The 72,089-nt window shown below is 42.6% G+C and overlaps 1 protein-coding gene across 1 annotated transcript; it reads right to left on the reverse strand.

Moving 5' to 3' along the window:
* Positions 1-2,567: 2,567 nt before the first annotated feature.
* Positions 2,568-53,082, reverse strand: LOC310945404 (uncharacterized protein; the record flags this gene model as incomplete). Its single annotated transcript, XM_083911484.1, has 8 exons — positions 2,568-2,778; positions 5,382-5,485; positions 5,602-5,671; positions 7,133-7,235; positions 9,720-9,834; positions 12,870-12,912; positions 32,956-33,105; positions 52,994-53,082. The coding sequence occupies 8 exons, from the start codon at positions 53,080-53,082 to the stop codon at positions 2,568-2,570; spliced, it is 885 nt and encodes a 294-aa protein (XP_083767610.1).
* Positions 53,083-72,089: the final 19,007 nt, after the last annotated feature.

The following is a 72,089-nucleotide window of genomic DNA, read 5'->3' on the forward strand; positions in this document are numbered from 1 at the left end:
GTTTATTCTTTCACACACAGCCCTGGTAAGTCACTGAGTCAAACAACACTATTCTGTTGCTGCTGGTGCACAGGACAGTAGTGCTGTCCAAATGAAGCTTCATGAAGAATTAGTTGTATTTGTTGAGTCCACTAGATGGAGCTCTTGGTTTAAAGAAAAAGTCTCAATGAATGGTGATTGAGTGTGTTTTCAACCCTTTGTTGAACAGAGAGCTCCAACTAATCAGACAACAAAGACAATGGTTCATGACGCTTCATTTGGACATCACTACAGGACGGGGGACCAACCACCGAAGCGTGAAGAAAAAGGCAGTGGGAGTGTGAGGGACGGTGCATTTGGCACATGCACAACAATCTGAAGGAGCACCAACAGGAGGGGTGTGTGACTGTGTGTATGTGTTTGTTTGTGTACTGAGTTCAACCCATGGACTGTATATAAAGATGGACACTTGACAGCTCTACAAAAGTGAAGCTAAAACATCTGGATCACCCCCTGGTGGCTGGCTGCAGTATAAGTCATAAGTACCGCCCCCTTCATGTGAGTGGATGGGGAATGGACCAAACTTAAAACACTCCTCCAATAAATATTTACCCAAAGATGGTTTCGGCCGATGTAGCTAGTTTTTTATCACACAGATCCACAAAGCAATTTCAGTCAAAAGCAACTGGACTTGGTTATTTGTCTAGGAAGACGTTTCACCTCTCATCCAAGAGGCTTCATCAGTTCATGTACGCATCTGACCAGGCTGGGACTCGACCAGGACCAGGACCAGGCTGGGACTGGTCCAACTAACTGGTGTGGAGATCCAGGTATTAAACCTCTCACAAAGCAGATGATGTCACTGGAACCCTTTGTGCTCCAAGTGCCAACGACCGTCGTTGGAGTGGCAGTCGTTAGTAGGAAGTTGGTTTCGATTGTTAGTGCTCTATTGATCTTTACGACAGTCGTTGGAGTCACAGGAGGCCATTTGTGAACAGTTGTTCTTTGAGGTTAGATTGTTGAATCTCCTGGGAACGGATGAAAGGACAGCATTGTAAATTGGAGATAAATGGTGTCTTAGACCTCCTCTGTTTAGCGATGGTTCCTCTACTTTTATATAGATGGCTTCTTTTACTCCTCTTTCTAACCATCTGTCCTCTCTGACCCACAAAAGCAATCAGATTAATGCTGTTCAATGCAACGAGGAATGAAAAGATCTCTAAATTGGAGAAACAAAACAACCACTGCATAAACGCATGGCCCAACACAGGAGAGCTAACTCCTCAGGCCTGGACTCTGCTGTCCACTTACATCTCAAGGAGAAAGCCCACTCCTTTGATGACAACAATGCCCACATTCTAGACAGAGAAGACAGATGGTTTGAAAATGGAGTAAAAGGAGTACAGGGCGGCTGTGGCTCAGTTGAGGAGTGGGTTGTCCTCCATTCGAGAGATCTGTGATTCGATCCTCAGCTCCCCCGATCCACATGTCGAAGTGCCCTTGGGCAAGACACTCAACCCGGAATTGCTCATGTGTAAATGTGGTGTGAATGGTTGGATTAGAGTATGTAAGTAGTATGTAGATGTCCACTGCCATCTGTGTGAATGTCTGTGTGAATGGGTGAATGTGACAAGTAGTGTGAAAGTGCCTTGAGTAGTCAGAAAACTAGAAAGGCGCTATATAAGTACAAGTCACTTTACCATTTACCATAAAAGAAGCAGTCTATGTAAAAGTAGAGAAACCATCGCCAAACAGATGAGGAGGTCTGAGACAACACTTATCTCCAATTTACAATGCTGCCCTTTCATCCCTTCCCAGGAGATTCAACAATCTAACCTCAAAGAACAACTGTTCACAAATGCCCCCCCCCCCCCCCCCCCCCCCCGCCAACGACTGTTGTTAAGACTCAATAGAGCACTAACAAAGCCGAAACCTTCTTCCCACCAACGACTGTCACTCCAACGGCCTTGTGAGAGGTTAAATACCTGGATCTCCACACCAGTTAGTTGGACCAGTCCCAGCCTGGTCAGATGCGTACATGAACTAATGAAGCCTCTTGGATGAGAGGTGAAACGTCTTCCTACACAAATAACCAAGTCCAGTTGCTTTTGACTGAAATTGCTTTGGGTATAACGATGACCTGGAAAATTGAGAACATTCACAGGCCTATCACACTGATGTTCGTCAAGTGCTGTACATTTGGTATTAATTAGTGATATGATGCTATAAAAACAGCGTGGAACATCATGACTGACAGCTGTGATCGACATACTGTATCTGGGATATTTTGGCTTCACTTTGATGGCGTCGTCCATCGTTATACAGTCTGTGCTTCACACAGACACAGTTTGTGTGAAGAGACAAAGAAAAGAGTGAACCCTGTTTGATGATCTGGGGAAAACGGTGTGCAAAACCAGTTTGGTGTTTTGGCCAAAGACGTCATCCAAAACAGATATTGCTCATGTTTAAAATGTTCAGGTTGTATAAAGAGCTTGAACAGTGGGATTACAAAATAAAAGCACTTGCAAAGCTTCTGATTTTGGCAATTTCCAACTCCTACTGGTCCGTGTGATGTGGCCATGTGAGGATCAGAGCAGGATGGAGACATTGGCTGCTGTGAAACTGCCAGTCACGTTGTAGCTGTGTGCTTCCTGACTGTGGCTGTAGAACGGCAGGTAATGAGCGACGTCTGCCAGGGTCTGCAGGACGTCATAGGTTACTGCAAATAGGAAGTAGCAGGGGAGCAGCCAACTGAGGCTGAACACACAGTCACCTACTGGCAGAGGGACAGCAAGGTGTCTGAAGAGATATAGAGAGAGAGGAAGAGAGAGAAAGAGAGGAGAGAAACATTTCATTCCAAATCTGACTGTCTGAGTTGTGCAGACAAACATTCAAACTCACAGAACGATATTTTCTGGTGAAGATCTCAATGTTTCCAAACATACCAGAGCTCAATTTGGGGACATTTCCGTCAGAAAACTGTACGTTAGGGAGTTAAATCACAGCTTTTAGATAACACTTTTTTTACAGGCTCATCATTTACTAATAAGTTTCCTGAAAAGCATTTTTCTTTCAGTACTGATTACTGGTACTGTAACTATCTTTTGTCAAATTTCAGACTTGCTTTGACTAAAATACTCTACAGGTAACTACAGCAGCACTTTATTGGACTGAATTAATCAGAAGGGACAAATGAACACTGTCTGAAGCCTTATTTGGTGCTAATAACAGGGGGAACAGTGTGTATACACAAATCAATTAGATTTAGAATCAGACGGTAACGTCACGCGTGCACCTATTTTGCGTGCAAATAAGAAATTTTTCTCTGCAAAGGAAATTATTTAGAATTTGTAGACCAGTGAAATGAAATGTTACCCATAGTGAAATGTGAAAATTATTATTATTTTTCTAAAATAATATTTGAAATCACAAGTCGCCATCTTGTCGGACTTTGACTCCGCCTCATTTACCAAAAAACGGCATTGATGCTAGGGGGAGGGAAATACGTCCATCTGGATGATGTTTACTGAATTATCAACATTAGCACCCACGCCCGGGAGCGAGAAACGGGATTACACCGGCTCTGCGAGTCAAGTGCAGGCAGCATTTATGATCTATGATTTAAACTAATATTCAACACCGACCCTAACAGCCCGAATCCTCCCGCTGCTCCAGATTAGCATCTAGTGTATGTGCCATCGATAGTAGGCTTTATTGCAAGTCATTGTGCAATTGCGGCTACTTAATTAGCATAACTGAGCTAACATGTTGTGTTCCTAAACCATCTGTTGGTTCAGTTGATCGAAGAGCAAACCATCTTTTATTGTAACACCACCACACGAAAGACCGCAGTCCAGGTCGAAATAACGGCGTTAGCATGCTAATCCTGACAACTAGCCTCCGAGTTGAAGTGAGGGCCAGGGGCTAGCTGTCACTCAAGAGGCAGCGCCCCTAATTATTTAAAAACTTTAACCTCCAATAGGTTAAAAAAAGCTAGCCTGGTACAACCCCCCCCCCTCCCTCAGTGTTGTCATGGAGATATGACCTAAACATACAGACTAGAATATTTTTTTGTACCAGGCCTTAAATAGGTTTAATTATGCTGTGAAACAGCCTGTTTAACATGGGGGTCAATGAGAAACTGCTCTATGGTGCAAACTGCCCCTAGTGGACACTCGGAGAACTGTAGTTTTGGGCACTTCCTGATTGGATCAACCAGGAAGTTGCTGTGGTGGGGCTTGTTTAGCACCTGTCTCTTTAAGACCCCCTCCTGGAAAAATGTCTAGTATACCCTGATTGGACAGCGTTACTGAGTCTTCTACATCTGCGTTCTTGGTGTTTCTGTACCATCATTGCAGCCGGGGAAGGACTGTAACGTCAGTGTAGCAGCACTTTCTACCTCTATATAGTAGAGCTGTGACATCACAAGTCCTGACGGCTGGTTTAACGACACAGTTTCTGAATACAGGCTGTGTGCATTTCTCTGTGGATTGAGAGTTTTGATACTTTCACAGTATTTATATAGCACCTCCAACTGATTTATAATAAAAAAGGCTTTTGGGACCTTTAAATGCAAACTGCAACTCCTGAGATGAGACAAATGAAGAACAGCACCATAAGAAATGAACACAAGGATTTAAGAGGTGTGCATTACTGGTCAAAGTGAGGTGACTGTAGAAGACATCTGCACTCTGGCAACAATCAGTGCGTGTACATGCAGTTTAAAAACCCGATCATGATCGGGTTAAGGGCATACCCCGGTTACTTAAACATCATGTAAATACCGGGTAAAATCAGAGTTCTCATACCCTGGTTAACAGACCTAGATAACTCCTTCAGTTCCTCGATAATTCATGCATGTAAACAGCGTTCTCGGATTATTATCTGGTATCTCATCCGCACATGATTTGTGGGTTAGAACTCCCCTCTCCCCACTCCACGGCAGTGGTTCTTGACCCGGAAATAGAATAAACAAGGAAGCAAGGGCACTGAAAACAACGTGAAAAAACAACAACAATAATAGAGCGTTACCCTTAAACCAAGGGAGGACTTCACAACGGCAAGTAACATCACTACCAAGAAGACCCGATTCTGTCGTAATTCTGTCCAAAAGTCAGCCGTTTGTGACTTTGACAAAGGTGAACCACAAAAAAGCCGTATTCACTCCAGCTGTATGTTGGCGACCTCCGCTCATGTAAACGAGGGGAACTTCAATAATCTGATCATTCCCTAAAGCAGGGTAAGACCATTTTCGGGTTACTAATATGCATGTAAACGCACTGAGTCATTCAAGGAGATGGAAAGCGCTTGAGTTAGAAGAGGATTTGATGAATGGATTTTTTCCATCTCCCTCCTGGCACATCATGTATGAAATATTAAATGACTAAAACAGAGGTACTCACTGGAATCTGTCTTCTCTGGATTCTCTGAGCATGATGAAGATAAACAGCCCCACTTCAGTGTTGAGAGAGAACGAAACAACTTTGTCCAACATGACAATAAAACCCTGAAGAGAGAAAGAGAACACAGGTGACTGACCTTTATGAAGCACTTAAACTCTGCCAATCTCCATCTTCTTTAGTCATCACCATAAGAGCGTGTGCATGTCTTTGTATCATTTACCCTGGGATCACACAACGACACGATAAAGATGACAAGGAATGCAAGCAGTGACATAAGTCCTTTAGCCATGCTGGAAGAAAGACAGACAGAAGGAGAAGAAGAAGAAACATGGAACTTGATTAGAAAAATCTTTTCAGATGAAGTCACAGAACAAACTCTCCATCTTCATTTATGGGCAGAGACACAGAAAATAGACTTCAGGTGGAAGAATTATCATGTAATAATGTTTTAATAATGAAACCTTATTGATTTCCCATTTTTATTCCTTTAAAGTTACAAACCAGCGATAGATGCCACACTGGCCACCAAGCCCCTAAATTTGGTGGTTAAAAGTACATTTTTGGTGGCCAAAATGTAAATGTATGCAACAACAATACTGTCTCTTCAATTAACACAAAGAAAATATACAAATATTTGTAAATATATGGTACATACATACATATATATTCTCTCATAGTCCTTTCACCTACACCACCCCTGTTGTTGGACTGCAACATTATGATTTTCATGGAAACATGGTAACAACAGCGGCGTTCCGTTTAGAAAAGGGGGGCTAATGTTATTTCCTCCAGTTTCATTCTCAAGAGGGACTCAATAAAGCTTGGTGGCCACAGGGTCACCTTTTGTGGCCCTGGACAATCGTGCCATGCTTAATGTTGAACCTTGCAAACCTTTATGTAACAGGAGTTGATCATGGTGGACCTGACACAGAACTTAAGCCCATGCCATCATTATCAATAACTTTAATTCTTGGAATCAAAAGTTGGATCTGCGCTTCAAATAAATTATTTTAATTTGACCATATGGCCATATTCTTTTTTTTTTTTAAAGTAGATGTAGATGAAGGTTGTCACAACATTAAAGTCGCAGTCTGCAACATTTTTTGATCATATTCACTTAAGCCGAAACTATGCTTCGATAGAACAAAATAAATCATCCGGTTTTAAAAATTGCGCCTCTACGTGCACCTACAGCTTGTTGTATGTTTTGCAAAAATCCACCGTGCCCGTGTTATCCTGTCCCCTCAGAGTTGACTGTCAGGTACAGTTCATGCACACGCCGCAGACCCCCCCCCCCCCTTTGCACATGTTACAATATCACAGGCACACGTCTCAAGGTAGGCATACGCCTAGCTTACCACCATGTAGCATGTACTCCATACCGTTTATTGATGAGAGAAGACACGGGCAAGTTCACAGGAATCTGGTGCACACGCACTGACGAGCACTCAATGGGAGGGAGAGAAGGAGCTCAGTAGAAGCGTGAGAGTTGTAAACATTAAAAATTTGACTGATTCAGCTCGATCTACCAGACTTACTGACTGCAGCTTTAAACCAATGATCTGTTGATCGAAAATCAAGGGCGCGAAAATAGAATTGAATCATGATCTGAAAGTCTATGTCCGATCAAAACGTGAATCTGGAGAATCGTGACACCCCTATTAACCAAACATATCAGGTCACATTCTTTTCTTTGTTGTGGAGGTGAGAGCATACACTGCGACTGTGTAGTGAGCCTCCAAACTCCTCACCTTCTTGCTGAGCAGATGTGTTCTTTGTTTGGCAGGTTCCGCTCCCAGGCTTTAGACAGCCACTCCAGTCTGCTGCTCCACAACGAGCTCACAAGACCATCAACTGAAAGAAGCACAACCAGTCAGTCAATACAAAACACTTTATGCCTAAATGAGTAGTCCAACAATTTGGGGAAATACACTTATTCTCTTGCTGTGAGTTGGATGAGTAAGAAAATTGATACCACTCTAATATCTTTGCAATCAATATGAAGCTACAGCCAAGCTCAGCTTAAAGGGCCCCATGGAGCTCTCTTGTCAACAAATGCACTGTGTGAATCCTTGAGCTTAACAAATGTGTTCAATGCATTTTCTTCCTCATAAAACATTTTTGAAAATTATTTTTTTCAAAACCAATTTTGTGAGGAATCTTAATTAATCCTGTATTGTTTAAAGGTTTGCAGTCTTCCCCTTCCCTATTTTTTCCGCTGCATTGCAGTATGTCTTGGCATTATATGGGCACCATATATGTTACTAGTAATGTCCAAATGAAGCTTCATGAAGCATTTTCTTTGTTGTTTGAGTCCACCAGATGGAATCACCATTCGTTGAGTCTTTTTCTTTAAACCAAGAGCTCCATCTAGTAGGCTCAACTAATGCTTCAAGAAGCTTCATGTGCACATCACTACCTGTGACACCATAGGCAGGAAAGTGTATCACATGCTGGCATACATGAGATAAACAGGTCTAGAACTCCACAGGGAACCCTTAAAAGTCCCATATCATACAAATTTTCAGGTTCATACTTGTATTTTAGGTTTCTATTAGAACATGTTTACATGCTTTAATGTTCAAAAATGACATTATTAGAGTCTTCTGAATATACCTGTATTCGTGCCTGTCTCTTTAAGACCGCCTCCTGAAAAAGCCCAGTCTGCTCTGATTGGTCATTGTTACAAAGTCCTCTGCATCTGTGCTCTGTCACTGCAGCCGGGGAATGACTGTAGCAGCACTTTCTATCTCTATATAGTATAGTTGTTACATCACAACCGTACAGAAGTCCTCACGGCTCGTTTAAAGTCATAGTTTCTGTATACAGACTGTGCATTTCTCTGTAGATTGGGAGGTTTGATACTTCCACAGTATATACAGTATATAGCACCTGGACCTGCTTTATAATCAAAGAAGACATGGAAATCTCACTTTTATGTGGGACCTCAAAGTTACAATAAAGACTGGAAACGAGGAAACAGCTAGCTTGGCTCTGTCCATAGGTATAATAATCTGCCTACAATCAGCTCTAAAGTTCATTGTCCACATCTCATCATATCTTGTTTGTCTAACCTGTTAATTTAACAATGACAAATTATGGTAATGCTAAATGGAATTATATAGCACCTTTCTAATTTTCTGACTACTCAAGGTGCTTTCACAGTACTTGTCACATTCACCCGTTCACACAGACATTCACACTGATGGCAGTGGACATCTACAAACCATCTAATCTAATCATTCACACCACATTTACACACCCATGCGCAGCACAGGGAGCAATTCACGGTTCAGTGTCTTGCCCAAGGACACTTCGACATGCGGACCAGGGGAGCTGGGGATTGAACTGCCGATCTCTCGAATGGAGGACGACCCGCTCTTCCCTGAGCCTGAGTCTGAAGTCCATAGGGCTGCCCCCTGCGTCCAGTCTTTATGCTAAGCTTTTTTGTATAGCACCTTTCAACAACAAGGTAATTCAAAGTGCTTTACATAAAACATTAGAGCACTGGAAAGAAACATATATAAAATTACATTTAGATATAAAATGACGTTCAGATAAAATAATTATAAAAAGTAAAAACTAGCAAAAAAAAAAGAAATAAAATAAAATCCTACAAAGCCTGAGTGTAGTTACTAACAAAAAATTAAGAAATGGCTTTAAAGTTTACTGTCCCAACAAATTAATATTTGGCACATTGATGATGGATTATGGTTAACTAGTTATACATCCATACATCCCTCCATCTTCAACCGCTTGTCCCTATCGGGGTCGCTTCATAGTTATTCTACAGACAGCAGTTGTATCCACACTCGCATTCACACCTATGGGCAATTTAGAGTCATCAATTAACACGTGCATGGATCTTGGGAGGAAGCTGTAGAACCCGGAGAGAACCCACGCAGAGAGAACATGCAAACTCCAACCAGGAACCAGGAACCCTCTTGCTGTGAGGCGAACCTCCATACTTTCAGGCCCTAAATTGTGAAGAAATCATGTTCTAAGTGATTTTGTAGTTACTGCACTTAGGCTCAGTGTAGTAGTGTGTTATTCTACAGACAGCAGTGATATCCACCTCTCATCTAACTCTCTATGAGATAATCAGAAAGCATATTTCTAACAATGTCAAACTATTCTTTTAATTATTATAATTCTATAATTAAGTAATAAATGTAACTTTGAGTTTGGTGCTGTTACTACATATCGATACCATTAGTACTCGTATTACCATTACACCTCTTCTATCTACTACAGTTAAAGTATCATGAGCAGCTCTAACAGTCTCCGTAACAGCCAGAGTATATGAACAGTCACAGAGTCAAACACGAGTAAACTTACTGGTGTGTTTCATGGCTGACCCCATCACCAGGAAGGACACTGTGATGCTGATGGCTATAAACACCTGGATCAGCTCAGCCACCCAGGAGTAGGCCCTGTAGCGTTCATTAATGATCTATATGGGTTATGAGGAGGGTGATGGATGTGGGTGGATGTTGAAAATGAGGACACAAGAAGGAAGAAGGGGGCATGTTTGTATTTTAGAACATCTCCTACATTCAGAAAGGGGTCTTGTTAACCACTACGTACAGTATGTTGCTGCCATGATAATTTAGTATTTTCCAATGCATGTTAAAACACAGATGTGTTAAATGACTCCATACTCTTTATCTGAAGGACCTGCCTCCAGTGGCGGACTCAAACTGTTTGAAGGGCAGGGGCGAAAAAATAAAAACGGGGAATTTTACACAACACGGGGCCCACCAGTGCGCAAAAAGCTATGATGCATCATGTATGATGAAATAGTCCTCATCCTTGATTTAGATTAGTATAGTCTCTAAACTCTATATCACTTTTACACTACGGGTACAGGAATACTCTTAATCCATTGCAGATTTAAGTTGCACTCGATGTAGCTGTTCGTCGTAGTGACGCCACATAAAAGCAGCGCCTCTTTCGCATTCCCATTCGTCGGCTACCAAAGAGAGGAACATCTGCACTTCAATAGCTAACCACAACATGTTTTTTCGGTTTGCCATATTCTTGCTCTAGACTGAGGGCTCATCATTTATTTTATGAAGGGTCACCCTAGAGGGCACTCAATCAATTTTTTCACGTGTAAATGGCAGTCACTAAGGCACTTTCTCTTGTTTTTACCACTCCAACGAGGGCACTTTAGCAACACTTTTTCAACCAACCACCAGACAGGCAGAAGGGCACTCATTAAGACACCTTATCAAATTTTCTTGTTCTAGAGATCACATCGTCATAATATATTGTATGAAGGGGCACCCTACAGGGCACCCAATTATATTCCGCACGTATAAAGGGCAGCCAATAAGGTACTTTCTCTAATTTTTGCCACTATTGAGGGCACTTTAGCTCGCTTTAGCCCCCCCCCCCCCACACACACACACACACACTCTCCGTTCTAGTCCATCCAGTTCCATTATGCAGGTTATTGTTCTGGCTCTGTATTCACAAAACATTCGATCTTCCCACCAACAGGAGTCCTTAACACCCAAAGTTCCTCACTAAGAGTATCCTCTTCAAACCTTTTAACAAAGCTGAAGAGACCAACCTTTACTGAGGAATTTGGAGAAGTGTTAAGAAGGGCGGGGCTGACCGCGTTGCTATGGATGATGTCATGTTTCATCAAACTGTGATTGGCTGTTTTGGGTTTTCTTGATAGAAATACTGTATGAGGTGTGTTGCCATAACCAAATAAAGATTTTCAAATCAATCATGTGAACTATGTGTCACTGGGTTAACATGAAAAAAAAAAGAAGCTTTTTTCACATATGAACCCTGGACAGTGTCAGGAGAATCAGGTCTGGAGGTTTGTTTTGCTCCGCTGTCCGCTGCCACATGATATAAACATAATCGAGACGCACCACTCAACACAATAATTCACACATGGGCTAACTGGGAGACTACCCAGTCTTTGTATCAGAGAGCTGGCAGGGTAAACTGGGTTTGTTGTCCGGTCCAACTGCATCGCCTCGCCAGTTAATGTCAAGATAACTGCGGGTTTGCAATGCAAATGTGAGGGGCTGACGAGTAATAAACACTACTGACTAGTCAGTATATGTGCAGCTAATTGTCAGCCTCTTGCAGGGCTGGCAGCTCGTTAACAACTGAAAAGGTCAAAACCACAGCAACACTTGTAGTATATAGAACAACTTTATTGTTAGACCTTTGTGTTTCGGCTTCTGCCCTTCATCAGGATCATTATAAAACATGTTAAAAACAGTATTTAAATAGAACAGGTATGAAACAGAAAAAAATCAAAGGCATCACAGGAACCTGTGAGTTAAGCTGATATGAATTTCATCAGAATATAACCTGATGCAGCTTTGTTCTATAGAGTTGTATCCCTTTTAAAGAGGTGGAGCCAGGTCAGCTCTATAGTCCCATCTTTGCCTACCAATGAGTTTGGCTCACCCTGCAACAACAGCTAATTCCTGCTTGTTTCCGGTGTTACTGGATCCAAACACAGGCTGACTACATGTTGCTGCTGTTGACCATGCATTATCTAGCCCCGCATGTGGCTTTAAGAGCACTTGTAGGCCCTTAACACACATACAACATATACTGCATTATGTTTTAATTACTGTAAGTACTGGCATTACTTACTACATTTTGTAACAAAGGCCGAGACAATAGAAGAAGAGGTCACCGTTCTATTGATGTATAATGGCCTGATTTTATGATACAGTTAAATGTTTTAAGGTGTTTGAGAAGATGGTGTAATCAAACAACCTGCAAGGATATATTTGAGGACACTATCTGACTTCAGAAATTTCAGTACAACCCTCTCTAAAATGCTTCAGTAGTTTGAAGCAGCACTGTAGCTGATGAACTATGAAACTAACTCAAAGTTTCCATCGGCATGAGACGTCAATCCACCCTGACCTCGTCACAGCGCTACTGCCCTCCAAACCAACTGTCCAAAATTACAACACGGCATTACCCGTATCCGGGATATTTTGGCTTCATTTTTGTACAGTGGGAGTGGAGACGCACCGTCCATCTTTTGATAAAACCAGTAGGTGGCGGCCAAGGCCAGTCCACATTACACAAACACATTCAAAACAAACCCAAATCAAGCATGTTGACTTTGAAAATCTAAGAATATTTCATTTGCATTAATCAATAACTGATTAGAAACAGAATATTTAGTTTTATTTAAGAGAATAAGTGCTTGAAGTTGTGCAACTGCTGTTATACAGAATAATAAAGAACAGCTGTAAATTCTGTGTAAAACATGGTTATAATTCAAAATCAACGTGTAATGATTGCACCCAACAACATACATACCCAGCTGAGCTGTGGACTGTGGACTACATTGATGCATTCAAAAGTGATATATGAGTCTTAATTTAACCCTTCAAGTCTTTAATAACAGAAAAAAAGTGTTGTACCTCATATATAAAACTTCCTTGTCTAATCCCCGATATAAAACACACAAAAAAGAGTGTTGGGTCTTACCTTTGTCAGTGGAATAGTGGCAATCTCTCCTGCCTTCTCAGACCTAAGGGGAAAATCACAGATCCAGGAGATTTGGTAGGCACTTCAAACAGGAATGTAAATAATACACAGAACAAATAATTCATGTTTTTCACCATGTTGTAAATCCATATTGTCTCTGTCATACAACATGGTAAACCTGAAGCATTCTCACTAGTGATGTCCAAATGAAGCTTCATGAAGCATTTTCATAGATGTTTGAGTACACTAGATAGAGCTCTCTGTTCAACAAAGAGTTGAAAACACACTGAATCACCATTCATTGAGCCCTTTTCTTTAAACCAAGAGCTCCATCTAGTGGACTCAACAAATACAACTGATGCTTCATGAAGCTTCATTTGGACATCACTAATTTTCAGGAAACTGAAACTTTCTGAAAATGTCTGTTGTAACACCTCCTTCTTTGTCTGTTCTTGAATGTACTGTAGCGAGCAATGAAGAGAGAACTCTACCCAGCATGCCGTTTGACGGTGTAACAGTCAACAGGGATCCCTTCTCAATACACTACACAGTGTGTACACAATGCACTACTTCTCTCTGATCTCAGGAGCTCACACACGACGCTGCACTTCTGTGGGTCCTCAGTTATTCAGCTGGCAAGTGAAGTCGATCAGAAAAAACAGTGAAAACTGAAAAAACATTTGAGAAAACCAAAGGACAGACAGACAAACTCCTTCCATTTAGTTCGATGGTAATAGAATAGATTTATTACGTTTATTTATATTAGGGACCATTTACAAACATACTGTATGTTAATCCTAAAAAAGAGAAAATATGATTTGTACCAGATTTAGCTACTAGTTAATATCCATCTGTAGTCCCTGGATATAATATAATGTCTTTCGTTTTAAACCAGGACTTTACATTTCAGAGCCATTACTGATCAATTGATTTATTCTTCATGAAGTCACTGACACATCTGGAATCTATTAAAGACCTTTATGAAGCTTTAGAAGATACCAAAGCTAAACAAATAAATGATTACAAATTTTGTTCATGGTGTATATTGATGTAGTTAAAATTCATATCTGGACACAATGTACTTGAAGAGCATGATATTATAACATAATCCAAGTGTAAAGTGTTATTTGTATCAGTCACCTTTTGATGTAAATGTTCATACGGCTATATCAGAATATAGACTATATTTTGGAAACATTATGTACATGTGTGTCTTTAACCAGTGAAGCCACAGAAACAGCACAGAACAAACTTACAAAACTGAATATTACATAAATTTCAATCAATTCTCAGTAGCATCACAAAGCTAAAGTTTGGGTTTATACTATTCTCAGTTTTAGTATTCTTCAGTTTTTTCCTTGACACTTAATATAGTTATTTATAAAGTGCTGCCCTCTACATGAATTCATCTTCATTAAGGGTCATTGGAATAAAGTCTGGCTTCCTGTTCGTCGAGTAGCTGGCCAGCTCCCAGCCCACACAGGGATCTCCTGGGGAGATACAAGAATACTAGGGAGTAGGGAAAATATTGTCCTAAATATTAAATGAAGCACAAATGGTTATAAAACATATGGCAGGTCAGGGCTAAACCTATGAATCAGTGTTTCCATTTTAAACTCTAATTTTCGCTATTTATCTACTGCTGTTGTAAAGTGCTGTAGGTTTAGTTTAGTCTCCTTTGCAGCACAGTTAACAGAACTGACAGCTTCACTCCTAAGGCAGGTGGGAGCAACTGAAAGACACCATACATTCAGAAAACAATAACTAAGGGAGCAAACCGCACAAATAAATATAATAATCATGCTCGACACATGAAGGTCAATTGGTCTTTAAAAAAAGATAATTGTTAACCAACCTCAAAAAGACTGACATAGAATCTGGTATTTAGATAAAGTTTATTGTCATATATATTAAAATGTACAGTTGTATATTCAAATGTATTGAGATAGATCTGCACTGACACAATAGCAGCCCTACAATATTAAATGAATCACTGCAAGTTATTTAAAGTAAGGTTGCCAAATCACATCAGTAAGATGCTCTCTACGGTAGCGTGACAGAAAATGACAAGAGTTTTTGTAGATATTCCATATTTTTTTAAGGCACTGCAGAAACTAAAGTCTCTGATGTGCCTTCTTCATGACACAACTGGAGAGCAATTTTGAAGGCGCTTTCACACATGTAGTGTGTTTGCTTTGTTCAGAGGCTAAAATGATACAATTGTCCCTTGGTTAACAGTGTCGTATCCAGACTTTTTTTTAGCCCAGATGGCCGAGTGGGGCACGGATATGCAGGGGTGGCATGTAGTATGTGTGTGTGCACACACGTCGGAATAACATAACCCTCTTGATGTTCCAACGGGCCACTGGTTGGCCCACCAAGTATTTGTCTTTCAGAGGCTGTAGTGAGCTCAGTTGTAAATCTAGAGTGAAGATGTTCATGGAATGTCCTAGCTCTACAGTTTGTGATAGTTAAGTTAATGAGGCTGTGATTATCCTAGAGGTCACAACAGCTCATTTTAGACAAAATGTCCTCACTACAATTAAATGGCAACTCAGGCAGACCTAATTTATGACATTCATTACTGTTTATGGACCCCTGTATGCAGAAAAATTCAGATACATCATTTTGGAATGGGCTAAGGTGACACATTTGTATTGCATGCACAAAAACTGCATGTTTGTGCACCAAACTGTCTGGATTGTCATAAAGTCTGTAAAGTCTGTGTCTGTAAAAGGCAGACTTGTGGGTACCAGTAGAACCCATTTTTATTCAGATATCCTTAGGTCAGAGGTCAAGGGACCCCTTTCAAAATGGAGATGCCAGTTTTTCCCCTCGTCAAAACTTGGAGCATTAGCTTCCCAACAAGCTACCGTGACATGGTTGGTACCAATGGATTTCGTAGATCATCTAGTTTCTTATGGCATTAATATAGGCACTGTACTTTTAAGCTTTGCACTGCCACAGTGGCCCAGACCACCCCCTTGAAACGCCCCTGTGTTAGTTTGTGCTTACACGGCTGTGAAAGCACGAGCTAACTGTTCTATTACTGGTCAGAAATCTTACTTCAAGAATCCGCCTTAGGACAGGCCTTCTTTTTTAGCCAGAAAAAAACCCAACAAAAAAGGCATTCTATTTCATGGCTGCTCCAGGTCAACCGATGGATCATTTTCATTAGCTTCTTGGTTTTCTAGCCACGTTACGCTTCAGTTAGCTGTTGTCCCCTATAAACATGTGAAAGTGTCCTATAAAGCACAGCATGAATCTTTTTCTGTTTTATGACATGACAGATCACAAACACAAACACAGTTTTGATTGTGGAGTTGATTGAGAACGCAATCGAAAGCTCTCGGCATTGATTAGAAGCTAGCCGAAACAACCTTTTATTGACGATCTTGGCCCACTTTTGTCCCACATCCGAGTGTGATTGCTGTGTTAAAACAAACCGATCTTTGGGCGGAAAACACTCTATTGTATGTATACCTGAGAATCTGATGTTATTCACGTCAACAGGGACGGCGTTGATGTAAACTGGAGGGACAACAGGGAGCCGTTTCCTCAATTCAACAATTATCTTCTTCATGATCCCTAGAGGATGAGTCCTATAGATTGTTGTGACCCTCTGAGCTTTACTAGAGACCTCATTTTAAATCTTCTTCTTTAAGTTTTGAAAGCTAATGTATTTCTATGCAGTTCACTGTGGATTCAGTGTCCCCCTTCCAGGATGAATTGTACTGTTTTGATGGAATATTTCCTCTACTTCCACATTTAAAACCTGGATTAATGTTATATATAATTACAAAGCTTCCATTTCTGAAGCTGCAGCAGTGAGCTGTGGCCTTAAAGTATTAGGTGCCTCAAGGGGCGGTAACCCTCGAACATTGTGGTGGACAACGGTGCTCAGGGAAGCTGTCCAACTGAAGAAGGCTAAGGATAACATATCCCGGAAGACTCCGGAGGCGGTTGCAAGGCACCGACAGGCCTGAAGGGATGCAGCCTTTGCCTTGTCAGAGGCAAAGTAGCAGGTGTGGGATAAGTCATGGACCAAGGTGCTTCTGGAAAACCATTCGGCACCTCAGGAGGGGGAAACGGGGAACCGTTCAAGCTGTTTACAGTAAGGATGGGACACTGGTGACCTTAGCTGTTGAGGTAATCAGGCGAGTTACTCCCTGATTAAGGAGTACTTTGAGGAACTCCTAAATCTGACTAACACGCCCTCTTCTGCAGAGGTAGAGCTGGAGGCTGATGGGGTATCATTGTCAATATCTCTGGCAGAATTCACTGAGGTAGTTTAACAACTGCACAGTGGCAAAGCCCCAGGTATTGATGAGATTCGTCCTGAAATGCTGAAAGCTTTGGGTGGGGAGGTGCTGTCTTGGTTGACACGTCTCTTCAACATTGCGTGGAAGTCTGCGACAGTGCCAAGGGAGACGCAGTGGTCCCCTGTTCAAAAAGGGGGACCAGAGAGTGTGCGCCAATACAGGGGTATCACACTACTCAGCCTCCCGGGTAAAGTCTACTCCAAAGTGCTGGAAAGGAGGGTTCGTCCTATAGTCGAACCTCAGATTGAAGAGGAACAATGCAGATTCCGTCCTGGACATGGAACAACTGACCAGCTCTTCACTCTCACAAGGATCCTGGAGGGGGCCTGGGAGTATGCCCACTTTGAGGGTTGCTGCTGGAGTATGGGGTGAGAGGGTCACTTCTGAGGGCCATCCAATCTCTATACACTGAAAGCGAGAGCTCTGTCCGGATCCTCGGCAGTAAGTCAGATTCGTTCCCGGTGGGGGCTTGTTCACGAGTGAGGGGACGAAGGAGCCTGAGTTTTGCCGGAGAATTGGAGCAGCAGGGGCGGTATTACAGTCACTCTACCGCACCGTTGTGGCGAAAAGAGAGCTGAGCCGGAAGGCAAAGCTCTCGATCTACCAGTCCATCTACGTTCCTACTTTCACCTATGATCATGAAAGCTTGGTCCAACAAGGTCGCAGGTATAAGCTGTCAAAATGGGTTTTCTCAGGAGGGTGGCTGGAGTCTTTGTTAGAGATAGGGTGAGAAGTTCCGCCATCAACTACCTCAACTGGCTCCTTTGTGTTGAAAGGACCCAGTTGAGGTAGTTGTTCATCTGGTAAGGATGCTCCCTGTGCGCATCCCTAGGGCGGTGTTCCTGGCACGTCCAGCCTAGAGGAGGCCTCGGGGAAGACCCAGGACTAGGTGGAGAGATTATATCTCCACACTGGCCTGGGAACACTTCGGGATCCCCCAGTTAGAGCTGGTTAATGTGGCCCGGGAAAGGGAAGTTCGGGGTCCCCTGCTGGAGCTGCTGCCCCCACGACCCGATCCCGGATAAGTGGTTGACGATGAGTGAGTGAGTGACATATATAATAGACATCTGACTTTCCTGTAAGAGAAGTTATCTTGTGTGTCTTCACACACAAGTACAACTTAAATGTTTTCGATGGAGCACAGTTTTATTCATTGACAGTATGAAGTACATTCAGAGGATGGATTCTTTGAGGATGCTAGTTCTGGACCGTTTCACAACATCAGTAGAGCCCACTTTGGCCTGCTCTGAGTAGTGCTCCTGTGCTCTGTGTCTGCAAAGCTCCCTCCACCTCTCTATCTGGTCCTGGTTCTTGTCACATTTCTCCTGTAGCAAAAGCAGAAACGGCTGAGCCGCTGCTGTTTTTAATTAGAAAAACATTTCATTAGTTTTTGTTAAAAAAATGCAGAAGAGTGATGGAATTATAAAATATTCCATAACTCTTCTGTGAATTCTCTCCGTACTCTGCGTCAATTTCGTCCCGATAACTGCACGTATCCTGCTGCAAGCTTGCAGATGCGAACCGCTACAGACAAAATATTGCAGTACCACCAGAAATCGTGGGGGCAGTGTGGGGCACTGTACACAAAAAGGGGCCGTGAATAGCCGGAGCGAGCAAGTCATCGAAAGCCCCAACGGAAATCCTGAAATACTGAAAGTGACGTTCTTTGTCAATTTCTCTCTGTAAAACCAATGTCTGGAATCCTCCGTCCACACTCTGGGATGTATTTAGTGTCTCACAGACCACAGCTGTCTACAACACTGCCTGCCATTTTACCTCCTTCTCAATAGACGCAGAATAGTTATCTCCGCCATCGTCGCCATGTTTGTTGTTGTCAAAAAAAAATATATTTATTAACTTTATTGAAGTAACTTTTGAATCTGAGCGCCTCCTTCTAGAGGATGTTTTGCTCAACTTCCATTCCAACGTAGAGGACGCATGAAAGCATGATGGCAGTGTAGGTGCAATCGGTATTCCACAGATGGAAATCTGGATTAATGTGAACTTTCATGTTTGATTCAGACAAGGCCTCAGCCTGATCAAACAAAGGAAAAGACTAGACCCAAAGCCTGTTTCTGGCCACCTGGTCAGCATCAAAGGGCGCACTCACACTGTCCCTCCATACCGAGCCCCGGGCTTTAGGGTACTTGTCCCCCCCCTCCCTCTCCCCCCGCAGGCCAGGCCCGTTTGTACTCACACTACCTGGGCCTCGGCGAATGCTTCTTGCTGCCTATACGTCTTTTTTTTTTCCCTAGGTCCGAACAGGCGCACATAAAATGACGCTTACAAAAGAAACACACACACACACACGCACACACACGCGCACACGCACACGCACACGCACACGCACACACACACACACACACCTTTTTACTCCCTAATAATGGTTAAACTCCAAAGACACAGTCTTCCACAGTTATAGAAAGCAACAAAATGTTCACAGTTCACATTATTCATTCTGAATGTGTACTGGAGCAACATGTTGATGTCTATTTTAATGGTTATCAAAACTAAAACTCATATTCCCAAAACATCTTAAGGCTAAAAGAAGCTCCTAACTTGCTGACTTGAGTAACTCAACTAACAAAATTTGCGTGACAGTTTCTAATTTCAGGACACCAAATGTATTCTTTAAGAGTATTTCACAAAGTGTTTTGAAGTCAGGCGTCGCACAGAGCAAATCACAAACAATCCTTAAATGGCTGCTGCCGGCAACTGCCTCATCATTGTCTCAATATTTTAGAAACCTTTAATGATAATGGGAAAGCATATATTTGTAGGCATACATTTCCCCATACTTCTTTTTGTCTTAGTTATCTGACTCTGAATTTTCCTTTAACAATGTCCTTCCTTTCATGGACATGTTGGACAAGAAGTAAAAGCTGTTGTTTGCTCCTCTCACTATCGGCTGTCTGTCTGTCAGTCATGTTAGAGGCTGATAATTAGCTGCACAGACTCCTGACTAGTCAGTAGCTTCTATTACTCTCTGTTTCATGCTGAATCATTTGATTTGAAACTCTTTCTTTGGTAACATCCCTCCTACAGTATATCCCAACAGCCCAAGCGACACTCGATGGAAACACCATGAAACACAGCTGACACGTCCACATTAGCTTTATAATAATTGGCAGCAAATGTATTTCCAACTGTATAAAGCCTAGTTGTAGCTGTGGATAGGCTATACTACAGTTTTTTTTTATGCTTTGATGCAGTAGTCGACTCAAAATCCACATTTTCAAAACTGTTAACGCAAAGGCCTAAACAGTGGCACCAATGGTCAAAATGACTAATTTTGCCTGCAAAAGGCTCTAACTCCGCCAAAACATTTAAGATAAGGACCAAAAGCAAATTTTGCCCTCAAACAATACAACTTGCACACAAGTGCATAAGCGCTTCAAATCAGTCATTAGACAAGGGGCATCAAAATACAAAATTCAGCTCTCAATGTGAATCAGTGCCGCATTACTGGTCAGCAGCTTACATATCAGTGCCAATTTGCTTTCTTGCAAAAAATAGATCCAGAATCATATACAATGATTTTTCAAATTTTATTGAATGCAGTATTCATTCTTTTTTTTTTTTTTTTGAGATTGTGGCTAAGAAATGAAATATTCCAACAGAAACCACATATATAGTATAAAAATCCATCACTGCGTAAGACATAAGGAAAATGAAAATTAAAATTCTGTACAATAAAGAAAAAAATCTCTTCTAGTCAATTCTCTCTTGACGAATAGGCCACATTCAACACAGGTGGGAATTTATCTGTATTTATGAAGGAAAGATTACATGCAAATGTGCGGTGCCGTTTTAAAAATATCAAAAATCACCAGATAATGTTAAAGGTTCATACTTGCATTTTGGTTTTCTACTTGGACATTCTCGCGAGATGTTTTGTCCGGGTTAGAGCACTGCTGGCGTCTGGCTTGTTGACTGCCGCTTCTATCCCTGTCTCCGTCCAACGTTTTTCGTGTCTATCTGTCTCTTCTTTCTTTGTTTTATTTTTATCCCCACGTCTCAGTGTCAGTTTAGCTGTCCAACCGCCCGCGTCTCTCACCTCATCTCGCCTCCCCGCAGTTCTGCTTGCTTCCCCCCACTCCCGGACTACCAGCTGTGTTAGCCAGCTAGCTAACTGCCAGCCGGCTAAACATCCTCCACCACTGGACCTATCCGCTTCTCCTCCACTGGATCTCCCCGTGTCTCCGAGTGTGCGGCTCGCTCGCTCACCCTGGACCTGGCTCCGCTCGTTTCCCTCACCCGCTCCTACGCTCCCGGACTATCAGCTGTGCGAGCCGGCTAGCTAGCTCCGCCTCTGGATTTATCTGTGTCGCCTTCACTTCGTCTGCCTGTGTCTCTCTGTCTGTGTGGACCGCCTGCTCTGGACGGGGGTGAGTAAGTCGTGTGCTTGTGGTGGTGAATGTGGCAACCTGTGACCGTCCCGCTACGTCTGCTGCTAATAACATTAGCCACACTCCCTGCCAGTCCGTCCGACGCAGCCTAGCTGAGTGCCCCGCTAAAAACATTAGCTCAGCTGTGTAGCTATCTTGCCGGCGTTCAGGGGGGGAACCCCCACTCCCTTCCTGCTCGTCAGCGGTAGCCTAGCTGTCTGCCTAGCTTTCCACCACCAAGCAGGCGTACCTGGGGGGAATCCCCATTCTCCATCAGCTCGCCTGGCTAACTGCTGACATGGCAATGTGGGCTCTGCCTACCGCCCGGGAACGGTCCGGGCCAACCAACACCACCCATTCCACCGACTTCAACCCCTGGTTCACTGCTGCGCCCACACAACTCACTGCCTACCAGCTTCTAGCTACCCAGATGCTAGCCACTGCCAACATCATACCTCGCCTCCTTTCACCATTACTGACCCATCTACACCCTGGATCTTCACCTCTGCTACTTCACACTCTCTGGACCCTTTCCTCCACTCCACCAACTCCTCCCCCTCTCACCTACACTGCTGCCGATCTCCACCGCCTCAACAACAACCATCGCCTTCCTGCTGCTGCTGCCACCGCAGCCAGCAAAGCTGGGATCCACCGTAATCGCCGCTTCATCCACCGAGGCCCTGGCCCCCCCCGCAACCATCACCTCCCCGCTGGCTCACCTATCCCCTCATTCTGGACTAACTCTCGCCCCCCCCCGCTCCCACTTCCCGAACTGCCAACCTCAACAACCTCCGCTCCCCCCCCCCCCGCTCCTCCATCCATCTCCCTTGCGCTACTGAACTGTCGCTCCCTCTCCAACAAATCACCTGTTATATCTGAACTGTTACTGGACAATAACCTCGATCTACTCCTCCTCTGTGAAACCTGGCAACAGCCGCTGGATTACTACGCTCTCAACCAAGCCACTCCTCCCAACTACAGCTACATCGCCAAACCCTGCCTTTCCGGCAGAGGGGGAGGCGTTGCCGTTCTCCATAAACAATCCCTGACCATCACTGAACTCAATCTCAACCTCCCATCTATCTCATCCTTCGAACACCTTGCCTTCTCCCTTCCCAACTCTATCACTGCTGTTCTAATCTACCGTCCCCCGAAGCCACACCCATCTTTTCTCTCTGATCTGTCCGACCTCCTCACTATTGCGTCCTCCCTCTCTCCCCGCCTCCTACTTACCGGTGACCTGAACATCCACATCGATCAGCCCAACGCCCCACTGACATCTGACTTCCTCTCTCTTCTTGACTGTTTCCACCTAACCCAACATATTGACTTCCCCACCCACACCAAAGGCCACATCCTCGACATCGTCTGCTCTGCCTCCCTCCCCGTCTCTAACCCACATCCCCTCCCCTTTCCCCTCTCTGATCACCTTTGCATCATCTTCTCCGCCCCTCTACCCTCCCCCCACAATCCCAAAAAGCGTGCCATCTCCTACCGTAACATCAAATCAGTCAACCCACTCTCCCTCTCCCAGCTCATATCCTCTGCCTTCCCCCCCGACTCTGCCCCCTCTTCCCCTGATGACTACGCCACCATGCTCAACTCCATCCTTTCTGACTCACTTGACTCCCTTGCCCCCTGGAAAACGTCCTCTGTCTCATTCACCCGCTCTGCCCCCTGGTACACCCCCGAACTCCGCACCATGAAACAGACCGGCCGACAAATCGAACGACTCCTCAAACGAACCCACCTCACCGTTCACGCTGAAGCCTACAAACACCACATCTCCTCCTACCGTGATGCTCTCCACGCTGCCAAATCCGCCCACTTCTCCACCCTCATCAACAGCACCAATAGGAACCCCCGCATCCTGTTCTCCACCGTCAACAAACTGCTCCAACCCCCAGACCACAACCCTCCCTCGTCACCCGACATCTGCAACTCTTTCCTCCTCGCCTTTAACAATAAAATCTCCCAAATCAACAGCTCCCTGACTGCCACTGTTGGCAACTCCTCCACCAACACCATCCCAGTCCCCTCCCCCCTCCCTGACCACCCGCCCCCCCCTTCTCTCACTGCCTTCTCCCCCATCGACCCCTCCTACATCTTGGACATCATCTCTGCGTCCAAAACAACCACCTGCTCCCTCGACCCCCTACCAACAGCTCTAACCAAGGCCTGCCTCCCCGTCCTCATCCCCCACCTCACCACCCTCTTCAACCAGTCTCTGTCCCTTGGTCTCGTTCCCTCCACCTACAAACTTGCCTCCATCACCCCCATCCTTAAAAAGCCCACCCTTGATCCAGCTAACCTCTCCAACTACCGTCCTATCTCCAACCTGCCGTTCTTCTCCAAAACTCTGGAACGCATTGTCGCCGCCCAACTTCACTCCCACCTCCAGTCAAACAACCTCTATGAACCCCTCCAATCCGGTTTCCGCCCACTTCACAGCACCGAAACTGCCCTTGTCAAAGTTGTCAATGACCTCCTCACCTCTGCAGACTCCGGTGCCCTCAACATCCTGCTACTACTCGACCTCAGCGCAGCCTTCGATACTATCAATCATTCCATCCTCCTCGAAAGGCTGCGCCAGCAGGGTGTTGAGGGCACTGCCCTCGACTGGCTCACCTCCTACCTCACCAACAGGCAACAGTTCGTCTCCCTCTCCGGCCACACATCCACCCTCTCTCCTGTTTCGCAGGGGGTCCCTCAAGGCTCAGTCCTTGGCCCCCTTCTCTTCATCTGCTACCTATTCCCCCTTGGTCACCTCATCCGCTCACTCAACCTCGATTTCCACTGCTACGCTGACGACACCCAGATCTACATCCGCACCGAACCCACCCAAAATCTTCCACTCAACCACATTGAAACCTGCATTTCTGCAATAAAAACATGGCTGTCCCAGAACTTCCTCAAACTCAACAGTGACAAAACAGAACTCCTCCTCATTGGCACCAAATCCACTTTAAACAAAACCGGACCCATCTCACTTACCATTGACAGCTCAATCATTTCTCCCTCCCCCCTTGCACGCAACCTTGGTGTTATCCTGGACCCCACGCTCTCCTTTGACCACCACGTCCGCTCCATCGTCAAGACCTCCTACTTCCACCTCCGCCGCATCGCCAAAATCAGACACTGCCTCTCCCCCCCTGCCGCTGAATCCCTCATCCACGCCTTCATCTACTCACGTCTCGACTACTGCAATTCCCTCCTCACTGGCATCACCTCCCATTCCCTCCATAGACTCCAAATGGTCCAGAACTCTGCTGCTCGCCTCCTCACTCACACCCGCTCCCGTGAACACATCACCCCCATTCTCTACACCCTCCACTGGCTCCCGATCAAACAACGCATCGACTTCAAAATACTCCTCCTCACCTTCAAAGCTCTCCACCATCTGGCACCACCCTACCTCTCTGACCTCCTTACCCCCCACTGCCCCTCCCGAGCCCTCCGATCCTCCTCCTCCCTAACTCTGACCATGCCACCTTCCAAACTCAAAACCTTCGGACACAGAGCTTTCTCTCGAACTGCACCCCGACTCTGGAACTCTCTCCCCCAGCCCATCCGCGACTCTCCTTCACTCACAACATTTAAATCCCGTCTAAAAACCTTCCTTTTCTCACAAGCCTACAACCTCCCCTACCCATAACTACATTCACTCCTGGCCTCTCCCCCCGACCCCCCCCTCCTTCCGCTCTCCTCACCCATTCAGCCCCTCCCCCTGACCCCCCCCCCCACTCCTCTTCAATCCATCCCCCCACCTCTATTGTTGTACCTGTTTCTGGCTATTTGTCTGTATCACCATTACCCCATGCCCCCTTCGCCTTGTTTCCCTGTCATCCTTGTCATCCTTGTCTCCTGTTGTTTATCGTCTGTATATTTCCTGTCCTACTCTGTAATCGACTTTGGGTCTCTGAAAAGCGCTACATAAAATAAATGAATTATTAATTAATTATTATTAAGGTGACCTCATACTCATATTTGTGTTTCTACTAGAACATGTTAAGACACCCCCCCCCCCCACACACACACACACACACATTTTCTTTTCCCATGACTGCTGCACCTGTATTCAGGCCTGCAAACTCACAAGAGGTAAAAAAGATGCCATGTTTCCAAATTAAATTCCTGTAGGATTCTGGGAGTCTGGGGGCAAGGGTCAGGCTCCTTTTTCATCATCATAAAAGTTTGTTAAGGCTGACATCCATCAACTGACAAATACAAGAGGACATGGAACATTAATCAGAACAGTTACAGCAAACAACTGAATAAAAAAGATGCACCTGTTAAAAGTATCAGACCATTGGAATGGCAGCAATGATAAATTGCTTCTGAGCAGTGCAGTCAAGGTTCAGTGCACATTAAGCACTTTTCGAAAATTAAAACCTATTGCTTTGTAGCCTGGGAGACCCGTTTCTGCGCCAAGAATGGAGAAGAACTAATTCCTCCAAAAGTGGGTGGTCAGAGCTGGTTAAGATCCACATGTTGTCCGCAAAACTTGTCTGTTATAGGCTCCTACCAACTGTTTCTAAAAAAATGTTTTTAATGTTTCAAGTGACAGGAGTAGATGGACAGGAAAGGGGAGAGAGAGAGGGGAGGACCTGCAGCAAAGGGCCAAGGGTTGGAATCGACTCAACCCTTCAATATATGGGGCTACCCTGCACCGTGGAATATTAAACATTAAACAGAGGTAGAGAAGTATGTAGGGAGGGGGCACCTGCCACCCCTGTAATTTGACTGGCCACTCCATGTGCGCTCCCAATGGTCATTGACATGGGGTTATGTGAATCATTGCGATAAAGCTCTTTACCGACGCTGCATGTTTAAACGGAAGCAAAGCTGAGATCTTGGGTGTCTAGACTGTGTTAAGAACTCAAGAAGGCTTTAATTTTGGAAAAAACATAAAGGAAGTGGCCCCCGTGGCTGCACTAATGACAGTATATGGCTGGAAAACAATTAGCTAGTTCTGTGCACATGATATTGTTTAAACATTTCTACAGCAAAGACCCAGACTTGAGGCCCATCTATCAGCGGCTTTGCAGTCTCTCTCCCTCGCAGACTTGACATTATGACAGTGAACACGTCACAGTCTGTGAGGGCTCAGTCCGAAAGTCCAGGCGGTGGACATTTGGATTCAGCCATAGAAAAACCTTTATTTTGCTGGGTACTTTTCTTTTGCACTGTAAGGTTCCCATGCCATGATATAAAAAAAAAAGAAGTTTAAGCAGCAGTTGGCAAGTCTTGCAGATCGAGTTGACTCGATTTCGAATGTTTACTCTCACGCCCCTCCCCCTCTACCATCGAGCTCCTCCGCTCTCTCCCATCAAGTGCTCGTCAGTGCGTGTGCACTAGATCCTGTCTTCTCTCATCAATATGGCATGGAGTACATGCTACATGGAGGTAGGCTGGCTAACTTATAGATAGCAACTGCTTACTTAATTTAACATATGCCTAGCTTGAGGCGTGTGCCTGTGATATTGTAACATGCGCGAGCAGGGAGGGGGGATCTGTGGCGTGTGCACAAACTGTGCCTGAGAGCCAGCTCTGCACTGAGTGGACAGAATGATACAGGGGGTGTGGATTTTTGCAAAACAAACAGGCTCTAGGTTTTTTCTAAAACCAGATGATTTATGTTGTTCTATTGGAGCGTAGTGTCGGTTTCAGTGAATATGATCAAACAAATGTTGCTGACTGCACGTTTGAATAAAGCCATAGGTGTCCACATTCAAACTATTCAGTCTGTGCAGAAAGTAAAGTCTTTGCAGGTCCAGCTAATGTTAGCTCCATGATCAACATGTGGGGGCTATTAATTTTAGCCTTTTATAGAAATATGCAGGGAAATGGGCTGTTAAGTCTGGCACCTGTTGTTGTACTGTGAAGACAGGTGGCTGCCCCGGGGCGGGGTGCTGACTTGCTCATTTGACCTCCGAGGAGTGCTTTTGTGCCTCATGCCAAGCTGGCACACCTGCCACCTGCATTAATCTGAATGAAAGCAGGCAAGGCTGCTTCTGCATCCGTCCGTTTCACAAAGTTTATAAGAGCCTCACTCACTCCTAGTCCTGGTTTCCTACAGTATGTCTATATTAATATGGTAAAACACTTTCTCTGGTCTCCAACAGTCTTTCCATCCCCATAAAGTACTTTTAGTAGATTGAAAGCCTCTTTATATGAAACTCTTTGGTCTGTACTCTGCTCACTTTTATTACGTTAGAGTGTGTCCTCTCTCTGTGTGTAAGTTAGTGAAGTTTTTGGCTTTTTATCTGCCTCAGCATTGATCCAGTAGATTCAATGACGTCTCTTGTGACAAATGACACATGACTTTGTGGTAAAAGAACACCAGGAAACAAGTTTGATGGCAATTATATTTTGAAAGAATGAAAAAAAAGATGAAGTGTGCCCTTTTTTGTTTGAAAATTCACATCCTCTGCTTTGGTCAGTCATTGTATTTGTCGCCTGTCAGGTATTTATGTTTTTTGACACAAACAAGATTAAAATCTCCTTTACAGTTCTCAGTAGGGTAGAAAAAACCCAAAGCAAGACTGGCAGCAAGAAGTATTTGGAGGCCGTCAGTTCTGCCAGTACTAGATGTTGACTTGAGAATGTTCTTTTAAATCATTTTCAGATGTGTTTTTTTCAAAGATTATTCAAAGCCCTTGCAGATAGACCTTCATCTACATATGATCATTATCATCAATACTTCTGCTGTGACAACATATTAGCCTGGTGACCCCAGCCAGTCCTTATGTTCATTATGTTAGCCTCCAGCTCAGCCTCCGCCTCTCTCTCTCACACTGTATCTCAACTCCTTGCACAGGCACTGGTCATAACGGCTGTCACATCCTTCTGGCAGGGCTGCACGCACAGGTAAATCTTTGCAAATGGTCCAAAATGCGACAGCACGTCTGGTCCCTGTTTCAGAAAGTTTAATCAACTCTGAGCCTAACATGAACTCTGCTGACTATGAGATGGGGAAACTCTGGTCAGCTGATCTGGAACTGAAAACTCAGTCAGTTCAGTCAACTCTGAGTGGGTCGAGCCTGACATAAAAAGCCATCATCAATGTTGCTCTGATACTACGATTCACCATGGCAACAGGTAAGGAAAAGGCAGAGCCTCCATTTTTAATGTAGAAATATTAATCCATGTCTATGCAGACTGTGCACATTTATCTTCAAAGGAAAGAGCCTGAGTCAGAGCGGGGGGAAACATATTAACACAATAAAGTTTAAATCAGTGTTCTCCATTAATTCATAATTTACCAGACTTAGATTTACTTAAAGCTGGGGAAAGGCAGTTTATTTCAATCTTTCAGAATATTGTAATTCAAGTGTTCCAAGTGCGAGACATATCTAGACTAGAAAGAGAGAGAGAGAGAGGGGTTCCTAGTGTTCTTTGAGAGCTGCAAGAAGAGGTGTTGGTTTCTTTTGACTGCAGCTTAAGATGCATACACCTTATGTGCAATAAACATTTAAGTGGGACTGCTGTTTAACAACTGACTGACAACAAACTGACTGACAACAAACTGAGCTGTATTGTGTGCACAATATGTTAGAAAAAAGGATATGCAAAGGTTTTATTCTGAGCTGAGTGACTTGTTGCTTTGTAACATCTATATGTGAGGGTAAAAACCTCTGTTCAAAGAAATGACTTAGAACACATAAAATCATCAGTGTAGCTAGTCCTGAGTAACAAACCAATATCCAATCAGGATTTTGATTCTGACAGTAACCCTCCACTGATTACTGCGCTCTGGTGGACTGAATCAATGAAGAAATTAAACAGCGTTTCTGGCTCTGTATGAAGGAGACCGAGAGAAACTCATAGATTGTTGAAGAAAGCAAATGAGCAGGTTAGGTTCACAGAGTCAGTTTAAGTTACTTCTTTCTGGAACTGAAAAGAGGGTACACGAAAAAAAAACTGTCTCGATGGCTTGTTTGATGTATGTAAGTGCCGAAAGAGACCATGAGAGGATTTTGAATTACACTTTAACCAACTCTGAGTTTTCACTAGACCTGCCGTCTGAAAAAGGGTCCTGGTCTTGAGGTCACGAGCACAGCACCCACCCACCTGAACTCCCTTGTTCAGGTATATGAGCCTTCTCAGATAACAATTAGTAAAGCCACTAGTCCTACCGTCACTCTCAAATCTCAATCAATACTCTTCTCTAGTCCTTAGGGATGGAGTGAGTTGACACACGATATTGCGGGCGACCATACGTTGCCAGCAACTGATACGTTACTCCATGCACCTGCAAGCATGGCTGCACTTGGACCCTGGAAGTGAGTGACTTCTCCTTGATCTACTGCTGTTTGGATTGTACCACTTTTCTACATCTCTATAGACAAAAGTCTGCCAAATGAATACATGTAAATGACAGAAACAAACCCGAACTCTACTGTCAAACATGTAAGCATAACTGATAGATCATCCACTATGGTTCCCATTTTTATGGGAACCACAGTGGATATCTCTACTACTGCATCACCGAGCACCTGTGGTTCCACATTTGTCATTGTCCCCTTCATACTTGCATTGCTTTAAACACACAAAAGATGAGGGAGAACAACAGCCCTGTGCTCCCTTTTTTTTTTTTAAACAATTGACGAAATTCCACTAGGGGGCAATGTTGGTCCATGAAAGCCAGAGCTCCGCCAAGCAGGGAGAGGAGAGTACCTGTCGCTGAGGTTGTCTTAGCCATGTGGGTCACAGGCGCTCTGCTTTTTAAAAAGATGAACGATGAACAGTGATGGGTGGGAGGAAGAATAACACAGAAATAAAAATTTATGCCAAGCAATCAGAATGAAAAACGGCTGTTCTGCAAATCAGTGGAATGAAGGAGGATTTAATGGAAAGGGAGGGCCTGAGCCAGGGAGCTATTACAATTCAAAGATGCTTTGAAATAATTACATATTCAGTATGAGAGCTGCTAATTGTGCACATTCACACCGTCCTCTGCTGATGTATCATCACTGTCACCTTTGGGTGTCCAAGGGAATAGCATACTGTAGAATTCTGATGACAAAAAGCAAACTTATTATCAGAAATCTGGTCTCAGAGTGGGGAAGGATAATGTAATGGCATAGAAGAGCTCCATCCTGGCAAATTATTTCCAGTCTGAACTGATGTAAATGGATTGGTTTTTTTTTAATGTTACCTCAAGACCCTTTGGAATAGTGGCTCTAATAGGCTGCGCTATGACTATCTATATGTTTAGTGTACATGATCTATTATTGAATCTGCCTCTCCAACCTTACAACCATTTTAAAGTCCACGACAAGTGAGTGTGTAGACGTTGAGTTGTTCATGCTGTTTCCAAGGTCAAGAATGAACTGTCAAACCAAAACCTTTAGGCCCAGGAGGAAATCTCTAAATCTACAGATCCAAGACAACTGAGCAAACTGCATCTGCTGATGAGGGCCGTGTACCGTATACCTGGACCTGGAGCTGAGACTGTCTGTCAGCTGCTGTTTACAAGTTCAACAACAAACTGTCACCTTCAGTAGAAGGAGCAGTTTAATAGTTTTGCAATGAGTTTCAACTGAGGATTTGTACTGATATCAGCCTTATCAGTTGTGGCAGAAAACTGTAGTGATTGAAGACTGTTTCACTGATAAAACAGGCTAAATCAGCTCAGAGGATATCCTTAGGATTCTTTGTTGAGAAAAAAAGCCAATTGCCTTATAGCTGTGTTGTGCAGAACCCAATATTCATTCTTTGGCCTGATCCCAAGCTCATGTCCGGGCTTGTTCTCATCAGCCACAGAGTTACCTCTGGAGCATTTACTCCTTTATTTTGGTTCATTTCATCAGGCAACAGCAATGCTCTGCCCTGCACCGCACTCTACTGCGCTCTGACATTTACAGTCAAATCTCTGCCTTCAATCAATAATGTGGTGGGTTCTTTACAGTGAGTAACTAGATTTACCGCCTTGCGGTTTAATGTGTCCGCCAACCGGTCAAGTTGCAGTTTACATCCAAATTGTCCAGACTTACTTACTAATATATGACATGAATACTTTGAAGGAACTTAATAAAAAAGTGTAATTTTTGGCAAAATGTGGATGCTTCATGCACATCTTTATCCCGACAGCTCAGACAATCGGCACAGTTGAAGATCAGTGTCACCAATTCAGTATCTGACAAAATGTCTCCCCTACTGTTCCTGAGTTATGAAATATTATGATGTCACAGTGAAGTTGACCTTTTATCCTTTTGGATATAAAATGTCATACCTTCATCCTTTTATCCCATTATACATTTGTATGAAATGTTGTCATAATTAGAGTAGGAATTCTTGAGTTATGGACAAAAATGTCCAATTGGACATTTGTGCCACCTTTGAAAACAATGTTCCTGATATATTGCGTTTCCCAACACTGGGGTGGACGACAGACAACCTGAAAACATGATGCCTCCTAACTGACCACAGGAGAAGACCCCAACAAACTATTGTGCAGAGATAGGGATGGATAAAGCAGTCATTAATGCATGCTACTAATTCAACTTCTTCCCCGGAGTTGTTTGGGCTTTGTCGTCTTGCAGGTCTCTGCTGATCGTGGTGGTGCCTGCTGCCGTGGTCCTGCATGACGCTTCCTGCTGCTGTTATAATCTATCACCTTAGCTGTGCTTGTTTCTACTCTTCTGCTGTATTAACTGCCATAACATATAAGTCATATTCACATTACTATAGATATTATTATAGTTACTGGAAGTCTGTCTCTGTCTTTGTGTCTGTCTTTGTCTCTCTCTGTCCATCTGTCTGTATTTTCTCTCTTTCTTTCTCCTTTTCTCTTCCTCCCCAACTGGTGCAGATAGATGTCTGTCCTCCACAGAGCTGGGTCTGTTCCACGTTCCTGCCTGTTAAAGGGAAGGTTTTCAACGCCACCGTACTCTACAGGGGAATTGTTGGGTCTATGTAAATCATAAACAAGTCATAGAGTGTGATCTTTTACCTAGTCTGTAAAGTGTCCTGAGATAACTTTTGTTATGATTTGGCACTATAAATAAAATTGAATTGAATTGACTTTAATTAACTAAAGATATTCCAGATGATACAAGCTCATATGCATACAAATGAAGAAGGAACACATAGCAATTTATCATTGTATTTAATTAATCTATCAATTATATTAAATATCACAGACATGCTGCGGTTAGATGGACTGGAATCAAATTTTTTGGAGTCACACCAGAAGTGATCAAATAAATAATTAAATCAAGTGTAAAAACAATGTCCACTGCGGGGTGAACTAAAAAGTTCCTGACCTTAATGAGAGAATATGTTTAGGCAGCAATGACTTATAGGCAGTAGGCCTGTGACCCAATGACTGTTGGACTTGATGAAAGGCACAAAGGAGGACAAGAGACTCACTCTTCTAGTGAGATGTTGGAGTACAGCAGAGTGGAGACCGAGGGATGAGGACCAGACGGGCTGCTGGGGTCAGGCTGGGTTGTCGTCTCAGCTGCCAGACGCCTCTCTGGTGTCGATGTCTGGGGCACGATTTCCAGCACTGCCCAGCACCTGAAACACATGACCAGAAAGTCACAAATTGATTAGTATGACATGCATAAAAACATTCATAAGAGCACATCTACTACCTTCACTCATGTTATGCTCAGTCTCACATTGCAAGACCTCTCCGCGCTGGAGTCAACATTCTGGGAGGGCTTTGAAGGTTAGCAGAAGAATTTTCCTGCAAATTGTAATTGACCCACTGGAGCTGAGTAAGGAGGGGTGTGATGTGGTCTGTTTATCTGGTGCAGGTGTTGATCCTGGCTGCAGAGTTCTGAATGGATTGGAGGCGATGAAGAAGTTTATTCATGGTGCCAATGAGAGGGGCAGTGCAGTAGTCAATGCGGGTGATTTGTAGTGATGTCCAAATTAAGCTTCATGAACCATTGTCTTTGTTGTCTGATTCCACTAAATGAAGCTCACTGTTCAACAAAGGGTTGAAAACACACTGAATCACCATTCAGTTTTGAGCCTTTTTCTTTAAACCAAGAGCTCCATCTAGTGGACTCAACAAATACTACTGCTTCATGAAGCTTTATTTGGACATCATTACTGTCCTTTGCATCAGCATCAACAGAATAGTGTTGTGTGACTCAGTGACTTAGTTTGTTTTCGATTCACAGAGCCAAGGTTGTGTGTGAAGGAATAAACTCAAATTTCCTCAGTTTGACAAAAAATGTATTAAATCAGAACCACCAACTGTACCTATGATGCATCTGCACCCTGGTGTTTTAGAACTGTAAATATGATGTAAGCTTTATTTAAATACTATATAATTAACTTTAGGTTACTTTCATATGGTGGAGTTTGTGGGTGTACCCAAGTAACATGTTCTGTTAGCCAAGCTCCCGGGCAGTGGTGCTAATGTGGCTAATTCAGTAAACGTCAGCCAGACGGACGTATCTCCCTCCCCCCAACGTCACATTAATGCCCTTTTTTTGGTAAGAGGAAATGAGGAGGAGTCGAAGTCTGACAAGATGGCCACTCCCGTAGGCGAATATGATTGGAACAAATTTAGAGAACGGACCTCGACGTAGATGCTACCTCCATTTTTTATACAGTCTATGGGAGTACCACAGAGAAGACCTAGTAAATGATACTGTACGGGTTTTAGGGCGCACCCGATGTGTGAGTCAGGCCCTTTCTTCTCTTCGTCTTAGCACCGCCCATGACTGATTGTTTTTAAATCAATACAGAGGCCAGAGTGTTTTTTCCTCACTATCCCAGGATGATAATCAGTGTGGCCAGACCATACTTCAGAACTGCCACTAAGATGCACTAATTGATAACTGTATGTGAGCAATGGATAAGATGATGTGTAATGCAATCGGGCACTCAAGGATAAATATCATTCAACTGCATCTCTGCTAAATGTTTCAGTATTTTTCAGCTCATTGTTTTGGTTTTATGGCACACAGATTAACTGTTTCAATCCAGCCTCACCACCTACACATGCATAAGCAGCTATTTTCAGCAAATGAGCTCTGATAAACCTCCTGGGGCCTGTTTCACAAAGCAGGTTTAGTGAAAACTCTGAGTATGTTAACCCTGAAATGAGGGAAACTCTGAGTTTTCCGTTTCACAAAGGGAGGTAACTCAAACCAGAGACAGAGGGGTAACTCTAGCCTGTTTCACAAAGGGAGGTAACTTAAACTCTCGGTCAGTTACCATGGTAACATGCTCTCTGAAACTAACCTGGTCGGGACCAGGTTTTTCTCAGAAAACCTTGAGTTTCTCTCTGTCTCCGCCCTCTTTCAGCCACACACGGTGTTTGATTTCCTCATTCATTCAGTCAGCGGGCGAGTTTTGGCGAAGTATAGTTCTGCTATAGTTCCGTCTGTTTTTTCAGAAAATCACTGAAAACATCAGACATTAGAAGTTATATGAGGTGGTGACTATTTCACTACCATGGCGTGTCCGTCTGATAACAATCCCGTGGATGAAGCTGCAGCATTACTGCGCAGATAATTATATATTCGTCGGGAGATGATTATCAGACTATTGATTATAGATGTTCTTGCATTTCCAGGCAATTCTCTGTTTGAGCGGTACCGTTTCATATCCCAGCAGATATTCTGTGTTGCGCTGCGTTTTTTTGCAAACGGGAGTTTTTGTATACAACGTATAAAAGTCATTCAGTAGGCCTACATTAGAAGTTATATTAGGTGGTGAATATTTACACTACCATGGCGTGTCATTTTGATAACGATCCCGTGAATGAAGGTGACGCATTTCGCAAAGAGAATTAAATATTCGTCGGGAGATGATTATCAGACCGCGCATAGACGTCCTTAATATACTGCAGCCATAATTACAAAATGAATGAAATGGATCTTTTGAGCAAGTTGAATGTATTTGACTCAGCGTTTCTAAATATAATTCCAGCTTTTCTTGCAATTCATAGGTTCAAAAGTGTGTGCTTTTAGTTGGGTTACCGGTATATTAACTACTCCTATATAGCCTTCTGATCCAGAATATCACCTATAATGCGAGGGGGCTGAATACGGCACAACACCGTTTCATGTCACAGTCCATCTCACCCCTCCTTACATTTCCAACATTAACAACCAGTGATGCTCTCATATCACAGCAGATGTTGTGTGTTGCGCTGCGTTTTTTTTTTGCAAATGGGAGTTTTTTTATACAACATTGATATGTTGTATAAAAAACAGCCACTTACGGTAATATTTACTTTACGATGTAAAACATGCTCAAAATGAGGCGTCACCATGAGACAGTGCTGAGGTTTTACCTGTTTGAAAAATGTTTTTATTTTTCATCTTAAGCTGCTGCCAAGTGCGCTTCTCCCCCGCGGGGTTGCACTTAAATGAAATAAATTAATAGGCTCCCACTCATGCAGTTCCCCCTATGATATTACTGTGATTGCAACAGGACTACATTTAAACTTATGCACTGACCCGAGCAGCAATGTCTTCCAGCACCGTCTCCCTCTCTTTTGCTGCTGCAGCGGTGTAAACCTGCTCAAACTCACCGTATGAGTGCATTAATATTTCCATTTCCAGTTGTAGCGTAGCCCTTCGCTTCCCCGTTGCCATGGTGACTCGTCGAATCAGGGCTCCATTCATGCTGTCTTTTTTTACTTGTGGTGCACGCGCTTAACTCCAGGTCAAACTACTCTGAGTTGATCAACCTAACGCAAATCTGCTGTTCTGGAACCGAAAACTCAGAGTTTCCTATCTCAGAGTAGATCAACTCAGAGTTCCGGGTAAGACTCAGAGTTTTTTGAACCTGCTTTGTGAAACAGGCCCCTGTACACTATACATGCTCAGCACCAAACAGCAGACCGACACAGGTAGCAACATGTGGAGCATTTAGCAGTCAAAGAGCAGGCGGAGACTGAGAGCAGAGCTTAAAAGAGAGTGAGCATCAGGCTTCAGGTGGACAGAAACAAGATTCCAATTGAATGCTAATGTTGCTCTGCATCTGCTGGATGTGTAAACAAGCATTGCTTACATGTTAGCAGTTTGAATAGCAGCTTTAACATGTACCTGACACTCAAGTGCCTGCATTGTTTGGTAGTGTGTGCTAAATTATTTCTAAGGCCTACATAAAATAATGTTGTGGGGCGGTTCTGGGCTGGTTCCTCACCTCTGTTTCACCTGATGGTCCTCTTGTTTGGGCCAAACGACTGACTTCTTTTATGGAGGGGTGCCAGGGGGAATGTACCAAGTGTGGGAAAAGTGGAGGGAGGTGTTCTTTAAAACATGCTCCAAAAATAGCATCTCCCAAATGAGACTAATCTTTGTAAAATATTTAGTGAGGATTGCTTGCTGTTAGATAGTGACATTTAACTTTTCAGAAATAAATAACTAAAGGTTATGAATAAGTAAATGGCCTCTGCAAGGTAGCTGGTTTATTAATTTAGTAAGAGGAGCTACAACTTCTGAGCTTGGCGGTCCTAGGGCGATTTCAGTCTTACTGCCCTATTTAATTCTGAAATTTTCCAAGAGACTGCATTACGTTGGAGGCATGGCAATCTTACTTCCAAGCCCGGTTTCTCTGTCTCAGAGACTTACTACTTTTAAAGTCTCACGAGGACACCATCATAAATCAATTACACATTCATCAGTAAGACTGAGCCATACTTAGCTGAAATAAACCATGATCTTAGTTCTGAATCACAAACCATGCGGTGATCTTCAGAAAGTGACATTCCTACTCCACTTGACATTGGCCTACATTTTCTAGTGCATTATGTGTACATCGACCCACAGTGATGTGTATCTGCTGGGCTCTCTACTGTATAGCCCTTTAATTGTGCTCCATGCAGAATCTTACGCTGATGGATGAAGTGAATTAAAACCTATTGCCTATTTAAATGTTTAAATAACTTCAAGTTAAGTGTTTTATCCTACTGGGTACAATTTTAACTCTTTTAGCTTGTCGTGTATTTGTGTAATATCAATTTTCTTTAGCCCTTCATCTTTAATTATTACAAGATCTAGTTCTACTGTGTAGAGATATGTGTCCTTTGAGCTACCTGGTGTCCTCTGCACTTGATCTAACTATGGTAAACACAGAAGATGCCTGTGCGTAACAGCACTGCTCTCTGGTGCGGCACTTCACAGATCAGAGGCTGCAGATTTATCAACATCCTGCTGCATTCAAATGGCTGCAGGGATATAACCAACTGAAGGAGAGGCTTTTTGTATGGTATAAAGCGGCTGTGGATAAGATAATGCTGTTTCACGGCCAGGCCACACAGTCTGTACGAGCAGCAGGTGTGTGTTACCGGACCTGTTTCGAGGGTTCCCACACATTTTCATGGACACAATTTCAATAGGGTAAGGGTTCGTTTTCTAGGACTTTTCAAGGACCCACAATGTGTAGCACAAACAGAACTGTGTAGTCTGTTTAAATCCAAATGTTGATAAATGTATGAAAATGAAACAGCAACCTTTTTCAATCTCTAAAAGTTGGTTATGTTCATATTCACTTCAAAAATGTACAGCGCTGGCTTTCAAGCATGAGGAGAAACTGAACTAGTTGTTCGATCACTGTATTGGATTGACGCATGGAGCGAGCGACTACATGCGGGGAGAAAATGCAGAAACATATGTAAAAACAATCATCAACACATAATTTAGATGACTTTGCGTCACCAGAAAATAAACTCTGTGTTGTTACTTTACGTGGAAGGTTATCCATGGAAGATTACTGTAACAATGAATCTCATTAATCTTAACAAATTTCCAAGACTTTTACAAAACCAGTATTTTATTAATACCATGAATTTTCCAGGCATGTACAAGTAGGTTTTGAAATTCTGAAAAGTTTTCCATGACCATAAGAAACCCTGAATCTTTCCCATTTCCCATGCTGACAGCATGCCCAACTTGACTTGCGATGACATGTATAGCCGCATGTCATCATTCCGTCGCTGGCTGTCTGGATGGTGCCCGGTAAATAATGTGGGCTTCGTAGATAATTGGCAGTCTTTCTGGGGAAAACCTGGTCTTATTAGGAGAGATGGTATTCATCCTACTTTGGAGGGTGCTGCTCTCATATCTAAGAACCTGGACGCAGTTGTTAGCGGTCTAAAACCATGACAACCCAGTGTTGGGATCAGGAAGCAGAGTCGCATTTTAATACACCTCTCTGCGCTGCCCTTATCGCAGGTGCCCAGGAAGCAGAGTGGCAGTCTTACACACCTCTCTGCGCTCCCTGTGGAGCATTTTCCAGCTCAGTTTAGTATACAAACACTGTCTGTCCCACGATCATTTAAATTAAACAGATCAAAAATTAACAGAAGAGGAGCTATAAAGAAAAACTTGATACAAATCAACGCAAAATCTGCGACAATGCAACAATATCAGAAAATAAAATGTGGACTTTTAAACATCAGATCTCTGTCATCTAAAGCTGTATTAGTAAACGATCTGATATCAGACAACCATATTGATTTACTCTGTCTGACCGAAACCTGGCTGCGTCCCGAAGAATATGTTAGCCTAAATGAATCCACTCCTCCCAGTCATATTAATACTCATATTTCTCGAGGCAGTGGTCGAGGAGGAGGCGTTGCAGCTATTTATAATTCAGGCCTATTAATAAACCCTAAACCTAAACTAAATTATAATTCATTTGAAAGTCTTGTTCTTAGTCTTTCACATTCAACCTGGAAAACTGTGCAGTCAATTATATTTGTTATAGTGTACCGTGCTCCCGGTCCCTACTCTGAATTTCTGTCCGAATTCTCAGAGTTTCTGTCAAATTTAGTCCTTAAATCCGACAAAGTAATAATTGTAGGTGATTTTAATATTCATGTGGACAGCGATAATAATAGTCTCAGTATAGCGTTTATCTCTCTATTAGATTCGATTGGTTTTAGTCAGAGTATACATAGACCTACTCACTGTTTTAATCACACCCTCGACCTTGTTTTGGTTTATGGTGTGGAAATTGATGACTTAATAGTCTTTCCACAGAATCCTATTTTATCAGACCATTATTTAATAACTTTTGAATTCATATTACAGGACTACTCACCACTGGGTAAAAGTGTCTACACCAGATGTTTATCTGATAGTGCTATAACTAAATTTAAGGAAGCGATTCCATCTGCATTTACTTTAATGCCTCATCCTAATATTCAAGACTCCTGCACTAACGTTAGTTTCTCTGAAATTGATCACCTTGTTGAAAGTGTTGCAGGCTCTCTAAGAACAACACTTGACTCTGTTGCTCCTTTAAAAAAGAAGATAATAAAACAGAGGAAGTTAGCTCCGTGGTATAACTCACAAACCCGTGAATTAAAACAAATATCGCGAAAGTTGGAAAGTAAATGGCGCTCCACTAAACTGGAGGAATCTCACTTAGTTTGGCAAGAAAGTCTTAAAACCTATAGGAAGGACCTCCGTAATGCCAGAGCAGCCTATTACTCATCTTTAATAGAGGAGAATAAGAACAATCCTAGATTTCTTTTTAGCACTGTAGCCAGGCTGACAGAGAGCCACAGCTCTATTGAGCCATGTATTCCTGTAACCCTCAGTAGTAACGACTTCATGACCTTCTTTAATGACAAAATTATAACTATTAGAGACAAAATCAACTCGCTTGGCACTATTTGTTCATCAAACCCAGGAACCTTACAAACTGTACGACCTGAAATATTCTTGGACTGCTTTTCTACAGTCGACCTTAACAAATTAAACTCTACTATTTCAGCATCAAAACCTTCTACTTGTCTTCTAGACTCTATTCCAACTAGGTTACTTAAAGAAGTGTTACCTTTAATTAGCACTCCTGTATTAGATATGATTAACATGTCTTTGTCAGCAGGTTATGTACCACAGTCTTTTAAAGTAGCTGTTATTAAACCTCTTCTTAAAAAGCCCAGTCTTGATCCTGAGGTACTAGCCAACTATAGACCTATATCTAACCTTCCTTTTCTCTCTAAGATCCTCGAGAAATTAGTTGCCAATAAGTTGTGTGACTTTTTACATAATAATGAGTTATTTGAGGATTTCCAGTCAGGATTTAGAGCAAATCATAGCACTGAGACAGCACTGGTGAAAATTACTAACGACCTTCTAATAGCTTCAGACAAAGGACTTGTCTCTGTACTTGTCTTACTAGATCTTAGTGCTGCCTTCGACACTATTGACCATCACATCCTGCTACACAGACTAGAGCATCTGATCGGCATTAAAGGAACCGCACTGAGCTGGTTTAAGTCATATTTATCAGATAGATCTCAGTTTGTACATGTTAATGACAAATCCTCCATGCACACTAAAGTTAGTCACGGAGTCCCACAGGGTTCTGTCCTTGGACCGATTCTTTTCACCTTATATATGCTTCCCTTAGGAATTATTATAAGGAAGCACTCCATAAATTTTCATTGTTATGCTGATGATACACAATTATATTTGTCGATCAAACCAGAAGAAACCCATCAGTTAGATAAACTTCAAATGTGCATTAAGGAAATAAAAAGCTGGATGACCTGCAATTTCCTGATGTTAAACTCAGACAAAACTGAAATTATTGTACTTGGCCCCAAACGCCTCCGAAATTCAATAGCTAAAGATATTGTTACTCTGGATGATGTAGTGTTGTCCTCCAGCACCACAGTAAGGAATCTGGGTGTTATTTTTGATCAGGATATGTCCTTCGATTCTCACATAAAACTAACAACAAGGACTGCATATTTTCACCTGCGTAATATTGCAAAAATTAGGAACATTGTGTCTCAGAAAGATGCAGAGAAACTTGTTCATGCATTTGTTACTTCTAGGCTGGACTATTGCAATTCCTTATTATCAGGCTGCTCCAATAAGTCTGTTAAGAGTCTCCAGTTGGTCCAAAATGCTGCAGCTCGTGTACTAACTAAAACAAATAGAAGAGAACATATTTCTCCTGTATTAGCTTCTCTGCACTGGCTACCTGTAAAATCTAGAATAGAATTTAAAATCCTTCTCCTTATGTACAAAGCTCTTATTGGTCAGGCTCCGTCGTATCTTAAAGAGCTCATAGTACCGTATCACCCAACTAGATCTCTGCGCTCTGAGAATGCAGGGCTACTCGTCGTTCCTAGAGTCGCCAAAAGTAGAATGGGAGGCAGAGCCTTCAGCTACCAAGCTCCTCTCCTGTGGAACAAACTCCCAAATGTTATTCGGGAGGCAGACACTGTCCCCTTATTTAAAAGTAAACTTAAAACTTTCCTTTTTGATAAAGCTTACAGCTAGGGCTTACGATAAGACTTTATTCTGCTTAATGATGCTGCTATAGGCCTAGTCTGCCGGGGGATAATACTTTTCCTGATACTCTGAGCTTCTCTCCTCTCTGTCTGAATCATTCATGTCCCATCAATGCATGTTACTGATTCAGCTTCTTCCCCGGAGCTGTTTGTGCTTTGTCGTCTCGCAGGTCTCTGCTGATCGTGGTGGTGCTTGCTGCCGTGGTCCTACATGACGCTTCCTGCTGCTATTGTCACTGTTACTCATATATACTATCACTAGTTTAATAAGCTATAAAATTTGTAGCTGTATTGTAGCTGCTATTGCCACTACTCATCATTGATCATGTTTGCCACCATAATTATTATCATTTTCATATTCTGTCACCTTAGCTGTGCTTGTTTCTACTATTCTGTTGTATTAACTGCCTTAACATATACGTCATATTCACATTACTATAAATATTATAGTTACTGTTAGGCTTTGCTTGCATCTCTGGAAGTGTGTCTGTCTGTCTCTCCCTGTCCATCTGTGTGTCTTTTCTCTCTTTCTCTCTCCTTTTCTTCCTCCCCAACCGGTCAAGACAGATGGCCGTCCTCCACAGAGCTGGGTCTGTCTGACGTTCCTGCCTGTTATAGGGAAGGTTTTCGTTGCCACTGTACTCTACAGAGGAATTGTTGGGTCTATGTAAATCATAAATAAGTCATTGAGTGTGGTCTTTACCTACTCTGTAAAGTGTCCTGAGATAACTTTTGTTATGATTTGACACTATAAATAAAATTGAATTGAATTGACAGGTTGGAGCAGCCACACAGCCAACCTGAACAGCACGGCTCAGCTGCAGATAGATATTCAAGGTCTTGCCTATTTTTACCATGTGAGGCGCATGGTTTGCAGAAAACAGAGACAGTGAAATGGTCTTTTGAGAGTCACATTGACATCATAACAACACTTTCACTAAAGTTTAAATGTGTATATATGTAGAATACGTCACAGACATGAACAAATATATTAATATTTTTACTTAGTTTCTGTTTTTTTTTTTTTTTTAAAAGAAACGTGTTTATGGGGAAATATAACAAACGTTACAAATGAAATCCCTCTTATATAGGGCCAGTTTCATAGGTAAACGTAATGTAGAAAGGATGGCAGTGCTTCAGCAGTGCCACAGCAGCAACACTGTCTGCTCCTCCTTTAAACCTGCGAGCTGCGAGTGAGGTTTTCTTTGTAAACTACTGTTTCCAAAGTCAAGAATAAAAGTACAATCTCATCTAGATTTCACATAAGAAGAGACGATCATGGCTGACCTGCAGTCCCAAACAGGCCTCCAACAGAGATTCCCCTTTGGATTGTCAGAGTGTTTACGTCCTGTGGAAATCATCCTGATAATCCTTTAGGGTACAGCTAGTCTTTGAAGGTTTCTTAAAAACAAAAGTGGGGTACTGGGAAACTGAGGATGAATCAAGAGTTCTCTGTTGGAAACCAAAGGCCATAAAGTTAGGCTGCAGTGAGAGAGAGAAAGCTAGTCATGGACAAGTAAGTTTTCTCCTCTCTCTGCGGCACTGGCTGCTGGTCTCTTTGAATCGGCAGTGCAGAGTGCAGCTCTGAGAGATTTATCCATTCATTTGTTGTGGCTACGCTCGAATGCACCCAACAACACACCATTTCTATTTTATTCTACTAGTCTTTCACTCTGCTGGGTGGCTCCACAGAATTATGTCCCCAACGATAATTATCAATCAAAATTATGGTCTAAAAAATGGAGGCAGAGGAAATTGCTTACCAGGACGTCAAGCAGGAACAGGACCCCCAAAAAGAGTAGTGTGATAGATAGATAGATAGAGAGAGAGAGAGAGAGAGAGAGAGAGAGAGAGAGAGAGAGAGAGAGAGAGAGGGAGAGAGAGAGAGAGAGAGAGAGAGGGGATTTGCATCTGTGCAGTGTTAGCCATGACGATTTCAGTAAACTTATTGTTACAGACTCCGTCAGACTTAAAGCTTTTTGAAGGACAAATAACGTCAAATCAAAGGCTTTACATAAACTTTGAAGTTCAGTTATTCCATCATAGATTTGAGCTATTAGATAGTATGAAATGTTTATGATCTCTGGAAGTCTACACAAAGGGAGAAAGTTGAAAGATGTGTGACAGAGAGTCAGCCATAAGTATTTACAATGATATTTCTCAAAGTGTGTGGCTACAATGTATCCACATCGCAATCATGTCTTTGATATGAGGTGAAAATTGAAAGGTGAATCTGAGCTGGGGCTTCAACAATTAATCGATTAAATTTGATTACAGGAACAGTTGTCAACAAATTTCATCATCGATTAGTTGGGTCTATGTTATGATGCACAACATCATACTTGTTATGCCTAAAACACACCAGCAGCCGGCGGTGAGCTGCCATGCACAGCGATGGCGGCCACATAAAACCCACCACAGCCAATCAGTAACAGAGTCCTGTGACTCCTGTGATGTGATAACCTATTTTTAGGAATGGAGGAATGAGTGATGCAGCGAGCGGTACTTCCCCGTTGGTCCGTGTGTTTTCGCCCAGTGTCTCTCCTCCGACCTCACAGACAATCAGACAAAAATAACAGACAGTAATGGCTTCCATCTGTATTCTCGTTGTTTTGTTATTAATCAATGTTGCTGGGCCCCTGATAAAGCTATTGTAAAGCTGATGCTAAACCCGACTACGCTGATCCATCACAACATGGAGAGAAAACTCTTGTTGCCCACCACCGCAGACATGTTACCTCACCAGGAAAATTGTGGACTGTAGCTGCAATTTGTCTCATTTTGCAGCGATTGTGATGCTCGAAAATAATTATCCATTGATTTACAAATGTCTCTTTCACCATGTAAGTCAATGGAAAAAAGTCATTTTGGGCCCCATGGCATCACAAGACCGACCGTTTGGTCCCTATGGTAACTATAGCTACAATGTCAGTGCAATTCCTGGGGGCCTGAAAATATCTGGAAAACTGGCGCCACCATGTTATAATTTTGGAGTCAGTAGGAAATGGAAGCATGCCATCAAAGTCCCCTCCATACAGACATGTACATATCGTGAGTCCATCACAGCTGTCAATCATGACATTTCACTTTGTTTTTGTAGCAATAACTAATTAAAACAAAAATTATCCGAAAAATTAACACTTGAACAAACATAATCATAAAAACTACCTGAAATGACAGAAACCATCTTTCCGAAACATTTTTTTGATGTGCATTTCAACTCTTTAGTTTGGTCTATTTCCAATCCACTAACATGAAGGGGGTTGGACTTAGTGATGTTCAAATGAAGCTTAATGAAGCATTAGTTGTATTTGTTGAGTCCACTAGATGGAGCTCTTGGTTTAGAGAAAAAGGCTCAATGAATGGTGATTCAGTGTGTTTCAACCCTTTGTTTAACAGAGAGCTTCATCTAGTGGACTCAGAAAATAAAGAAAATGGTTCATGAAGCTTCATTTGGACATTACTAGTGGGACTGTACTGCAGCCAGCCACTAGGGGGCAGTCGAGATGTATTGGAGCAGCAGTAGCTCAGTCTGTAGGGTCTCCGGTTCAAGACCCACAAACGGACCAAGAAGGCGGACTGGTAGCTGTGGTAGCGGTGTCAGTTCACATCTGTAAACAACCCAAGAGCAAGGCACTGAACATCTAAATACTCAGAGTGCCTTTCAACTGGCAGCCTCACTCTGACTCCATTTGATGCATGTGAATAGGTCCTGTTTGCGTGTGTGTGTATTTCGGGCCAGTGTGTGTAATATGTAAAACAACAGAGTGATAAAAATTAATTTCCCCTTGCAGATTAATAAAGTATGTCTTCTTCTTTCAGGTAAGCCATCCATCTTTATATACAGTCTGAGGCTTCAACAGGCATGTGTGAAACAGATGACTGAAGAACCTCCTGTGTAAATGAACTGCATTTATAAAGCCTTTCTACTTTACGGAACAAAGCACTCAAGGACACTTCAACATTCATACAAGAGGAGCCGTGATCAAACCACCAACCTTGTGATGGGATGACTGTAAGTAAATGTTATGAAGTGGGTAATGCCACTGATTATATCACTCTTGTTTAAATTTCATAGAGGTAAAACGACCCAGGGTGCTGCGTGTTTGAAAAAAACTAGTTTTGTGTCATATGACAGCATCTAAAGGCCAAAGATAAGATCATCTTTATCGACCACTCACTGGGAAAATTCAAGAGTTTAGAAAAAGCAAGGAAAAAAATTGTCTGAGTGATAAAAATGTTACAAGATAAAAAAAACGTTTTTTATCCTTTTTCATTCTTATAGTGACTTCTATCTGAGATAAGTTTGAGAAAGAGGTGTTTTCACATTCCTCTCCTGAAGGAGATGAAATTCAAACGTATCCCAGGCAGCTTTAGATGGTACGTGACTAATCCATAAACCAATCACTGTCTAATATGTTAAGCACTATTCGACAGGGGAACAACTTGGACACACCAGCAAAGAAGCCTGAAACCTCCAGCTCAAAGCGAACTATCAGTACAGAGAGAAAACACACTTTCATCATGGCTGTCAGCCACTGATAGTTACAAGCTAAAAAGTTAACGAAACAACAGAAACTAATAAAAGAGGCTAACTACACTCACCATTGCGATGCGTCTGTGAGTCATAGATTTTAATGACAACATATTTTTCATCTGAGTAGGCATCTGACTGACACCAGGTTCAGTATAGCATTATGCATGGAAGATACCAAAACTATACACTATATAAATAGATACATTTGCACAAGATGTAGTAGGAGATTACACAGCATAGTCAGTTGTGTTGTACGTGGTGGGTGATGAAAAATTTTACACTGTTATGTTAACTTTGTGTTAAAACTCATTGGTACTCACTTACATACATCAAATAAGCCATCAAGACAGTTTTTCCATTTATGAATTATTACCGGAGAAATCCGGCAGAGTTTCTAACAGCCCGATGTGGCTAACACTGATTAGCTCGGGGCAGTACGGTGAAGGCATTAAAACGTCTTTTTTGACCACAAATATTGCTCAAAATAACACCAAACCTTTGCAGTAGCATGATAAGAGTCCCTACACATAAAATGAATCACCAACAATGTAGTTAGTGAACCCAGAGTTTATTAAAATAGTGTTTTGAAAGACTTACCAACCGGCCCCGGTACCAGCTCCTCTCATAGTAAAGTCTGTTTAAGTCGATTACCAGAGTCGTGACTCGTGCCCTCACCGTACTGCCCCGAGCTAATCAGTATTAGTGACTGTAAGCAACTGTTAGCGACTCCCCGGAATAGCTCTATTAGTTGATAAACGAATAAACTGTCATGATGACTTATTTGATGTATATAAGTTCCAAAAAAATACCATGGGATGATTTTTAGCTGGAATTACACTTTAAGGCCCCCACAGTCTCATGCAGGGGATGAGAGCTGTTCTCCATGATCGACGTCAGCTTCTGCCCTCCTCTCACCCACCTCCTCTATGGAATGCAAAGGGTCGTTGAGGAAAGAGCTGGTCCTCTAAACCAGTTTATTGAGCTTTTTCCTGTCCCTCTGCATGCTTCCACTTCCCTTTAAGTGTTTATAGCAGTTATAATATTACCTCTATTTTTTATCTTAAATTATTGTTCTGTGTTGTTCTGTTATTGTTCTGCTATTGTTATGTAAATGTTATTGTTATTGTTATGTTTAGGTTTGTCCTGTTAAATGTTTGGAAACTGTGAGAAAAGTATAAGCCGGAGTCAAATTCTCTGTATGTCCAACATACTTAGCAATAAACCTGATTCTGATTCTGATTCTGATCTGATAAAAGTCTGTGCTAAAAGGTGTGAAGAAAAGCAAAATGGCATAATTGCTAAAATGGATATAACGGTGCCCACTTCAGGACAGTCTCTCCCTGAAGGCTTGATGATGTTGCAATTGTTTGTACACATGAAAAGTGACAAAAGCAGTTGGTTGAAGAATGAAAGAGAGAATGAGGATGAAGTTCAAATCTTGCCAACTTTCTTTAACTCTGCATACCTAGCCCAATTGCTGCATGAAGTGGGCATGTCTATCGGATGCAGGCCCTGTTATGATGTCGGAAAGGTTTGGGGGAAAGGGGGTTTCAAACCTCATTTGAATAATCATGGGGCCCTTATAATCTGACAGTGGCAAAAACACTTTTCGTGGTCACACATCGATGCTGCGGAGTTGCACTGTTGAATTACTATGGGGCTAGGTTGCAGCACTCTCACGCAATACTGGATCAGATTAAAAACAAAGTTGTTGCCATGAGCCTCTTACACAGAAAGGGGAAATAGGGTCGTTTTCAGTCCATGCAGCCTCAACTCACACGAGTCCACACGAAACCAGTGAAACTGACTCAAAACGCTGTAGCGATGACGACATCGTTCAACAAAGTATGTGGTTTCTTTGTCCAGGCGACAACGCCATCGAGGGCGTTTTCAAATCTTCCCACTCTGGGACCCGGTTTTTCAAATGATACCGTTTTCAGGGCCCAATAACGCTGGCTCTGTGTGTATGGTCGGCCAAAACGATACTAAAGTTGTTACAGGAAAACACATCTCCGTGTGGATGGGCCCTTAGGATGGGTCAGTACATAAGAAGATATGCTGTAGTACTGGGTCTTGCTGACTGATCTTGCAGAAAATGAGCCTGCAGACATGGTATTAGTGATATCTGATCATCAGAATCATGGGATTCTACAAACTCAGAGACAAGCTGCCCCTCCTTGGTCTAGGTCCTCATTCCCAGGACCTTGAGAATCGTCTGCACTGTGCTTCTAGAGGTGCAAAGCAAGGACTAAGGAAGATGTACATATGTAATTGAGAAGTCCACTGAAAAAAGGGGCAAGGGGTAGACCTCTCAAAAGTAAAATAAACCACAATTCCAAATAAACCTCACAAGATGTTCTGATACATCAATCAGCTAGGGCTTGATGAAGGGGTAACCTCTTAGGAGATCTCTTCCACAAAGGACCCATTGGTTGGGAGCTATCAGTATATCACACAGATTCTCCTGCCTGACCTTCTTTGGAGCCCCTGGAGGTTTTAGCTAGATGACAGTTATGTCTGTCTCAGACAGATTCACCATGGTGGGATTTCTTCATACCTACTCATATCACAGACACAGACCGAGCAGCCACACAGTACTAAGTGATTTGTTGCCTAGAGGTAAAGAGTGAGATGGCAGCTGGCCTCAATCCCCTTAGTGGGAAGGGCACCTGTCGTGAAGAAGCATTAGAACTAAACAGGTGAAATTTGTCTATCTGGAAAAATGAAAAAAGCTTCCTTCTTGCTTCTTTTGAAGGCTGTTTGCTTTGCTGACAATAGCTAGTCAGGGATAGATAGCTAGCTGGTTTGTACCCAGGGGGAGCTGCAACCTTGCTCACGTCTCTTTCGGCTGCTTGAATGTCGTCAGACAAAGAAGCAGAGACAAAGGAACAACACCTTCCTGGCACAAAACTGGAGGGTGACAATGCTCAGTCAAACTTGCTGGACTTCAACCATGTCAAAAGTTGTGACTTTTACCATGATTGTGGCATGGACATAAGCTTAATTTTATTCTCTATTGTTGCACACTGACTAAGAAAATCAACAACCAGCCTACCAGGAGGTTTTTCTTCTTTATACAGTATATTCCATCACTTCCTCTATTGGTGCTGCCTCTTTATTTGTAGAGCAGGGTTATATGAAATTAGTAAGACACAGTAATATGAAAGCTTTATCCATTTTAGACTCAGTAGTTTTACCCATTGCTTTTAGCTTACTGTCAAGACATTATGCAGGACAAATTTCACCAAAGTCGAACACCAAGCTCCAAGTAAATTTACTTTGCCTCCATGTGCAAAGTCACTGAACACGAAACCCATGAAAATGAATTGATTTCAAAATGTTCATGCCTGTTAAAAAATACAGCGGTGAGGGAGCCCTCACTCCGGGAAAAGTAATCTCAGTTTGGCTTATGCCTGTTCACTAATAGGACTTGACAGTGCAAACAGAAGAGGCACACCAGAATCTGATGTTGAGTGTGACAAAACACTGAAAACAAGGCCAAACTTCCCACCATCAAGTGTACACCACAATTCACCCACTAACATTTGAATGCACATGGATGAAACGTTTAACACAGAGCCCTGATAGAGAGTGGAATTCATGTTAAATAGAGCACTTATTTGAAGGCTCATCTAACCATGCATATACTGAACTAAAAGTAAATGGATAGTTTGTTTTTGCAGTGCATGTGTTAACCTATGGACTCTGTACATGTGGTATATGTGGTGAGATAAAGTAAAGCCTGTTTATAGTGCATTGAAATAACTCTGAAATCTTATCATGAATCGATAAATGGAACTCTCCTGTGGAAAAAACCTGCCATTATAGAGCAGTGCTTTGCCATGGAACACTGCTTTCAGAATCTGGTGTGTGGGTTGGATACAGAACAAAAAAACGCAGCCTGAAGCTCATAAATCTCATAGAAGTATCCCAGAGGAGAGAGACTTATTGTGTGGAGCTGCTGTAAGTTGTTTTGCCAGAAGCTGATCAGTAAAGTACACCAAAGGTCAGATACAGCCAATTGTTGGGTTTAGCTCAGAGAAATGTGTCATAGGTGTGTTTCTCGTTAAGCTGCACACCAGAGTATTTTCCTTCTTGTGCTTGCATGTTTATATTTATTATTATTATATTTTTACAATTTTGGCTCTTCTGGCTTTTAAAAAAAAATCTTATAGGAACAAGGTGCACTATTGAATTGCGGGATGGAAGATCTGAACCAAGACAAAAGTGATTGGATTTGTTGGATATATTGGATAGACACCTGTCTTAGTGTTGGCCCACATGAAGGCTGCTGTGGGGTCTAAGTATGAAATGCTTAATGTGTCAAAAGATCAAATATATATTCATTGATGTGTGTTATTAGTATAATGGTGGGAGAGAAGATGTAAAATGTGTTGACAAGCATGTGAGATAGAGGAGAAGGGAGGACAGAAATGAGCTAGATGAACCGATTTAGGAGAATACTGGTTTAAGAGAGTGCTTGTCCATGATATCAATGTCTTTGTAAGGGTTTAAAGGTAATGGTCCTACAATGTAGTATTGACCTTGCAAGAGACAGATTTTAAAAAGACTGGTTAAAATCAAGCAAATTGGAAGAGGCTGAGATATCCTGACTTACAGTAGTGTCTAGTTGGGGTCAAACTTCAAAAACAATGTATCCTTTAATGCAGTAGGATATCTACGTAGGTCTTAAAGTGTAATTCCTGCGTAAAATCATCCCGTGGTCTTTTTCAACACTTGCATACATCAAATAAGTCATTAAGACAGTTTTTTCATGTATAAACTATTGACAGAGAAATCCTGCAGTCGCTAAGAGCCGGATGTGGCTAACACAAATTAGTTCAGGGTATTGAGGTGAATGCATTTTGCTTTTTTAGAATAATAGAATAGAATAGAATGACTTTAATGATCCCAGACTGGGAAATTATTTTGTAACAGCAGTAGTGGGTCAGCAAATAAAAACTTTGTACATAACATAAATAGAATCAAATATATACATAGTGTATATATACAGTGCACAGTGTGCTATAAACAATAAACAATAATTATATATACAACAAAATATGGAAAATATACTATAACAATAATAATATATACAAAAAAAAACAGTAGAGAGAGCAGAGTTCTCTGTCAGGCTGAGGTGAGAGAGTTATTATAAAAAGTGATGGATTGTGGCAGGAAAGATTTCCTGAATCTGTTGCTACGACAGCGAAGCTGAAGCAGCTTTTTGGAGAAGGTGCTCCGCTGTCTGACCAGTGTGAGTTGGAGAGGGTGGAGAGGATTATCCATGATGGATAACAGTTTTTTCAGTGTCCTCCTCTCCACCACAGCCTCCAGAGTGTCCTGTTTGCAGCCAATCACAGAGCCAGCCTTCCTGATCTAGTTTTAACCACTAATACTGCTCAGAAATAACACCAAACCTCTGCAGTAGCACGATAAGAGTCCCTACACATAAAACTAAGCACCAACAAAGTAGTTAGTGAACCCGGAGTTTATTAAAAGAGTGTTTTAAAGACTTACCCCAGTACCAGCTCCTCTCGTAGTAAAGTCTATTCAAGCCTATTACCAAATGCCATTCAAAGGAAGGAGCCCATTGATGATCGCTGTTAGCGACTGTTAGCGACTCTCCGGGATATCTCGGTAATAGTTTATACATGAAAAAAACTGTCTCGTTGGCTTATTTGAAGTATGTAAGTCTTGAAAAAGAACATTGGATGATTTTACGGCAAAATTACACTTTTAAGGATCTGTGAAGCAGAGAATAAAGTTTGTTGTGTATTTCAAGTAGAACTCTTTGAAGACCTTGCCTGTCTGCTCCACCCCCAGAGTTAATAATGTCGACTCTTCATTAAAACTTTAATGTATCCAAGCCCAAACCAAGATTCAAGGATGATGTCACTTGAGTAAGTCAGACTTGTCAAAGCTTCTCGAGAGCCACATACTGTAACTGTTTTCATGGGCTGGGCAGAACTCCCCATGATTAGTAAAGTGACTGTAAAATCGGTGGAGTGAAATTCAATTTTGTTTCTTGGCTCTCTTTAGCTCTCTTTCTCAGTGATTGAAACAAACACACACATAGACAACTTTTAACAAATAAAACGTAAAAACTAAATGTTCTTGACTAATACACTGGTAGAGTTGGATCTAAGTTTTTGTTCTGATATGGTGGGCAACTGCAAGTGTGTGTATTATGGAGAGATAGTAGTCTCATGTGAATGATTCATTTCTTCTTTCTTGTCACTAAAACACTCCATTGAGCCAGATTACCCAATGTCAATGAAGGCTTTAAAGAACATTTACAAAAATATACACACTCACAGAATAACAGAAAATATCACTGGAGACGCATTTGTTATGTTCATATGGCGGCTGTTTAGGCTTGCTAACCATATTACTGAAGAGAGTGAGGTGTGAACACCATTGTAAAAAAGTGCAATCTGACTCTAAACTCTATACCCCTGAGGCTTGTTTCTATGTTGACGGCAGGAAATAGCAGGTTAAATTTTCTCCCAAAGGGCACCTGGCTCAGACTCTTCAGCTGCAGAATCGCTTTCAGGAGATTGTGGATGGTCTGTGCTGTCCGCTGCATCTAGAAAGCTCTGTCGATGGTTATTATACCAGGTGGCTGATGCAGTTACTGCCCACTCTCCTCACCTCTGCTGATGGTCTCAGTGTTCAGCGTCTGCAGCCAGTGTCCAAGGTCTCTGTTTCCCTGATGGTCCCGCATAGTGTTCACATGTGATCAACTGACCACAGTGCTCAATATCAATCATGTTCTATCACATTTCAGCTTATAAAAGCGTAATTTTCAGAAATGGTATAAAATGTACTTTTGGAACCCAATCACACTTTCTAGGCATGACAGCCCTTGAGCCTTCATTCCAACCAAGCAGTTTTACATCTGCTACCCACAAAGCAGCCTGCTACTCTACTCTACATTTCACACACACGTCCAGCCCTATTCTAATTAGTGCTGAAAGTAAATCTAGTTTTATAACTGAGGTTCAGGAACATGACCACACCCCTCTTCCACCGCCCACGTTTCAGAAAGCAAACCACCTGAATATCATCAGGTTTTTTACCCTCTCTCTCTCCCGTTCGCCTCAGTTTTCCAGGACTGTTGGTCCCGTTCTGACCTGACCGGCTACTCCACGTTGTGTATCATCTACTTGCCGGCTCCGTCATGGACCATGATCTGATCCTCGACCCGTCAGACTCCGAACTGTTCGGGCCGTGATCTCCGACTCTCCTCCATCCATGGTCAGCCCCACTCCACCACGACCGGCCTCCCCGCAGTCCCGCTCCGCTTCACCGTCAGAGTCCTGCGGGGTGCCGTTGTCCAGTACTCCTCGTCTGGTGACTCCAGCCTGGCATCGCCCTCGCCCTCTGCAGTGCTATGACAGTCTTCGACTTGAGAGCCATCCCGTTCTGTAGGGCGACGATCAAGCCGCGTCATTTGGGCTCTTCACTACCTCAACCGTCTGCACGACTCCAGATCGATGCCGATGACGTCACTGCCTCCCGGAGCCCTCCCCGAGGGCAAGGTCGCATGTCCCGCTCAGCTGTATCTGACTGGTCCCATGTTTTTCTTTTTTCTTTCATCCCTGTGTCCACAGGTCGCACTTCCGACCCCCTTCATCCCTCCCCTTTGACCCCCATCATCACTCTACCCCTACACTGGGACCTTGCACCTCCCTCGAGAACTACCTCCTTGCTGCACCAAGTGGCAGCTCCTCTCCCTGCTCGGCCACCTGAACTTTGCCATCTGCATCATCCTTCAGGGCTGATCCTTTCTCTCCCACCTACTGTCCCTGTCGGCTGCCATTATGTTAATCAAAGGCCTACGAAAATCAGAACCCCATCTCACTCCAAAACGCTCACCCCTGACAGCCGACCTCCTCTTTCGCTGTATTCAGACCCTCCGCGCCTGATACTTTTCCCCCTCTGTTGACTCGACCCTCCAATCCATGTTCCTGCTAGCATTGTTCGGGTTCCTCAGATGTTCCGAATTCAGCACTTCATCCGTCTACAACCCATCGCTGCACGCAAGCCTCAATGAAATCTCCATCCACTCCCCTGATACCCTCATATTCAACCTCAAAAGAAGAAAAAACGTCAAGTACAGCATTACTTACCCCATTTACCTTTTCCGTCTCAACTCTCCCCTAAACCCCTTGTGAACCTATCCTCACATACATGAACCTGAGAATGTCAAACCACGCCTCTCCACAAGACCCGCTTTTCATCAAAGAATCCAGCCAAGTCACAACACGCTCCTGGTTCCACCTCCGCTTCCACAAAATCCTGTGAAAATCAGGGATTTCTCCCGAACGATACTCCAGCCACTCATTTTGTGTAGGAGCTGCATCCAGGCAAGGGGTACCAGAGCATCCCATCAAAATTCGCGGGTGCTGGTCTTCCCAAGCCTACCACAGCTACATCCACAGTCATCTAAACGACATCCGTACAGCCCATTCAAAAATATCACTTTCTTTTGGGGGTTAATGGACCAGCGCACCATGACGGCGTAACCCCACCCTGAGCCGAGCTCCCCGGGTTACTTTTGCACATCCTCACCTCGACTTTTACCGCACCCCTTGGTCATTTCAAACTAAAATCTTTCTAATACCGCACCATGGTGTGGTCTTGTTAGTGAAATGTAGTTTTATAACTGAGGTTCAGGAACAGGACCACACCCCTCTTCCCCTGCCCACGCCTCAGAAAGCAAACCACCTGAATATCATCAACATAATCACCTTTGCAACATATAAACACGTGTCTTACCCTCTCTCTGTCTCTCCCGTTCGCCTCAGTCTTTTGCAACCCCCCCATACCCCGTTCCACTTTCCCCTCTGCTAAAGGATGCCACAGCGGCCCAACGCCGCCCATTACTGCAAAGCTCCTGGACGTGAACCCGGGGGGTTAATGGACCAGCGCACCATGACGCCATAACCCCACCCTGAGCCGAGCTTCCCGGGTTCCTTACCCACATCCTCACCTCGACCGAGTTCAACCGTATCATCCCTCCCCTTTCGACCCCCCTTCATCCCTCCCCTTTCGACCCCCATCATCCCTTAACCCCCTATCCCGCACCCCTTGGTCATTTCAACTAAAACATTTCTAATACCGCACCATCTCAATAGAAAGCATACAGTTAAGATGACCCAAGGTACTATTGACTGTCACATTTTTAGGGACATGTGGCATCAAAAGTCAGACGATAGCTTAAACCCACAGTATGCTAAACTGCACAGTGCGTATTGTTGTATATTGTATATACCTACGCTTAACCACAATGTCTGTTGCACTCTGTCACACTTAGTTATTGTTTGATTTATTTTATGTTAGCTTTATTTTGATTTGATTATGTTAACTTATTGTCACTCTGACCCTTTCCCATCTTTGTATTGAAACTGTTGCACAATAATTTCCCTCGGGATAAATAAAGCTTCTTGAATCTTGAATCTTGAATGTTTACATTGCCTAAAAGAAAGCCACCCGCCTGAATTCCTTGCCTCCATAATCCTTAACCCTCTACCTATAGAGAGGTTGTGGCAGTTATTCATGGAAACAGCCCAGTGTCCTGTGGTGCGCTCCCCTGGGAGACAATAAACCAGATGCTCTCCTGCGGGGGAAAAGTCTTTTTTCCATTGCAATTTCCATAGAACATTGCTGAAAAAGAGTATGACTCTAAGGGATAATTACACTTAAAAAGATGTATAATGAAATAACTATCTATTTTCTGAAGGTTATTTATTAATAAATAAGTCAGAGAGCAGGGCAGCAAGACAATAATGTGCTTACCAGAGGATGTTGAGCACAGTGCAGGTTGTTAGACCTCCAAGCACTGCCCTCCGAAACCACAGGATCTGGACATGAAGAAAATACAGTGCATGGTGACCAACATCCTCCTCAAGAAAAGTTAATGCAGAATTTTGTGTAATGATAACACAGATATGATTATATCAACTAGGTACTAGGTATACACTGGGCATGGGAGTGCAGGTGTAAACAGGAAGCAGACGATGTGACTCTACTGTACGGTTAATAAAACAGAAAGTACTTAGGACGAAGAACTGCTGTGGTGAAAAGAAAGAGCAGGAATTAATTTGCTTGAACCGACGACAAGGGGGAACTGTTAACGAAATGAACACGAGTGTAAGGCGCAACGGCTGTGGAAAACACAGATTGGGAGTCGTTGCAAAGCATATACAGGGACAATTTAGAGCGGTACCAGGAGCATTATCCATCATGAGGATGGAGGAAGCCCTGGCAAAGAGACAGGAGCACCTACACAAGAAGTATTACAGTACATCACAAATGTATGCACTGTGTGTATGTATTTCAAGTAGGCTTAGCTAACTGATAAGACAGACAGACTGATGAGAAGACATAATCAGGAAGCAAACGTGGGTGGCTGCCTCATCGTCCAAGCGAGGCGTAAACATAGCAAAAGTTATGCATTTTAAAATGTAGCAGTGTGGATCTAGCCTGTGGATCTAAAAAGAGCTGTGCCCTAACCCGCAGGACTTCTGACCTAACTATACTGACTGATCTGACCCAGCCAGCAGGCAGCATTAGTCGCCTGGCAGGAATACTGAGCCAAAGCCAGTTGGAACCAGCAGTGCTGACCAAATGGGGTATTCACCCCTTTGATAGAGTACAAATGAACACCATAAGCTACCCAGTACACCCACACTGAGCTTCTCAACTGGACCTGCTCAGCCTGCATCTATATTGGCCAGCCTGTATGGTGTTACAAGGTGGCTGAGAGAGAAGGCCAAAGGGTCACCACAGCCATTCAGCCTTTCACTGCCCACCTCATGTTCCAGTGTCTTTCAGTTGGACTGATGCAGAAGAATATTAATAAGCCGTTTCTGAATTCAGTACATTGAGTATACAGATCAGCAGTCAGTGCAAGACGTGGTATAGGACTAGATTTACCTGTGTTTTGTTGTGTGAGATCTGTGAGAAGAGCAGAGGCATCACATTTACAATCCCTCCTGTTGGAACAAAAACAGAACAGCGGGTCAATCTTACAGACTGTGTGGTTTTTATTTACTGCACGCAGACTAAACTTTATTAAAAAAGGATTCTAACACCTTCATTCATATGGTTCATCTATGTATTTGTGGGCTTCTTTTACCATTCCACAGCTTTATTTCATGCTGAAACAGAAAACCAGTGTGCCATCACTTCCTTAATGCTCTTGTTAAAAAATTGTTATAACACCAGTATATCACGGCTATGACGTCTAATTCCTTTACACAATTCTATAGGCTAATTAGGCAAAGTACCGGAAGTGAACAAGTCGCCATTGCTGCGATGGCATCTCCCTCCAGTATACGCATGATTGAATGGGAGGTGTCATAAGAAGTGTACCTTTTCTACTTTTACCTTCATTTTTTATGCAGCATTACTTTTGACAACGATATCTCGGAAGTCGGGAAAAACCTGTGCAGTTCTCTGCTGCTCCAACAGCAGTGGGAAACTTCAACTTTGGAAAAAAAAACTACTACACAAACCTTTACCTCATGAAGAGGGATTTTAATTATGTACCTCTATCTCTGATTAGCTCAGCTACTTGATGTTTACATTGTGGTCATTAGTTGTCCCTAGTTAGAGCAACTTATGTTATAATTCACAATAACACCACATTGAGTTAATTTGCTCTGTGCAACCACGGCAGTCTTGATATAGGCGTCTAACTTGAGCTAGCTAAGCAGTGTTAGCTAGCTGACATTACTTTTTCACTGTGTTAAGCTAGGCAGACGCATTCTATTCATTGTCAGACTGACGGGTGTTAACCAAGTTAGAGTGCAGTTGGGAACAGTCCCCTCTGTTAATATTCTTGATCCACTTAAAAGGTTTGTGTAGTTCACATTCAGTTTTTTTCCAAAATTGAAGTTTTCCACTGCTGTTGGAGCAGCAGAGAATTCCAAAGGTTCTGCCCGACTTCAAAACAACATTGTCAAAAGTAATGCTTCATAAAAAGTAGAAAAGGTACACCTCTAATGACAGCTCCCATTCAACTCTATAGTGGAGGGAGATGCCACAGCAGTAATGGCGGCGCCGCTAGATGGCGAAACACACAAACGGCTCGTCTATAGACCTTTTCAAATGAATTCAATTCCTAGGCAACAGCCTTGGTCCTTGTTAACTTCCTGTCAATTGATACCATTTACATACACTGCAACAGGAAATAAACTAGGACAGATTTAGAATGTTTATGTTTACTGGGACTGTAGTTCAATGGAATGCTTTGATATATAGTCGAGTACATGGCGCCAGAAGGAGTCAAACTTAGGGCAGGACTGAAAACGACAAGTTAGTGTCCTGGTCTTGGTCCGGTCCCTTGTCATATACGGGAGAAATGTTAGCATAAATCGTATGTTGTCTAGCTTTTGCAAAATGGAGTTGGATCTCTGGTGGATATTATCCAGGATATACAGGATTTTCGTTGACACTTCTGCCAAAATGACAATGTCAAGTTCCTGTTCCCACTGCGTTTTCAATTTGTCCTCCTCAACGCTCTCAGTGTTCACGTTGAATATAGAGTCCTTGGTAGAATCTATATCTTATAGGTAGTCTAGGTAGAGTCATAACCATAGTGACAAATTGATAACCAAACACATTTCTGGTAAAGACACATTTAACAAATGACCTATTGTGCCTATATTTTTTTTTGGAGCAGTAAGTTTTGGCCACTTTGCTTTGAACTTAACTTCACGTTATTTTTCCAAATCTGGTGGGCAACATATAGCAGGTGGCCAGTGCACTGGGGATCAAGTTTGCTATAGGCCTTAAGTATTTTTTACCAGGAAAAAGAAGGGATGTCAGAAGAAAGAGAGTGTTGTGGACCGGAAAAAGAAAAACATTCAGAGGGTCAAAAATGTGAAAAGATGAAGACAGAAAGAAAGAAAGTGAGCAATATTGTACAAAGCAAATTCTCACCTAAAGCCACTGTGCCCATTAGGAAAGGTTTCCCCATCTGACTGAAGTCACTGCTGCTCTGAAGACCGACCTCTGACCCCACTGCAAATGTCACAGCCACCTGAGACTCACACACACACACACACACACACACACACACACACACACACACACACACACACACACACACACACACACACACACACATACACACACACACACACACACACACACACACACACACACACACACACACACACACACAAAATGAACCCTCAATTGCAGAGCTTTTCAATGTGACTGACTGTGATTCTGACACAGCTTGGAAAAAGCCCGTTCCTAATGTTGCTATTTGACATGACTTCAGACTACACTAAATATTAAAAAAAAGGAAAGGAAAGAAAAACAGTCAAATTCCTCAGACCCCCTCTGCCAACTCCCCCAAGTGGACTGATTTGTCTGGAATTTTGACAAGAAACTGTTTGTATAGAAAAGCCACACGACTGAATTATTTATACCCATTAAAGTTAGCATACCAGTAATCAATTAGAATGCGAGCAATGTCAGACTGAAGATATAAATAGTGTAAATAGCTGCCAATTTTGTCTGATATCAGGGAACAAAACCGCTGTATCTCCAAATTATTTCTTTAACCTGATCAAACACATATAAACTACCATATGTGATCTTTTGATAACTTATAATAATAATAATAATAATAATAACAATCATAATGAATTAAATTCATATAGCCCTTTTCTGGGACTCAAAGTCACTTTGCAAATCAAAGAAAAAAACAAAGCAAAACATTTGTATTTTGTGCTGAGGTAGATTCGGGTGTTGTTAGTGTAGCAGTGGAAGTCCAGGTTGAAGTGGTGGAGTATCTGACCAAAGGGTAGGATGTAGATGATGAAGAGGAGGGGCCAAGTACTGAGCCTTGGGGAACACCTTGAATGACTGTGGCTGTAGCAGAGGAGTGATTATGGAGGGATATGAAGTGGGATCTGTTGGAAAGGGAAGGAATGGAGCCATCTGAGAGCAGTACATTAGATACTGAGGTCTTGGAGGGGTTCGAACAGGTTACTGATATGGAGATGGGATTGTAGTTGCGATGATGCATTCCAGACTTTTAGACAGAAAGTGAAGGTTTGAGATTGGGTGGTAATTGTTGAGGGAGGGGGGATCCAGACCAGGACCCTTTAAGATTGGGGTGACGGCAACAGTTTTGAAAGTAGAGGGTACAGCTCCATGGGACAATGAGGAGTTGAAGAGGTTAGTGAGGTAGGGGCATATGACGGGGAGGCAGGACTTCAAGAGGGTAGTAGGGAGAGAGTCAAGGGAGCAGGTAGGGGGTTTCAAAGAGCTGATGAGTTTGGAGAGTTCAGGAGGGGTAACCCGGTCAAACTGGGAGAGGCTGCAGTGAGGAGGAGGGGTTGGGTGGTCCAGAGATACGGGGAGAAGATGGGCCATGGTAGGTGTTGGAGTAGATGTTGGGTGGTCAGTTACAGGGGATAATGATTGATAAATGAAGTTGTCAGTGAAAAAGCGAAGGAATGAGTTGCATAGATCCGGAGTAGAGTTGTGAGGGTGTCAAAGGCTTGAGGAGGTTGCTCACTGTGCAGAAGAGGATTCTGGGGTTTTGGCAGGGGTCAAAGAAGATGGTAGAGAGGTAGGCAGTCTAGGCAGCAATGAGTGCATCTTTGTAGGCAGTGAGTTGGAGTTTGTAGACTTCATGGTGGACTGTGAGGGATGTGAGTCATTCAAGTTGGCGGCCAGTCTGTTGCAGGTGTGTACCAGGGGAGAGGGGGTTGAAAGGGATGGTTTTGTTTTGAGGGGGCCATAGTGTTAAGGGAGGTAGACAAGGTGGAGTTGAGGTGGTTTGTGATCTCATCAGGTGAGGTGAAGGTTGAGTCCAGGGGGAGAGTGGTCGAGAGCAGGTCAGAGATATGGTGGGGATCGATTGATGGTGAATGGTTCTGTGAATGATTGGATAGTGAGTAGGTCAGTTATCATTTTTGGTGCAGTGGTATTTGTATTTTGAGAGCAGAGGGCACAAGACTCCAGTCCAGGTTTTCCGTCCTGCCTGGCGAGTCAAAGCCTGATGGTGTTTTGTGGTCTAGTAGCGGCAGCACTCTGATGATGTGGCAGAGGTACGACAGAGTGTTCTGGTGACAAGTTGGATGATATGGATTGTCAGTGCTGGAAATAAACAAACCTGCCACGAGAGCCTCTGTGTATGTAAGAGGGTCGACACAGGAGTCTGAGCTGTTTGATGACTGATATGCATGATGGAGTGGTAGAGTTGTACAGTTCGAGCAGCTGCAAAGTTGTATATTTGAGCATAAAGGGACTGAGAGCTCTGTGTTAGCAGTTAGCCTTGGGCTTGATGCAAAGAGGTGGATGATTGTTGTGATTGCCAAGATTATCCACGGAATGACAGGAGGAGATGAGCCAGGAGGAAATAGGGGAAATAAGGGTAGAACATGTGGACTGAGACAGACGGAGGTGATCAAGTTAGGCGCTGTAGCAGCTAGCAATTAGCCACCACTCGTTTTCTGTGGTAGCCAGCTAGCGGAGGAGCAACAAGTCCGGTCAAGGGATCCAGGCGAGATCAGGAAGCAGGAGCTGTCCAAGGGTGAAAACCCACAGTGTCGTATTGTTACTAATAAGATTATTTTTAGTAATAACTAATGTCATTTTTTCACTGAGACCCCCTGGGGAGAACTGCCTTGCACTTTTTGTCTGATCTACAGCAACACAAACACCATCAATATCAAAGAAACATAAAGTCTCTGAACAGTGAATGAGGATGTTATATAATTTATTTTTTGAGCACTGTGACTGCTGTAGGTAAAATGTTTAAATCTATATCTATATAACAATCTAAGTTGGAGCTGTTGTAGAGAGAAATGAACAAAGCATGAAGGAAAAGAATGGACCTATTATAGTAATTGTCGTCAGACAGTACCACTATGTTTTCCCTTGTTACATACATGTTTTTGTATAGAGTTGCTCTGAAAAGTACATTTAAAACCAATAGCTATAACCATGTCTTTGTAGTTATCCAGTTATAATTTAGCACACTTAATGGACTTAAGTCAATACTTCTGTCCTTTTCTTTTAGTTGAAAAAGACTCCTCATCAGGAAAAGGGCATCAGTTACTTTCAGTTGTTTTCATGTTTTCTCTAGCACATATACATAAGTTTTTACTTCTAAGCCTCCTAATTTCGTTGATTTTATACTTTCTGTGCTTTTCTAATGTTCCCTTTTTGTGTGTCAAATGCCTTCACTTTGACAGATTTCTGTGGGGGAGGGGGTTTGATTTTCCCTAATCGATCACAAGAGATTCCTGGTCACATCCAGACAACTTCCAATTAAGGTCTTTATAATAGTTATAAAATAATTAAATCATGCAGCTCTTCTAGATTATCCAAATGTTATCCGACCAAACTAATCTGATTCTGACAGTGAAACGAGTCATTTCACGGAGGCTGATGTTGCAGGTTGGTGAATAAAAGACACACAGACTGCTATGGCTCAGTGCTTACTGACTAACATACCAGATTTAACCACAGGGAGGAGCAGTTGACTAACCACAGCAATACACCAGTCGTTGTCAAGTGCAGTGATGCTCACAATTTATCCACCATTTTACAGCTGCAACAGAAGCGACTACAGCGACGGAGTAGCTACGGCAGAGCAGAGCAAAAGTTTACCTAACTTGTGATTGGCCAATGAGTGCTGTCTATGTAAACACACAGCTTGACAACAGCCTGACAATAATGTTAGTCCCACCCATGGCACTGATTGGCTCATTGTGCTCACTGGCTGGACAGTTTCATGTCACAATGCCAGGCGAATTAGTCAACTCTGTGAGGTGGGCTGATTCTCAGGTCTGGACCCAGGTAAGTGAAGATTTGTATTAAAAAGGACAAAATACACACAAAAAAAACGAGAGCGCCTGGAAAACCGAGTCAGGGTAACATTTGTGTTTTAGTGCAACGGAAACACACGATGGTCTGTTTCCAGAGAGATGTGAAAACTGGAGATGAAGACAGCGGCCTACCTTTTCACAGCTACATGTAAGGTGGTGAGGAGGTGAGGAAGGAAGGAGACCAGAGAGAAGGAGGAGTGAATAAACTAAATGTCTGCAAGACAGAAGAGAGACGTGTGAGGAAGAAGTGAAAGAACGTTCCAGAAGGAAACGAAAGGAAGAGAGAGAAGACAGGGCTGCGCAGAGGGAAATCAATCGTGGTGAGGAAACAAGATGCTAAATTGAAGAGGGATGCAGAGTAATGAGAGAAAAAATGAAATGAAAAAATGAGAGTGTTCTGTATGCCAACTAATGCTTTTTAGATGGACTGAAACATCAGAGAGGCTTCTTTAGGACTTGGACCAAGAATGGAACATATTTTTCTTAACTACTCTCTCTCTCTCACTCACACACACACACACACACACACACACACACACACACACACACACACACACACACACACACACACACACACACACACACACACACACACACACACACACACACACACACACCATAAACCTATAAACCTCGCTGCATTATCCTCTTTCAAATGATTTGACTGCCCTGCAATATACCCCCTCTGTCATGGGAGCCAGCAGCATTAAAGGTTCAATGACAACTTTATTAGAGGTGAGGGTCTGAAGTCTTAACCAATTATAAAGCCTGAATAAATGTCACGCTAATTATTTCCAGAAAGCCGTGAAATTGTAGTCAATTCTCCGTGAATAATCTACCTTCAAACACAATTCCACAGCTCGGTGCATGAGATTCATTTAAAAAACTGTGTGTGTGTGTGTGTGTGTGTGTTTGTGTTCAGTATATTTCTATGTGTGGCCAAAGCATCATTCAGGCCTATTTCACAATGACTGAATAGAGCTCTTATCAAGGTGTATCAACTTCATTTGGGCGTCACTATTATTCTAATAATAAGATGCCAAACCGAAATGAGCTGCTGGGGCAGGGCATTTGGAGAGAGGAGGAAAGAAGAAGAAGTGAGGAGTGAAGGAGATGAGAGAAAGAGGTCTTACTGCAGTAAAGCACAGAACCGGACAGCAGCGGCTTGTTGCTCCAGTTAGAGCCCTCCACCTAGTCCTGGGTCTTCCCTGAGGCCTCCTCCCAGCTGGACGTACCTGGAACATCTATTAAGGATGGCGAGGAGGCATCCTTACTAGATGCCCAAACTACCTCCACTGGCTCCTTTCAACGCAAAGGAGCAGCGGCTCTACTTTGAGTTCCTCTCGGATGGTCGAACATCTCACCCTATCTCTAAGGGAGACTCCAGCCACCCTCCTGAGAAAACCCATTTCGGCCGCTTGTACCCGTGACCTTGTTCTTTCGGTCATGACCCAGCTTTCATGACCATAGGTGAGGGTAGGAACAAAGATTGACTGGTAGATTGAAAGCTTTGTCTACTGGCTCAGCTCTTGTTTCGCCACAATGGTGCTTTAAAGTGACTGAAATACTGCCCCCCCTGCTTCAATTCTCCGGCCAAACTCACACCCCCTCACTGTCCCCTCACTGGTGAACCCTGAGGTACTTGACATTCACTGACCTTCACTTGGGGTAAGGACTCATTCCCTACCCACCGGTGTCCACCACAGTTTTCGAGTGCCCCTTGAGGCACCTAAGACCTTGAGGCCACTGCTTCAGTAATGGAAGCTTTAATTATCGCCCACTATGGTTCAATGCCCCCAACCTCCACAGGGTTGCCAGAAAAGCAGGTGTTAAGGTGTGAGCTCATGATCTCTCGGACAGGGGCCTCCTCCTGACGTTCCCAGTTAACCTGCACCTGTTTGGGCTTACCAGTTCTGTCCTGAATCTTACCCCATCCTCTGACCCTACTCATCACCAGAGGGTGAACAGTTGACAACTCTGCCCTTCTCTTCACCCGAGTGTCCAAAACATGTGACCTCAGATCAGACAATACGATCACAAAATCGATCATCGACCTTCAGCCTAGGGTGCTATGGTGCCATGTAAAGTTATGAGCATCCTTATGTTCGCACATGGTGTTTGCTGTATACAATCCATGACTAGCACAGAAGTCTAATAACAGACGAACACTTGGATTTAGATCAGGATGGCCGTTCCACCCAATCTTGCCTCCAGGTGTCTCCACTGTTGCCCATGTGGGCAACGCGGGTAACAACATGGTCTCCCTTTGGTCACGTACATGAGAGGCCTATGTTTCGGCCCTAAGGCAAAGCAGCCTGAGAGGCTGTGCTCTCACTGCTCATTGCTGTGAGCTCAGCATAATAACTGAAGACTTATCAACATTTTTTTTCATCTCTCTCTTATCTGGACAGTGGAGGCTGGATAGTAAAAGAACAATATATACATTTTAGTCTGAAAGTCAACATGAAATAATAATAGTGGGAATGTGCGGTTCGGTGTTGATAGGAAATTACAGCCTTGACCTGATTCATATCTATTATGTGGTCCATTTTCTTTCCCAGAGTAAAAGCTAGTCTTCTCCTGGCTCCAGCTCCATACTTAACAGACATGAGATTGATATATGTCACCTTAGCTAGCTCTCCTCAAGAAAGCAGATTTATTCCTTTATCCATATTGTGTATAAAAAACATAAAGAAACTACTATCAAGTTACACTCATACCATGCCGTCAGATTATTGTTTACAAAAACCACACTTCATCACTGCTACAGACATGTAAAGAGTGCAGTGATTTGATTGTGGAACAAAGTGCTGATGTGCTGTCTGTCTGAAGCCATCAGGTTGCTTTCATTGGCCTTTGTTTCAACACAATCAATCCCAATCAACCAAGCTGCCCTAGGGGCTGCTTACATGGCTCCCACTCTGCCTCTCCATAGACCTCTTATTTAAATCCTGCTCAAAACATCAGTCAACTTCCTAAGTTGTTTACTGCCAAGGTTTCACATTCAATTTTCATAAAGTTGACTTAAAAGAGGCTTGATGCAACAACCTAACTTTGGCTTTATAAAATGGTTTTGCAGCGGAGAAACATCTCCCCGAGGCCAGTGTTTTGAGATTGGAATCCATTATGGACTGCTTTATGTAGGATTATATTCCTGTGAAGGGAGGCCATCAAAGACGACAGCAATGAATCTGTTTTTCGAAATTTCGTAAATCCTGGTAACAGCTGAAATGGCCGTTTTCAAACATATTCTGACTTCAAAATGAAAATAAAATAAGTATTCATTTTAGGCCTCTGTTCTACATTAACAACAAGTGGAATATTAAACAAAGTTACAACTGTAAAATGATTCTTCTCTGGTATGAAGTAATTCAAAAAGTTATCATGTTTTTTTTCTAATCACTAAACAGGAGCAGTCATTTCTAAGATTAATCATGACTTTCTGTTCCTGAAACCAGCTCAATGCCACCACACGCACATGTATCATCGACTGTATTTAAAATGTGTGAAGAAAATGTGACATTGTGGTTTAACAAGTAGCCAACCTACACATTGGAGCTTCTTACTGACCAACAACATCCAGCCTCAGTGTATGTAGGAGGCCCTTAAGTATTCCCATCCTCATGCTAACTAAAAATCAGTCATTTTCAATTGTAAAATTATAAATGACAGAAACAAACTGAGAAAAGATTCGAAGGTAAGGTATCAAACGCAATAACCAAGTACCAAGTAGTATCCAAGCTTCTCCAGTCAAACAAAACCTGCATTTGATTCTTTTTGTATCCAAACCTAGATACAAATCCCTATTTGTATGGTTTCATGCATTCTTCTATAAATGCAACATGTGATTGGCCAACTACACCTACACAATCTGTGGTGTGAATTCAAGCACATTGTATTTGACAGAGCTGAACAGTTTTGTGCTGTTATTTAACAAATATTTTAATAATTTGAACACTTTCCAGATATTTTTGTGTGAAACTAATTTGGATGGGGAGGAGTGCTAGTGGCACTTAACACAACATAATGCTTCTATTCACATGATGGAGAAATACAGGTAAGCCCAGTAAGGCCATAGGGCTATGGCCGTGAGAACTGGTCATCAAAGGTCTCGAAAACAGATTATGCGATGATAGCAGCGACAAAAATATACTGTTTATCCATTGAGAGTTATAGTAATTTATTATTTTAGTCATGTCCACTAACCTGCTAAACAGAAGTTAGCATTAGCTTTGCAAAAAATCGAATTCCAGTATAATTTCGAACAAATTATAGCCAAATAAATGATGAGGGATGAGGGCTTTACTCAACTTGAAATGGATCAAATGTATAGCCTGAACATAATTACTGACTGCAAATAATACAAATAATCAAGGCTTCCCAGAGACTGTTGAAAGTGGAATATAAAAAAGTGAGTGAGTGCTGTTCTAACTTGTATTAACCTGGTCTTGAATACAATCATCACAACAGATGCTAACATGATTTTTGGAATTCAATAATGAATCATCTCAGCATTGGTAAATAATGCATATCACAATTATTCATTCAGGTTTCCTTTGTCGTGGTCACCCCACTCTAGCTCCATGTTCTACACTGGGCACCCCAGTCACAATGTCCTTGAAACGCACTGTGTGGTAGCACATGGATTGTAATAAACTTGAAGAATCAAGAAGTGTTTGGGAGATTTAATGATCTTATCACACTGGAATACTTATTAACACGCAATCGAGGAGGATTAGGATAAAGCAGTCCAAGTCAACCACAGTCTAGTGTTGTGTAGTGCCATCCCAACCCTGAAGGTTCCCCTTTTTTTCTGAAGGAGTGCTTTAACTCCTGCTCTGCAACTCTTTGATTCCGTCCCCCCCAACTGGTCAAAGCAGATGACTACCCACCATAGGGGCTGGTCTATCCGACAGAAGGTTTTCGTTCTGTGTACAAGTTGCGGTTTCTGATTTTGCTGTTACAACTTGCTGTTTGCACATGGGGGGAAATCAAAGAATGTGGTCTAGACCTATTCTCTGGAAAGTGCCCTGAGACATTTGTTGTGACTTGACATTATAAAAAAAAAAATTGAACTAAATCTTAACCATATGTCAAGGACACAAAAAGTTATAACAATGCATATCATCCATATGAGATTGGTAAATGCAACCCATCAGGAATAGGAGTAGGCAATACACTTTTTTTTAAAAAACACAATAAAACAATCAGTATATAAATAAAAGTACAATAAAATTGTGTCCATATACTACAAAAAGGAACCCCAAGTTTCATCTATGTTGACATTTTAAATGATTGGTTTGCAGTTTCTCCACGTGGATCACTGAAACAAGTTCATGTAGCCAGTTTCTGAAGCACAGTGGAGGTGGTGTCTTCTTTGAGAATACGTTTTTTTTGCTAGGACCATACCCATCAATAAAGCTGTTTGAATGTGCTGAGGGAGGATTAGAGAGTCCTCTGAGCATTCAAAGAGAGCCAAGTCTTTGTCAGGAGAGAGAGTCCTACGATAAACCCCAGAAAAACAAAGACAAATACTCCTGACCAGAACAGATAAATTAGTGGACAGTTCCAGAATAAATGCAACAATGTACCATCATTTGATTTACATTTGTCACAAATTGGAGACACAGAGGGGTAAAATTTATGCAACATGACCTTAGAATAATGAAAACGGTAAATCACTTTGAGCTAAATTAACCTGTGTCTGATATTTATTGAACAACTATAAATACGGGAAAGTGCAGTCCTCCATATTTTATCAGGTAACACAGCATTGATTTCCCAAGGCTTCTTAATACAAATAACAAACATTCCTTAGAGAAATCACTCACAAATTTGGTGATAATCTTCTTACTCTGTGGCAAAAGATAAAAACAATTGCAAAAGAAAGTGTCCCTCACAAGTGGACTCAAAGTGGGGGGCGTTTTCCCTCCGAAGAAGCAAGTTGCATATAATGAAAAAAAAATTAGAGTGAGGTTGATTGTACTTTAAGCATCGAATTATTCACAAAGTCAAATACAATGACCTCACAAATCCACTTTTCCTTAAGTCATTTAACTTAAAATTAGCTGACTTGGTAAATTATAAAACTGCACAAATTATGTACAGGGCATCAAAAAATATGCTGCCGGGTAACATTCAAAACCTATTTAGAGATAGAGATGCTCATCACACATATAATTTGAGAGGATGTAATCAATTGTACCAACCACATGTAAGGACAGCCCTTAAATCTATGTGTGTCTCGGTGAGGGGAGTCATTGTGTGGAACAAACTGGCAGAGGAAGCGAAAAGTTCTGGAAATCTCATTCAGTTTAAAATAATATTCAAAAGAAATATGATGTGTGAGTACCAGAAGGAGTTGCTGGACTGACGCCGTTTTTTTTTGTCTGTTTTTTTTTCCCGCACTCCTCCAGCTGGGGCTCCACTGGCCACGCAGGCACGCACACGCACGCACACACACACACACACACACACACACACACACACACACACACACACACACACACACACACACACACACACACAGGTGCGCATGCACGCACACACACTCGGCGGGCGCACACACGGACACACCCATTGTCCGTCTAGGCGTCTGTCTATCGCTCTGCCTACCTGTCTGTCTCTGTCTGTATAGATGCCTGCCTGTCTCTCAGTCTGAGGGTCTGTCTGTTTGTCTAAACACCTGTCTGTCTGAATGCCTGTCTATCTGTCTAATTGCCTGTCTGGCATTTGCTCTGTTGCCTATATGTTCTGGAGGGAAGAGGGGGTGTAGAAGCAGGAAAAGTTTGGGCCTGTCTGTCTGTTTGTCTGTCTATATGTCTGTTTTGTTTGTCATGTATATCTGTTTGTGTCACTACAATATATTGTATTGTTATAATATGTTATTTTGGGTTGGGTGGTGCTGGGTGAGGGGTTGGAAATTTATAAGCGTTGCTTCCATCCATCCCCTTTTCAGACTGTATGTGTAAATTGTTAATTCTTCTTTTTTCTCTTCTCAATGTGTTGTTTTTTTTTTGTTTTTTTTTCTCATCTTTGGATTACAAGTCTGAAATAAATGAATAATACAATACAATAATGGTATCAAAATGTTTAAACGATAAAACGGCAAGCCCTAGTAGCAACCAACCTCCTCAATGGATATTCATTCCAACTTCTAGTCAATCAGATTACTTCGAATTTCTGTATTAGCTTTAGAATCACAAAGTGTTCCATCCAATCCTTAATGTATGGGTCTGTCACCCAGCAAATTCTGTTTGAAAAGACTATTGGCACGACAACAGAGAAATCATTTTCAATAACGAGTTCCAACTGAAATGCATCTACCGTAACATTTTGTGAAACTGATGGTCAAACCCACAACCACTGTGGTTTATAAGATAATGTAACATATCCTTGTAGCTCACACAGGAGGTAATAAACATGCTGGTGACCATGTAAGTCACTCGTCATAGCATCTAAACTAAATAAATTTGGTAACAGTAACATAACAGTAACATAATTAATAAATTGAATGTGGGTAATGTGTTACTGCCCAACATTGTTCTTCCATCTCTATGAGATTAAAGAGAGATAGTTGGAATGAAAATATTATCATCAACCCTGGGTTCGAGCCCACTGTGGCGCCCACCTTGGGCACTGTGTTTCACACAAAACCTAACCCTGTACCACACTGCAAAAAAAGAATCAGGATTAAAATAATCTTAAAAAACATGTTATATCTGTTACACTGGGTCTGTGCTTCACAGTAGTCGCCGACTGAAGGTCATACTTTACCCACCCTTTTATTCACCAAGACATCACTTATTAAAGTCCCCTGTCTCTTTCTCTCTCTCTCTCTCTCTCTCTCTCTCTCTCTCTCTCTCTCTCTCTCTCTCTGCCCCCTCTACTTTGGCAGCTCAGGGCCTGGAAACCGCTGTTTTCTTACAAAGTATACCAATATAGAAACATTAATATTTCAGCCCTGAAGAGAAAAATCACATTTGTTGGGCCATAAATGGCTGGTGCTTGACGATGTGTGTTTTATTCTGGTGCAGTCGGCCTTGCCTGCCTGGCGATCTCTCATATTGATGCAGAGTACAGGGATGACTCTCAGTGCCCTGCTCCACAACTGAACCTCTAAATCTCAACACCTCCCCCTGTTTGGGACTTCTGCTCTTGGACACATTTCTCTTATATTGTGCGTGCATGTGGATACAAATGAAGGTTTGTAAATATTTGCATCTACAGTGCACAGATGAAACAAAACCCTTCCCAAAAACAGTACCAGTTGGTAAGTTATATCAAGTTGAGGTGAGACAAACTCAAAGTTGAGTGTGTGCTTCAGTTTGTGCATGAAAGTACTGATAGTGTAGGGTGTGTGTGTGTTATCAATGCAATTTAAAGTCAATCTCTCCATTTTCTCCATTGTTGTTCAAGGACAGAAGATCCTTTAGAGAGTCTTAAAGGTTCCACTGGCTGCCTCCAGCCCTGGGGGGATGAAGCCATTGATCTGATGTTGTCATATGGATAGCTGTTCTGTTATAGCTCCAACATCTTTCATTCATCTCCACTATGGCATTTTTGGAGAAGGCAATGACCTAAATATACATTGCATATGATATTTTAGTATGAAAGATTGAGTGGAAGGTACTACTGCTATGTTTCCAAAGGCTTTGGCACTTACATACATCATATAAGCCATCAAGACAGTTTTTTTGTGTAACAACTATTAACGGAGAAATCCCGGAGAGTTGCTAACAGCCGGACGTGGCTAACACAGATAAGCTCGGGGCAGTACGGTGAAGGCATTAAAAAACGGCTTTTTTAACCATTAATACTGCTCAAAATAACACCAAACCTCTGCAGTAGCATGAGAAGAGTCCTT

This window comes from Echiichthys vipera, assembly GCF_963691815.1.
Source record: "Echiichthys vipera genome assembly, chromosome: 3".
Taxonomy (NCBI): Eukaryota; Metazoa; Chordata; class Actinopteri; order Perciformes; family Trachinidae; genus Echiichthys; species Echiichthys vipera.